Source organism: Vitis riparia, chromosome 18, assembly GCF_004353265.1.
Source record: "Vitis riparia cultivar Riparia Gloire de Montpellier isolate 1030 chromosome 18, EGFV_Vit.rip_1.0, whole genome shotgun sequence".
Taxonomy (NCBI): domain Eukaryota; kingdom Viridiplantae; phylum Streptophyta; class Magnoliopsida; order Vitales; family Vitaceae; genus Vitis; species Vitis riparia.
The window spans coordinates 14828017-14900105 of NC_048448.1; the positions used below are offsets into that span (position 1 = coordinate 14828017).

General features: G+C 38.4%; 3 protein-coding genes, 1 long non-coding RNA gene and 1 pseudogene across 4 annotated transcripts in view; 1 reads left to right on the forward strand and 4 right to left on the reverse strand.

Annotated features, from left to right (window-relative positions):
• Positions 1 to 1974: 1974 nt before the first annotated feature.
• LOC117907175 (serine decarboxylase) lies at positions 1975 to 5154 on the forward strand. Its single transcript, XM_034820615.1, has 6 exons — positions 1975 to 2084; positions 2226 to 2630; positions 2743 to 2974; positions 3143 to 3336; positions 3426 to 3562; positions 4260 to 5154. Exons 2-6 carry the CDS (start codon positions 2312 to 2314, stop codon positions 4824 to 4826), a joined length of 1449 nt encoding a protein of 482 aa, XP_034676506.1. The 5' UTR covers positions 1975 to 2084; positions 2226 to 2311; the 3' UTR covers positions 4827 to 5154.
• An 895-nt stretch (positions 5155 to 6049) lies between these two features.
• Positions 6050 to 7074, reverse strand: LOC117907465. Its single transcript, XR_004650001.1, has 2 exons — positions 6522 to 7074; positions 6050 to 6249 (listed from the first exon to the last, which is right to left on the reverse strand). It is a non-coding gene; the product is annotated as an uncharacterized LOC117907465 (long non-coding RNA).
• Positions 7075 to 20340: 13266 nt separating this feature from the next.
• Positions 20341 to 43968, reverse strand: LOC117906925 (SKP1-interacting partner 15). The gene is made up of 2 exons (XM_034820206.1): positions 42700 to 43968; positions 20341 to 20620 (listed from the first exon to the last, which is right to left on the reverse strand). Exon 1 carries the CDS (start codon positions 43816 to 43818, stop codon positions 42703 to 42705), a length of 1116 nt encoding a protein of 371 aa, XP_034676097.1. The 5' UTR covers positions 43819 to 43968; the 3' UTR covers positions 20341 to 20620; positions 42700 to 42702.
• Positions 43969 to 67571: 23603 nt separating this feature from the next.
• On the reverse strand, positions 67572 to 70452 carry LOC117905456 (annotated as a pseudogene).
• Positions 70453 to 71173: 721 nt separating this feature from the next.
• The window catches only part of LOC117907127 (transcription factor VIP1-like), an 8418-nt gene continuing 7502 nt past the window's right edge, over positions 71174 to 72089 (reverse strand). The window contains 2 exon segments of the mRNA XM_034820519.1: positions 71174 to 71842; positions 72085 to 72089. The exon segment at positions 72085 to 72089 is cut by the window's right edge and continues 80 nt beyond it. Coding sequence (XP_034676410.1) covers positions 71595 to 71842; positions 72085 to 72089 — 253 coding nt within the window. The 3' untranslated portion in view covers positions 71174 to 71594.

Here is a 72089-nt window from a genome sequence, read left to right on the forward strand (position 1 = left end):
TTTAAAAAATACTTTTAATTTTTCGTTTACAGTAATTTTAGAAAATATTTTTAATATTTAAAAAATTTTATCATTCAAGTATTAGAAAGACTAAAAATATTTTTAAAAATTACTATAAAATACATTCTAAGAATGTATTTGATACTAATTTTAAAATACGTTAAAAACATCTTTAATACTTAAAAAATAAAAAATTTCAAGTATTAAAAAAATTAAAAACACTTCCTAAAATCACTGTCAAACACACTCTAAAAGCCCGTTTGGTAGTAATTCTAGAAAATATTTTTAATCTTTTTAACACTTCAATTTTTTTATTTGAGAGTAATTTTAGAAAATATTTCTAAAATTTCTAACATTTGAAATTTTTTATCTTTTAAGTATTAGAAATGTTAGAAATACTTCCTAAAAACTCAATGTGCATTTGACAATAAATTTATGAAGTGTTTTTACAATTTCTAATATTTGAAAATTTTTAAAATTGTGTTTCACTATGATTTTAGAAAGTGTTTATAATATTTTTAACACTTGAAAAATTTTATTTTTAAAATATTAAAAAGACTAAAAACACTTCCTAAAATCACTACAAAACATACTCTAACAGTTTGACAATGATTTTAGGAAGCATTTTTAATAATTCTAATATTTAAAAAATAAAAATTTTCATGTGTTAGAATATTAAAACACTTCTTCAAATCATTATCAAACACACTCTAATACTCGAAAAGTTTTTATCTTATTAAAAATATTAGAAATACTTTCAAAAATTATTGTTGAACATGTTGGAACGATAAATTAAAAAAAAAAAAAATTATCTAGTTAATGCAAGAAAATTATTTTTTGAAATTTTTTTTTACAACATATCCTGAGGAATAAAGGGGGAAATTTTTTGATACCATTGAAACATAAGAAAAAAATTAACCTTATACTTTGTAAGGATTAAACATAACTTAAACAAAAATTATAATTTTATTTTTATTTGGTCACGTTGTGCCATGTAACATGATAAAGACTATTCTTCTTAATGTATGAATTGTAATAAATAAAGTTTATAGGGTTTGTCTCTAGAATTTAACATTGCCTTTACCTTAATAATAAATTCTTTGGCATTTAGAAAATAATGATAATAATAATAATAATAATTTATATAACCCTAAGGAGATATTTTGAGTTTAGAGAAAAATTCTTCGGCGGCATTGATTTGTTCTGGTCAAGATAATGACATAATAGGTATTTTCTATTCCAACTAAAAAAACTTTTTTCTTTTCTTTCAAATTTAACATCATGGGGTTAGTTAGACATAAGAGAAGACTCAAATCTAATGTCTTTTTTTTTTTCTTTTCCTTTTTTTTTTAAGAAAAAAAAAAATATTCTTATGCTTCTTTGAATTAAAAGCTACTCATAATAAGGCATAACATGAATATGTAAGAATTTTCTTCATAATTTCTTTACAAAAGAAATGTTGTGATAAGTGGTAACCACTAAAAAGTTTTAGAAAATTATTTCATTATCCTTGCACTTCTACTAAGCTCGGAGTCTTGGGATTTTTTTTTTATAAATTTAGAGTGAGTTGGAATTTTTATTTTTCAAATTAAACATATTAGAAAATATTTTTAAATTTACGATAATTGGATTTCATGTTAAATCTAATGTTGAAGGTGTCTTTTAAAGAGATATCTATAGTATAAATTTATTTCTTATATTTAATCTTTTTTAATGTATGATTGAATTTAATTCCTAAATTTAATATTTTTTGGAACGTGTGATTGATATGAAAATTACGAGAAAGTGTCTATAAGGTGTTTTTTTTTTTTTTTTCCCAGCTGATATGAAGATTATTGACTTGGTAAAAACTATCGTGGATTCCTCAGTAATTGAAGAGACACCTTGGATGGGGCAAAAACTACATAGAACCCTCAATAATTTCATAAGTGCCTTTTTGAAGAATTTTTTTTTGTAATTAGCTTAAAGTTCAAAAAACCCCAAGTCTCTCGACTAACCTCGCCTATAAATAGAGAGTTAAGCTCTGCATTACATGCGCTCAACACACATTGAGCGGATCTGCCTCCTCTTTCATCCTGCTAGAGGTATCTCGACTTTTCACATTTTCCCCGTTTGTTTCCCGAGAAATCGAACAGATTTTTAAATTATTGCTCAAGTTCTGCTGATAAAACACCCAATTTCCTGTAACTGATATTATTATCTGATTTATGTGGCTGATGTTTCAGATTGAAGCTTCGCTGCTTTCGATTTGCGGTTTAAATCCCTAACAGTACGTTGCGAGGAGAAAAATCTAGGGTTTCGGGGAGGAAACATGGTCGGAAGCGCTCTAGTCGAGGCGATGTCGGGGGATTTGGGCGGAAAGGTCGAGATCTTGTCGGAGGATTTTGATCCCACGGCTGTGGTGGTGGAGCCGGTGCCGCCGGTGGTGGAGAACGGTGGGGAGATGGGAAGAGAAGAGGAGAAGAAGAGGAGCAAAGAGATTGTGCTTGGGCGAAACGTGCACACCACGTGCCTTGCTGTCACGGAGCCCGATGCCAATGACGAATTTACTGGTGATAAGGAGGCTTATATGGCTAGTGTGTTGGCTAGGTATCGGAAGACTCTGATGGAAAGAACGAAGCACCATTTGGGTAAAGCCTGTGATTATGGATGCCCTTCTAATAACTACTTCCATTTGCACGCTGAGTCTCTCACTCTCATTTTTTTTAAACTACTAATAATTTTAGTTGTTATATATTACAGGTTATCCTTATAATCTGGATTTCGACTATGGTGCTCTGTCACAGTTGCAACATTTCTCCATCAATAATCTTGGTGATCCATTTATTGAGAGTAACTATGGTGTCCATTCGAGACAGTTTGAAGTTGGTGTTTTGGATTGGTTTGCCCGTCTATGGGAAATAGAAAAAGATGAATACTGGGGGTACATCACTAATTGTGGCACAGAAGGCAATCTTCATGGAATCTTAGTCGGGTTAGTAATGTTTGAGTTCTGAATTAGTGATGCTTTACTTGTGAATTGTAAGCATAACACACTATCTGTGCTAATGGGAGTGATTCTTCTCTAGCATTTTTAATACTTGAACACGGCCTCTATATTTGTTTGAGAAGAGTGAACTGAAAATATTGTCTAATTGGGCAGGCGAGAAGTGCTTCCTGATGGGATTCTCTATGCATCACAAGAGACACATTATTCTGTCTTTAAAGCAGCACGGATGTATAGAATGGAATGTGTGAAGGTTGCCACTTCACTTTCGGGGGAGATTGATTGTGCAGATTTTAAGGCTAAACTACTGGCTAACAAGGACAAACCAGCCATCATTAATGTTAACATAGGTTGTTCTCTTTCTCTCTCTTGCTCTCTGTGTCTCCACACACACACTACTCTCTCATGGCATCGATTCTATGGATTTCTTGTGTTGCAGGAACAACTGTCAAGGGAGCCGTAGATGACCTTGATCTTGTAATAGAGACTCTCGAAGAATGTGGGTTTACACATGATCGGTTCTATATTCACTGTGACGGAGCTCTATTTGGACTCATGATGCCTTTTGTCAAACGCGTAAGTGCATTATCAAATCCTTTTAGTTAAGACCCGCACAGGTCAAGGGATTATATTTGTTAATTTATGGTTTTATCAGGAGATTCGTTGGATGTCTATGCTTTTACTGTAGATTGGGATCTTAGGAGTCTTTTCAGTAACCACTCATATTGTGCCACATCATGGCAGACAGTAATTGTGGTTTTCCGTACAAACGAATTTCCTGAATAACATAACTCAATGCTGCTTCCATGACTGGTTAGTAGCCCAACTTCATTCCCCAATTTTTAGTCATTGCCACTTAATCAGATATAAAAGTCTTGCTCACAATTTCTGTGACCATCCAGAAAAGCGGCCAAGGCATGCCAGAGGGGCATATGCCCCTTAAGTTTTTTCAAAAAAAAGTCAAAGTTTGCATAAAGAGGAATGTCGAACCCTTTCTCAAAGATAGGGAATGAATTCCTTGGTTACCTTTAGGCTACAGCCATTGCACATGCAATTGTTCAATTTTCACCCCCCCCTGAAATTAATACCTAGATCTTACCCCTTACTCAACCCATTAGCTGGCTTAAAAAGCTTGCTTGTGATATGTTAGTAATCAACTCCCTTCCCATGATTGTTGATCATATATGCAGTGTTATCTAAAGCATCATCCATGTATGCATTTTTGTTCCCCAATCTTGTTCCAAACAGCTCATTTTTCTTTGGTGGTCAACAGGCACCAAAGGTAACTTTCAAGAAACCCATAGGAAGTGTGAGTGTCTCTGGCCACAAGTTTGTGGGCTGTCCAATGCCTTGTGGCGTTCAGATAACAAGGATGGAGCATATCAATGCGCTCTCAAGGAATGTGGAGTACCTGGCTTCAAGGGATGCCACAATTATGGGTAGCCGGAATGGCCATGCTCCAATCTTTCTCTGGTACACTCTGAACAGGAAAGGTTACAAGGGTTTCCAGAAAGAAGTTCAGAAGTGCCTTAGAAATGCCCACTACTTGAAGGACCGCCTCCGAGATGCTGGAATCAGTGCCATGCTTAATGAGCTCAGCAGCACGGTTGTGTTTGAACGGCCCGTTGATGATGAGTTTGTCCGCAGGTGGCAGCTTGCATGCCAGGGGAATATTGCGCATGTTGTGGTTATGCCCAATGTCACCATTGAGAAGCTGGACTATTTCTTAGATGATCTGATTGAAAAGCGAAACACTTGGTTTCTGGATAAAAAAGTTCAACCTCCTTGTGTTGCAGCAGACATAGGGAGTGAGAATTGTTTGTGTGGTCTGCATGAGTGACGCATGGGTGATACCACTACGAATCAATTTGTGCGCGCTCTGCGTGAGGAAGTAGTAGCGCTACCACCAGAGTACCTATTATATTCTGCATTTCGCTCCTGGTGTCGATGTTATTACAGCTGTAGCAAAGCACTTGATTCTAGTGCAATCTAGAGATCTTTCAGATGTTTTTCCACCTTTATGTAACGCCTTCTAGATCCGTTGTCTTCCAAGCACTCCTTTCGCAGTCCCTTTTTGGAATACTGCTCTGTTCGTCAGTCGATGCTGTGTTCGTCTGTTGAATGATGGGACAAATAAAACATATTAGAAAAAAGATTTTCCTTTTTCATGCGTATCATTTGGGAACTTAAATGGTCATGCACTTTACCACATGGTTCGAAACTCCCAAAATTAAAATTACAGCCGAGAGAAGTTAATTCAATTTTAAATTTCAATTCCTAATATCCAAATAGACTTGGTAAATAAAAATATAACATGGTAAAGTCATCCCATCTACAACTACCCAGATTGTACCTTGAAGTTTTAAGGATATGTTTGCTTTTGGAAAATATTCAAGGTCTCAAGGATATGTTTGGTTTTGGATAATTTGAGAGAAAGTGTAAGAAAAAATAGAGGAAAAGTATGAAAAAAGAAAAAAAAAGAAGAAAAATAAAAAATAAATTTAAAATTAATAAATCATCTTTATATGTTACTTTAAGTTTATTTCCCTTATTTTTTATATATAATTATTTTTAATAATATTTGATTTCTTTTCATATTTTCTATGAAACAAAATATAAAAAATTACCTTTCTTAATAATTTTTTTTTCCTTAGAACTTTCGGCTAAAAGTTTTTGAAAAATTGGTTAACCATTCTGTTTAATTGAAAAGAAAACTTTTTTGAAAGCTAATTTAAAATCACATAATCTAAGTTATGCAAAAAATTAAAAGAAAAATTGTAGGTATTTCTTAACATTGAAAATCCAAATTTGGAAATTTAATCCTTCATTTTTTTTTTCTTTTTAGTAAAAATGTTTTCAAAATTTTCTTGCAAAAATAGTCTATTCTTTTAAAATCTACATGTAAATAATTAAAAGGATGAAAGGTGTTTATATCATGAAATAGATTATTTTTCAAGTAAAAATATGGGGTTAAATTTACAGATTTAGGGATTATTCATCTCTTTTAAGTTACTCTTAATTGAACAAAACCTTATTTTCAAGCTAGTTAGATTACCCAATAGCTAAGGAACCATATGAATATATTTTTATTTTAATCATTTTTAAAAGAAGAAACTTACATAATATGCAACCAAATTAAAAACACACCATAAGAAATATACAATATATATAAGCTTAAACTAAAGTTGCTCATGTATCTACAACAAAATCTCTTGCATTACTTCATAGGAAGGCCCTAACTTCCCAACACCCAAACTTCAAATCTGTAGCAAAAAAATATACAACATATTAACAAAAATGAAAAATATATATTGAGGAGCAATCTATCCGGCTTTATGAAAGAATTTTAATACCAAGCTAGCCACTACACCTTCTATATTATTTCTTAGTAAGTGGAAGAATGTAATGAGGAAAGGTTATACCCAATATTTTTATAATTATGAAGAGGATTAGGATAATTATGTAATGAGGGCATTTTATAGAATTAGTTTAGAAAATTTCAAATTTAATTAGGTAGAAATTTATTTTTATTTACCTTTCAATTTTTCTTCCAAGAATTTTTCCACCTTCCTTGCCGAGTTGGAATTCAAAGCCTTCCTCCCGTTTGAATCGCGCCCCTTCACCAATAGAAAGCGCGTCGATTGCACACAGATTGTGGAACGGTTGGCCTTGCATAGTCTTGGATAGCACTGTCATCGCATAGTGTCATCGTCTTCATCTCACCAAGCCACCGTCGTCAACACTCACATCGCCGTCACGCCGCTGCTGCAACAGAAATTGCTTCATGGTGAAAACAGATCGTGCAACCTTCATCACAGCCTAGTTGTCGCCTTGGTATCTTCGTTGCCGTCGGCCTTCTCTTTCTCTCAGGTTTTCACCCTCTCCAGGTCGCGAACTCATCGTGAAACAGAGGATCATGTCTTATGTCATTCATCTCGACTGTCCTTCACCCTCGTGGAAATCGCGCCGCCATCGGAGTAAGATCGCAAGTTCCGGAGCTCCGACGCCACCACCCCATGCTGTCGGCTTAGGTTCCCAAACTCCGCCCCTTTTAAGTCTTTGGTATTGAGCTTTCTCCCCAACTTTAAGTTTTCTGCCTGTGGGTATTTAAGGCTTCAATATTTAAATTTTTTTAAGTCTTTGTTCAAAAGTTTTTCACAAAAAAAAGAAAAAAAAGAAAAAAAAAAAAAAAAAAAAGTGAAGAAAAAAAAAAGGAAAAAAAAAAAAAAAGAATGGAGAAGAGAAAATAAATAAAAAGAAAAAAAGAAAAAAAGGGAGAAAAAAAAAGGAAAAAAAAGGGTATGTCAAAGGCATAAAAAATCACTACTCATTTAAAAAAATGACAACTAGTAACAATGGAAGACAACCAAGGGATATTGGATAAGTACACTTATCTTCTATTCAACTAGTTGAAGTAAGATATTTGAAATAGGTGCATTCAATTAGGAGGAGATTGAAAAACTGACAACTTTGTTGTGAACTCTTGAGAAACCTTTAGGTACCTCCTTATTGTCACTTTTAGGGAAGTTTTTTTTATTTCCATTGGATTAAAAACCTTAAATGAAACCTTTGTCAATTCATAGATTATAGATTTTGGTGCCACAAATCACATGATTCATTCATCACACTGATTTCATAACTATAACCATTGTCTAAGCAATAGGGAAATAACTATCACTACTGGTTCTTTAACCACCATTTCAGGGGTAGGAGATATCCAAATTAGTCCTACACTCACACTTAGGTGGTGTTTGTTTTTTTGGCTTTTTGTTGAAAGCAATTTGTATTCAGAAATTAGGTTGTTTGTTTTTCTACTTTTTTATGACTTATTATAAACTTTTTACTAAATAGGAAAAGCCAAAATATGTAGCTTTTTCTAAATAGAAAAAATAATATTTTGATTTTTCTTTACTTTTTAATACTTAATAGAAATAAAATACTATAAAAACAAACAACCTAATATTTAACACTATTAAGCATTAATGTTCTATTTAGAATTAAGTAAAAAAAACAAACACCACCTTAGAAATGTGCTTCATGTTCCAAAGTTGTTTACTAATCTTGTCTCTATACAAAAGCTTACAAAAGATTTGGGTTGTAATGTGATTTTATATCATACTCATTGTATATTTTATGACTAGAATTTAGGGAAGATATCTAGGCTTGCTAAGGAACAGAATGGACTATACTACCTTGAGACACCAAGTAAAGCATTTGTATCTCTTTTTTCTGAGCACCACCTTTTTAATAAAGAAAAATTTTAGCTTCATCATTGTAGGCTTGGACATCCGTTATTTAGAACTATTAAGATTTTATTTCCTTCTCTATTTAGGAAATTAGATGTTGAGAGCTTTCATTGTGAGGTATGTGTACTAGCTAAACACAAGCATTTAACCTTTTCAATAAGTAATACAAGAAGTTTAGAACCTTTCCATTTAATTCATAGTGATATTTGGTGTCCTTCCCCCATCCCAAATATATATGGGGCATGCTACTTTGTGTCTTTCATTGATGATTGTTCTAAGGTTTCTTAGATCTTTTTACTTAAACACAAATATGATGTGAGTTTTGTTCTCCCAAATTTCCATAACATGATAGAATACCAGTTTGGTGTTACTATAAAAAGGTTTCAATCTAACAACACTAGAGTTTATTTCAATCAAGTCCTAACTCCATACTTTCACCATGAAGTTCATGAATCATCACGTGTCAACACCCCTACAACAAAATGGAGTTATTGAGAGGAACAATGATCACCTCCTTGATACAACACGAGTTTTTTTTTGTTCAAAAAACATGTGCCTAAATCTTATTGGAGAGAAGCTATCTTAATCTCTACACATCTCATAAACTAATTAGCTTCTAAAGTCTTGGGTCTCAAAAGTCCCATAGAAATACTCTTATTATTTTATTCTAATATAAAAACCACAAACTATCTCATTCCTAAGATATTTGGGTGTGTGTCCATTGTGCATGTTCACAGTCTAAACAAGGGGAAATTAGACTTAAGAGTAATCAAATGTATTTTTGTAGGATATTCATTAACTCAAAAGGGGTATAAGTGTTACCATCTGCCATCCAAAATTTTGTTTTTTTTTTTATCTTAGATAATGTTACTTTCTGTTAGAAAAAATGGAGGCCCTGAAGAAAAATAAATCTTGAGAATTAGTAGATTTGCTTGCGGGAAAAAGACCAGTGGGATGTAAGTGGGTCTATATTGTTAAGTATAGAGCAAATGAGACATTAAAAAGGTATAAGGCGAGATTGGTGGCTAAAGGATATACTCAAACAAATGGTATGGATTATCTAGAGACATTTGCCCCAGTTTCTAAGATAAACATAGTAAGAGTTTTGTTATCATTGACAACAAATTATAATTGGGATCTAAAATAGTTGATCTTAAAAATGCATTTCTGAATGAAGATCTGGAAGAAGAGATTTATATGAAAGTCCATTTTGGATTTGAAAGTGATCTAACCACTAAAAAGGTGTGTAAACTAAAAAAAGCTCTATATGGGTTGAAACAGTCTCTAAGGGTGTGGTTTGGAAGGTTTGCTAAAGTGATGAAAAACATGGGATATAAACAATGTCAGGGAGATCATATGTTGTTTATCAAACATTTAGATTTAGGGGATTTATGGATTTTTTGGTATATGTGGACGATATCATTGTGATAGGAAATGATGAAAATGAGAGATAGACCTTGAGGCAATATTTGACCAAGGAGTTTGAGATTAAAGAGTTAGGAAAGTTGAAATACTTCCTAGAAATTGAAGTAGCACATTCTAAGCAACAAATCTTTATTTCCCAACAAAAATATGTAATGGGCCTTCTTAAGGAAACAGGAAAGTTGATGTGTAAACCAACAAGCAAACCAATAGATCCTAATCATAAGCTTGGAGAGGTTGAGGAAGATGCTACAATAGATAGAGAAATTTATCAACGTCAAGTAGGAAGACGCATTTATCTTTCTCACACAAGACTGGATATAGTATATGTTGTGAGAGTGATTAGCTAGCTCATGCATAGTCCAAAAAAGGTTCATCTACAAGCTGTTAACTATGTGTTACACTATCTTAAGGGGTCTCTAGGAAAATGCATCCTATTTAAGCCAAAATCAGGACTAGTACTAGAATCATACACAAATGCAAATTATGCTAGATTTGTGGTTGATATAAGCTCAACCATTGGGTATTGCACATTTTTTGGCAGGAATTTGGTAACATGGAGAAGTAAGAAACAAAGTTTGGTGGTAAGGTCCAGTGTAGAAGCAGAATTTCGTGCAATGGCTTAAGGAGTTTGTGAACTACTATGGTTGAAGATTATTTTGGAAGATTTGAAGATTAAATGAAACGACTCAATGAGATTTTATTGTGATAATAATTTGCAATCAGTATTGCACATAATCCATTGCAACATGATCAAACAAAGCACATAGAGATAGATAGACATTTTATTAAGGAGAAACTAAATGGTGGGTTGATATGTACTCCTTATGTATCTGCTGACTGTCAACTTGCAAATATACTCACCAAAGGTGTAAGCGGTACAACATTTCAAACAAGTGTATCCAAATTAGGAATGAAAATAATTTATTCACCAACTTGAGGAGGAGTGTGAAAGAATGTAATCAGGAAAAGTTATAACTACATATTTTTGTAATTAAGAAGAGGATTAAGACAATCCTGTAATCAAGGGGATTGATAGAATTAGGTTATAAAATTTCTATTTTTTGTACTAGGAGTATTTAGATAAATATGTGGGATGTACAAAAATTTAATCAAGATAGAAATTTATTCTATTCATCTTCCAATTCTTCTTCTTTTACAATTGATATAGCAAAAACATATGGAGGCTAATCCTAGGAGCAAACCTAAAACATAAATCATTTCAATATAACCTAATGAAGTTATCATATCAATCAAACCTCAACCAAAATATTTAAGTATTTTGTTCACTTATTTGATACATATCAATTTTTTTTTTTTTTTATAGGTAAGAAAAGATCTAATATAAAAAGAGGCGCCAAAAAAGCGACACAAGGTATATAAAACCTGTATACCCACCGCCAAAATGGCCAAAAAAGAATAAAAACACATAGTTGGCCCAACAAACAACCTTAATTAGAATCCAACCAATCAATAAAACCAACTATAGTTAGAGGGCAATCAACTATAAACAATTTGACCTCTGACCAAAGAGAAAGAACAAAAGAGTATTTGAGTCATTGAATTGACAACACATCATCCTTGAAGGCCAATCTATTTCTCGCCTTCCAAACCGTCCAAAAAATGTAAAGAGGAGTTGTTCTCCATACCTTCTTATGCTTTTTGCCCACAAAAGAACCATGTCAACTAAGGAGAGTCTCTGTAACTGATGAAGGTAGCACCCATGACACCCCAAACAAATTAAAGAACAAATACCATAAAACCCTTGTTTTTGTATAATGTAGAAGAAGATGGTCTATGGTCTCTTCTTTCTCAAGGCACATAAAACATCTATTTGTCAAGGTTCATCATCTTTTCTGAATAAGATCCAGGGTTAAGGTTTTGCCCCACGTAGCCTCCCATGCAAAAAAAACTAATCTTAGGTTACACCCACACATTCCAAATGCAGCTAGAAGGAAACAAAGAAGGGCAACCCGCTTCTAGAGGAAATAGAGGGACTTGATCGAGAACTTTCCACTCTTTGTTTCGGTCTAAAACACCATATCATCCACATCTCCATGCACTCTCTTCCCATGAAGCCGCTCCAAGAATCTTTTCGCCTCCTCCACCTCCCAATCATTGAAGGCTCTTGAAAAACAGGGATTCCAATCCCCCTTAGCCAAGGGGTCCCAAATATCTGCCACCCACACTTTCTTATCAACAGACAAAATAAACAAGGAAGGGAATGACACACACAATGGGGAATACTCACACCATCTATCTTTCCAAAATCTCACCCTCCGCCCATTACCTACAAGGAATAAAATCCTAGAGCCCACAAAATCCCAGTCCATCCTTATTCCTTTCCAAAGCCCCACACCATGCGCCTCTCTCACTTCCCGAGAGCACCATCCCCCTATTTCTTCCTCATACTTCCCTCTAATCACTTGATTCCACAAGGCCTCTCTCTTATTTGCGAAATGCCAATTCCATTTACAAAGAAGAGCCTTATTGAGATTGGATAAACATTTGACCCCTAAACCCTCTTTCTCTTTACGTAAGCACACCAACTCCCATCTTATTAAATGTGGCTTTCGCTCTAAATTACCACCTCCCCAAAGGAAATCCTTTGAATTTGCTTTAGTCTCTATCTAACTGAGCTTGGCAAGCGCAACAAGGACATAAAATAAATGGGTAAATTCGACAAAGTGCTTCAAATTAGAGTCGCCCTCCCTCCATTGGATATATATTGTCTCTTCCACATAGCTAACCTTCTATGGAATCACTCTTCCACTCCATCCCACACTGTCACTGACTTAAACAAAGCACCCAAAGCAAGGCCCAAATAAGTGGACGGTAGACTACCCATTTAACAACCAAAATCTAAATCAAGATCATCAATATTCTCCACCCTACCTACTGGAATTAGTTCACTCTTTTCCAAGTTTATTCTCAACCCTGACACAGCCTCAAACCACATAAGTAACCAACTAAGATAAGTCAAATGATCTTGAGAAGCTTGGCAGAACACCAAGGTATCATTAGCAAACAACCAATGGGAAATCTGAACCCCTTCTTCACTCCTACCCTTCACCTTACAACTTGACGGAAAACCTCCATCCATAGCCCTTTTAAGAAAACAGCTAAACACCTCCATAGTAATCACAAATAAATAAGGCGAAAGTGGATCGCCCTGCCTTAATCCCCTTTAGCTTTGAAAGAAACCCGTAGAGGTGTCATTAACCAACACAGAAAAGCTTGCAGTGGAGATGCACCACTTGATCCACCCAATCCATATATCCCCAAAACCCATTTTCTGCATAACTATGAGAAGAAAATACTAGTCCACATTGTCATATGTCTTCTTTATGTCAAGTTTGCACAAAATACCATTCTCATTATTCTTCAGGATCGAACCAATGGTTTCATTAGCTATCAGCACTGCATTTAGGATTTGTCTTCCCTCAATTAAAGCCCCTTGGGCCTTAGAGACAACCTTTCCAACCACTTTTTTTAGTTTATTGGCTAACACCTTGGCCAACCACTTGTACAGACTCCTCAACAAACTTATAAGCCTAAAATCCCTTAAATCTTCAATCCCCGTTTTTTTTTTGGATTAAAACTAGAATAGTTGCATTTAGACTTTTAACAAATTTATCGTGTTCATAGAATACCATGAAAAAAATCATCACATCATCTTTCACAAAGTCCCAAGCAAACTGCCAAAAAGCCATAGAGAAGCCATTAAGCCCTAAAGCTTTATCCCCACTACATCCCAGCAGCGTACCAAGCATCTTCTTTTCCATGAACGACACCTCCAAAGCAAAAGCATCCATATTCTCCAAAGTCTCACACTGTAGCCCCGATAAAGGAGGACGTCAGTCCCCCGGGTTGGACAGCAAAGACCGAAAAACATTGACCACCTTTTCCCATGATTTCATTCTCTTCCGAAAGACAAATACCATTAATCCTAATTTTGTCCACATTATTCCTTCTTCTGTGAGCATTAGACATCTTGTGAAAGAAACCCAATTTTCTGTCACCCTTTTTCAGCTACAGTTCCCTAGATTTTTGCCTCAAAGTTATCTTTTCTAGCAAAACCCATTTTTTATATTCTTCCATCACTTCTTTTCTAGCTTCCAACTCCTCCAAAGATAGTCTACTAGTCTTCTCCTTAGCATCCCAAAATTCCACCTGATTCAGAGCCAAATCCTTCATGAATTTAACCCTGCTAAAAATAACTATGTTCCACTCCTTCAATTTAGACTTCAAGACCTTTAATTTTTCCGCCAAAATAAAACTTGAAGAGCCACTAAAGTTGTCTCCCTCCCACCAAGACTTCATAAGATCCTTAAAACCCTCCACTTTTAGCCACACATTCTCAAATCTAAAAGAGGAAGGGCTTCTTCTTAGACCCTCTCGATTTAAAAGAATCAGGAAATGGTGAGACATAGGTCTCGGGAGGACACACTACCTCGACCTGCTAAAATGACAGTCCCACTCCCCATTTACCAAAAATCAATCGAGCCTTAACAATGACTGATTGTTCACCCCTTCACTCCAGGTAAAAGGACCCCCAAGCAGCAGCAAGTCCTTTAACTCTAAGTCTTCTATTACCTTTGAGAACCTTCTCATGTTTGAATTCAAACTCCTTCCTCTATTGTGCTCTTTAGGGCTTAAAATGGAATTAAAATCCCCAGCAACACACCAAGGCCCATTCCAAAGACCCTTTATGGCCCCCAACTCACCCCGAAAACACTCTCTATCCCTTCTCAGGGTCGAGCCATAAACCTCTATAAAAGTCCAAATGAAGCCATCATCGCAATTCTTAAAATGGCAAGAGATTGAGAACACTTTCTTTTCTAAGTTGACCAACTCCAACACCCTATTATCCCATAAAACCACTATACCTCTAGCAGCACCCCTTGAGTTCATAGCTTCCTATTCTAAAAATCTTCTCACTCCTAAATACGAACAAGACCTCTTGACATTTCTTGGATCTTGGTTTCTTGTAAGCAAACCAAATCCACCTTATTCTTCTTTATCAAAGCTTTGATCACCTTCCTCTTATCACTGTTATTAGCCCCTCTTACATTCCAGGAAAGAAAACGAAACTTCATCTAGATCTGCAAAAATTGCCCCCCCCCTTCCCTCCCATTCTCCTCCTCCTCAAAATAATTCACATTACATTCCAGTTTTCTTAAGTTCCTTTCAAACTTTGACGACTCCAATTTTTTCATTTTCCTACCATCCAACTTCCCTTTTTGATCTTTTTTCTCTTTCATCATTTTCAACAATATCAAAATCTTTCATTTGAATCTCTCCGTCAACATTCCTAAGTAGCGACTAAACTTAGCCAAGCAACTGGAATACTAACTAGGATCACCCGCTTCGTCCCTCTCTTCCACAACCTCTTTTATTTCCCTTTCCAAAACATCATCTGTCACCTCCTCAACAACCCCTTGAGCCTTACCCAATAAACCAGAAACCTCTACTTCCCTCCCATCCACCAAAATCACCCTTAAAGGGCCCAAACTTGCTGCCCCAACTACTTCTAAAACACAACCCTGTTCGGATCCCCCATCAGTGGTGACGATTGCCCCATCCCGCCCAGAAGGAGTAGAAGAAGAAGAGAAATCCTGCTTCTGATTCATGCCTAATTGGTGTCTCAGCTGATTCGTGTCCAGCTGGTGCTCCTTGATTGAGGGATTAATCAACAAAATTTGTAACCTATTACACCATATACTAGGGTAGCAAAGACAAAGCTACTATAGCATAGTGGCTCTAGGATCGTTCACTGGGATGGGTTTTCACTTCACAAATGATATTATTTCAAAGATGAATTGGTGCCTTTTCAATTCAAGGTTAACTATAAAAGAAAACATAAAGACGTTTGAATGAAAAAGGTTTGGTTTTAAGCTAACCAAAAGTAGTAGTAATTTTAATTACAAAGAAAAGTGTTTCTTGGAGTTTCAGATCACTAGGCTCAGATTCCTCATGCAAAAAGGAGAGTTCCGGTCACTTGTTTCTTTTCCTCGCATTAGAGAATTAACATATAGTTCCTTCTCCAACCGGTGTTGTACAAATGCTTCCCATTAATGGGTTCAAACACTAAATCCCTCTCACTGATGCAACTTGCAATGGCTCATACCTCTCACCTAGCACTTGTCATTCAAGGTGATCTTTAACCTTGGATTTCCCTTCACAAGCTCGCAAGAGATAACTAATGGATGTCTCCTTGGAGTCCAAAAGTTTACCAAGTGTTGGCAATTCTAGAAAATCCTACCTTCAACTCACCTCCCAGAGGCTCGCAAGGGGTAAACTAGTGAATCTCCATGGATGGAGATCACTTGCCTTACCAAGTGTTGGCCCAGGTGATTTAAAGGAGTTTTAAGTTAACTAAAAAGATAAAAACCATTAACGGGTCACACTTTCTCTTCATTAGCAACTAAAACAACAAAACTTCCAATTCATGCATGAGGAAACTTACCCGGTTACCTTAGCTCCAAGAGACAAAGAGCCTAGCCTCTCATCCTCTGAGGAAAAATCCTCAGAGTTTGGTTGGCTAGAAAGAAAACTAAAGAGAAAACAAGAATATAAAGAAGAAACAGAGCAAGTGCTCTGTATTTTACTTCATTCCCCAAAACTGTACAAAGGATTCAACAACCAGCACCCTCAGAACAGGCTCATCGGGCTCCCTTTTATACCAAAATTACAATGATAGCTATTCCCTTGATATTTTGCCAAATTCCTAGCTTAAAAACTAAGGAAACCTATCATTGGTGACTTACAAGGAGAATTTGGGCATTTGGGCAACAAAAATCTAATGAAAAATATCTCCAAGTGTCGGTTACAAATATCGGGAAGCACTCAGGACCACTTCGCAGGTGACAAGTGAGGTCTGCGAGATTTCGCAGGCGAACAAGAAGAGCTGCGAAATTTCTTCATAGCAGCCAGCTGCTTCAACACCTTCACGAAATTGACTTCCACCTTGTGGAGTTTGGCTTCCATCACGGCATGAGGCTTTAGGGGAAATCCATGGCACTGTGCAAAAAGGCTGCGAAATCACTTCGCAACAAAATGGTGATTTCGCAGCACTTTTCTGAAGCCTTCCTTCAGCTTGATGCAGTTGTCTTCCAAAGGCTGTAACTTCCTCATTTCAGCTCCAAATTGCACACGGTTTGAGGCATTGGATTGTTGACTTCCCAAGCTTTCAAATGCTATATAGAATGTAGAAAATGGACTTCGGGAAGTGCTCCAAAAGTGCGAAGGAAGACTGCAGCTGCTGTCATCAAGAGTGCTCCACGGCTGATTTCTCTTTGCTTCCCCTTTGCACTTCCACTTTGCTTATGGCAAAAGAGCTTCAAGGCTTTGATTCTTCATTCCTCCAAGCTTCCCATTGCTTGCCAAGGATTCCATAAAACTCTCCTCAATCTCATAATGCTTTGGTGATCAAAATACTAACAAAAACACCAAAACTTACACAATTTGATTAGAATTGATTGCAAGGGGCCTTAACATGTTAATTGGGTTAAAAGGCAATAACTACTACTCAAAAGTGTTTAAAAGGATTAATTATAAGCTATCAAATAGCACTTTTTGAGTAGTAATCAGCTTCCCCAAAGAGAACAAAGAACAAGGATGATAATTTGTGTACTTAGAGACCTCCTCCATCAAAGCTTCGTCGGTAATCTCTACATGTTTTGGCATCGGTGGGAGCTCCCCATCTAGATGCCAAAATCATCCCCGTCTAGCCTCTTGCAGTTAGCGTCTCGAAGGCCCCTGCAAGCCCTAGCCCTTTTTAAGGCTTTACCAGAGGATCGACCCATCAACGTTGGATCTTTTAAAAACTCAGCCATGGGTCAGCCCACTTCCAATGGGTCTTTTGAAGCGCCGCTAGTTTGGCCCTCCTCAAAATAGTTGTGCCTCCTCTCCACATCTAACTCCATTACCCGACCTAAAAAACTACTACTTTGGGCTAAAAGCCCTTCAATTAAGACCTTCTCCCAATCAGAAAACACCCTTCCTCTGACCCCTTCATTCTCTACACCTCTTACCAACACAAAGTCAAAGGTAGCAGTCTCCCTATCTTTTCTACAACAAGCTTCTCCAACTTCGCACGTCACAACAACCTTTGCAGACTGCCATTGAGTTTGCACCTACTCCATATTACAATCGGCCATGAGCCACCCCCTCCATCATCCCTAACCTCTTACTCTTTTCCCAACCCACTTCTAAACACCGAAGCAACTTCCGACACCCTTGGTTGCACCTCCAACCATAGTTGAATAGCCAAACAAGAAGAGCTAACTACCACCTGCAAAGAGCTTGGCCACTCTAATCCCTCATATTTCACTAATATTCTAGCCCATTGAAGCTCCTTAAAACCAGCAGTGTCTTCATCCACTGCAACAAACCCCCCACAGCCTTCCCTAATCTTTCTAAACACTTCCTGACTCCAAAAGTGCAGCGATAAACCCACTACTCTCACCCAAGCTTCCTTAACTCACTCACAATTTTGAAAACACCCCACTTTTAGGTCCCACCTTTCCAAGTGTAGAAACGTTTCCTTAGAACAACGAAGCCCTCTTAATAACACTTTTTCTACCTCTGCTTTATTCTCAAACTCGATTAGTATGAAAGGACCCCCTAGCCTCGCAAACTTCACCCCTCCTTTAAGGTTCCAGTGAGATCTTCCCTAACTGCCCAAAGTGGACAAGTTTGGAGTCGACATAGGAGACTCTCCCCATCTCCCAACCAGACACCGGTCCAACAACTCCCTTCCGCTTAGCACATCTTTTTCCCCCAACTGTAGCCACACTACTTCCCCTAATCTTCTCTTCTCTTGATTTCATTGCATCAGCATAGGAATTTTTTACCTTCCCCTCAAGAGCCCCAACTCTACTCTCTGTCCTAAAGAAATCAAAGACTCCCTTGGGCTCATCACGTGTCAATACTCCAAGAGAGCGGAGCTTTTTAACCAACAAGGCCCAACCTCCCAGAATGCCTTTCCCTTCTGAGAACACTAAACAATACTTCTTTGCTTCCGAGTCAACCACAAAGCATAATAAGAACTTGCCTGCCTCATTTGCATAACGTTCTAGTTTAAACTTCCTATCTCCATCCTCTCAACTTTTAACAAACCTTTTAGCGAGCTCACCCCTACAACAAGCCTCCACTCCTTCCAACAGACAACACAAACTAAGGCTCCCAAACCTGATCCACGATGTAAAACCTCTGCTTCTTTCCACAATGATCCCCTTAAGCTTCTCCCTAAACACATTCACAGAGATTTCAAAGGACTTGGAGTCCACTGCAAACCAACTTCTGCCTCCTCTCATACATATCAAAAATCATATTCAAAGGAATAGTTGTTAAGATTAATCTAACAAAAGCCATTTATCATTTAATATTTGATTAAGCATGCTAAAAAGCATAAAATAAATGTAAAATTATATGTAATTATTGTTGCAACATGTGCTAATGGAAGAACTTTAAATGGTGAAACATTACCTTGGTAAAGTTAGTGCAAGGTGCACCACACTAAATATATAGAGATTTTCTTTCAATTATAACTTCTATATCCTTTATATACTTAAAATCCACTCACTGCCAATAAATTTTTTTACTGAAATTAAGTTCATGTGGTGGCTTTTGGGATTATGGTATTGGAGATGATGCCATTTTATGTTGATGAGAATTTTATTTTCCCATCTAGGACTGGTCTAATCTAATTCATCATCATAGAATGAAATGTTTGGAAGTTTAATAATATTTTTAGATAAAACTCTCAAAATGGGTATGATTTTCTAACCAGTGGCTGGTACCTGTTTGGGTGTAATTGAAATTTTAAGATCATATTTTTAAAAACATACATAACACTTAAACAGCAAGCAAAGAAATCTATCAATATATATATATAACACAAGGCTATCACAAAATTGGTATCATGGTATGCCACATTTACTACAAGCTCAGTGACTGCATGTAGTTCAAAATGAAAATGAAGTATCATAAAATGCTCATTCTTGTGGAAGAGTTAATTTCTTTGGATGGTTTAAATTTGGGTGCATTCTTCATATAGGTTTTTTAATTAGAAAGGTAGTGGAATATTCATGTATTCCCCTTCCCTTGATTTTCTAATTCCCTATTCAGTACTTTGCAGTATTGATTTACAGATCTAGTTTAGCCCCATTGAAACAGAAATATCGATAAATGCTTCTTCCAAAAGAGAGTAACTTCCACCCTAGGGTATGTGGAGCAGATTGTCTAAAACATAGCTCCTTCAGTTTTAATTCCAGCCAGACCCTTACATCTTAAGGGAAAGAATAGAACATTAAACATCATTTAGGCCACAACCCAATTCAGAGTAATCTCTCCAGCTCAAACCAAATTATCTTTGGAGCAGACCAAGAAGCTGAAAAACCTGCGAAGTTCAAAATCTGAATAAAAATTCTTTATGCTAACTTAGCTACTGATACAAGACTACCACAGACTCCATTATTCTTTGTGCAGTTAAAAGATGCTTCTCCATAGCTCAAACCCATTAATGAAATAATTAAACAAAACTGACCAAATTTGGCATCACCCCCACCAACATGGAACTGGGTTTTCACAATTTTATCATCAATACCTACAGTGCATGGAATCAGAGATCACTGTTTTTTTTGTGATAATTAATGGTTCTAGGATGAAAGTTTCTGCCTCTAGTACTATTAACACTTCCATTGAAAAAAATTATATATTACAATTAATGTACCATGGTGGCCACACTTTTAAATAGAATTTAAGACTCCCCTTCATTAGATAATTAATTTGATACACTACCACAAAAGATTAGGGAAAGACAAAAGAAAGAAGAAATCAAAGGCAAGAGAATTAAGATGATGGCCTATTCTTGCTCACTGCTTTCACTCCAGTTCTTGATAGCTTGCAACACTGCTTGTTTCACCACTTGAGCATCTGTGCTATCATGTTGTCCTTCATTCTGAAAAATTAAGGAATAATTTCTAATCAATTTGATGAAAGAAAATAATTAAATTTATAATGTAAGATCAAATTTGAAAAAAAAAAAAAAAAAAACTGCATGCAATAGCATAACAATGTAACGATTGCAATTCCTAGCTGTAACTGATGCAATCACAAAAGGATGATATTTTAAGAAATGCATTTCAATGCCAACCACCCATTCCTTTGTCAGCGCTCACGATTGAAAAATCCAAAACTGTGTGGTTCAATCCATAAAGCTAAGGAGTGTATAAGAACACGTGGAACAATTAAAACTTTTCTTCTTACAACTGAAACACCACCCATGCCCTGCATCTTGTTTTTCACCTAGTATCCCACCACACGTTTACCCACTGACGTGGCGATGGGGAGCCATTTCCTTTAGTACCCCCTCATGGCATCACAAGGATCATCATACCACTTCTAACTTACCCACTGCAACACACATGTTTGGCTAAGAACCTTAACATAGACAATTTGCAATATTAGGAGAAGGCTATGAATTTAGCCATGACAAGATGAAGGAGAACAGAAAGCTTTTTATCCACAGGCTCAATTGCTAAAAAAAACTATATATCCCAACCTGCAACATTCACTGTGAGCTGTAACTGGATGAATTTCTGGATGTTGTTATAAACACACTTCCCCACCTCAACCGTGGCGACAGAAGCAAAATTATCATCCAAGATGATGATATCTGAACCCTCCTTAGCCACTTCTGTGCCCTGAATCCCCATAGAAAGTCCATTGGTTTACTATGGGAATACCTTCCCCACCACAAAGAGTTCCATTGGTTATATATACATATATATATATATATATTGAGATCAGATACAAAGATCCAGAAATGGGCAAACTCCAAAATGGAAGTTCTTTGAAAAAGCCATAACTTATTAGGGTTTTTATAAGACAATCAACATGAGAATACATCAATTTCATTACAAACCCATCACAACGATTCACAGATTAAACAGTCAAAAAGCAAAGCAATCATGATCAACCCTAGCTACCACTGCTTTCTTCACCATGTTTTTCTTCTTTAATTCTATTCAGTATGCATACTCATTCCACCATTTTAAAGCAGTAATCTGTTTCTCTAATGTGGAAAGTTTTATTAATATGCATTTAATATATACATGCATGTAAAAATAAAAATCTTAGATATTGTTAATTTTTTAATCTGAAACTTACCCAAAGCCATACCATAAAGCCCAACTACTAACATATATATTGAGTTCACATATATTCCATAAGTTGATATTGCATATATTTTTAAAAAATATGAAGAAAAAAAAAATCTAGAACAAAAAGAGAGATGGATGGGTAGAAATTAGAGAACAATGTTATTCAGAGATTGTACATGCACCTGTGTATAAGACTTCAGACTTATCATGCGTGTGAAGAGGTGACATGGCATGCTTTGAACTGGGGTATGCCACATCAATAGTTTGCTGGCTCTATGTGTCACAAATGTGAACGATTCTCTTCTTTTTTTTGTATTTATTGTTTGTTTACCTACTTTTTTTTTTTATCAATAAGGAATGAAAGATAAGGGTGTTACAAGTGGACTTCTTGGTGTAGACTATTGTAATTAAGGTCACTGCTATATAAAATACACCCCTTAAATTACTGGGAAATTTAAATTTCTATATTTAGTACAAGAGCTAGAAGATGAGGGTTTTTTTCAGCTGAAAGAAAAATCTGGTTCAGTGTTGAATCCAAATCTTTTGAGATCACTGTTGAGGTGGTGATAGGAAAAGTTGTGGGTAAGGTTTTGGAGAGGGGTTGGGGATTTTCAAGCTAGATAAGGTTTGGGGAAAGAAGTTTAGTTTCCTTACTGGAAGGGGTGGAAGAGTGTTGTATCAAGGCTCCAGGAAAGCAGTTGAGGAAGGTTTGGAGAGAGGGAGAAGAGGGTATTTGCTGGAACTCCGAAGTAATGCAGCAGGTAGATTTTTGTTGTGCTCTGTTTGCTCTGTGGAGGAGAGGAGGTTCACTCTGGTTTTTCCTGAAGGTAGGGTGGTGGGGGGGGGGGGGGGGGGGGGGGGGGGGTGGGTGGGGTTGGCGGTACTCTTGCTAGAAAGTTAAGAAGCCTTGGGATCTCTTCTAACCACAAGACTGAAAAGCTCCCTATAGTGGATATGCCTCCTGTGACAGTGAGTGCCTTGATCAAGAGCACCTTGCATGTGGAGGAGAGGCCTTTGAAAATGATTTTGAAGGATGGAAGAGCCTTTGATATTTTTGGCTGTGATTTCTTTAGGATCCCAAGGATTAAACTTGATTGTTGGGTCGTCAGAGTCAGAGATTGAAAGTCATTTGGGATGGTTATTCGATAAGTTCGCAGCTTTCAGTTTGTTTTTGGGGATGCTAGTAAAAGGGTTCGAAAAAGAGATTTTGGCTCTCCTAAGGAAAATGGAGGATAGGCAAAGGAAGAAGGCTCCTGTCTCTAGGAAAAGGTGCAAACGTGTTATGTTGTCTTCAACAGAAAGGGAGTTAAGGAAAATAGAAAATTCTATGAACTATGAGTGTTTATCAAGGAAACCAAAAAAGGTAGGCAGTAAGGAATGGGATCTAGTTACAGTCGTTTAATGAGGCTCAAAATTGTCTTGGAATGTCAAAGGGGTTAATAATGAGGAAAAGAGGAAAGTTATAAAATCCTTTATTAAATCCCATAATGCAGATTTGGTGTGCGCAAGGAGACGAAGGTGGAAGCTATGTCTTTATCTATGGTCAGTTTGGGGGTGGGGAGCTCTCGAGGCATCTAGGGCTGCTGGCGGGGTGCTATTGTTCTGGGATAAGAGAGTGTTAGAGCTTTTGGAAATGGAGGTTGGCTCTTACTCGATTTCTTCCAGTCAAATGTTGTGAGGATAATTTTGTTTGTTTTTTTTGGGATTTATGGGGAGGGGGTGGAAGACATTTTGACACCATTTAGAGGAATTGGGGGCCATTGGGGGGCTCTGGGAGGACCTATGGTGTATTGGAGGGGATTTCAATGTTGTTAGATTCCCAAAAGAAAGAAGAAATTATGGTAGAATTTCGTCCAACATGAGAAGCTTTTCAAATTTCATTGAAGAGTTTTCATTGGTTGATCTGCCCTTATCAGGTGGCTCCTTCACTTGGTGCGGGGGGGCAAAACAAACAATCAATGTTGAGAATTGACCGCTTCCTTTTAACAAGCAATCGGGACGAGCATTTTTCTAATACAACGCAAACCCTTTTACCAAGGCCTGTTTCAGATCATTCTCCTATTCCATTGGAGGGAGGTCAGGTGAGAAGAAGTAAAACCCCATTCAGATTTGAAAACATGTGGCTTAAGGTGGATGGGCTCAAAGACTTGGTGAAGGGATGGTCGGAAGGTTATCAGTTCAGTGGGCCTTCTAACTTTATTTTGGCTTCCAAGCTGAAGGCGTTGAAGGAAGACATCAAAGTTTGGAATAAATAAGTGTTTGGCAATGTTGCAACTTGTAAGGCCTGTGCTATTAAATTTGGGATGCCAAGGAGAGGGAAGGTCATCTTTCTACGGATGATATGGATGCTAGAAGACTGGCAGTAGAAGAATTCAGTTACTGGGCTATCCTTGAAGGAAGGGGACAAAAACACAAGGTTTTTTCACAAAATAGCCAATGCAAGGTCCAACAGGAATTTCATTGGAGAATCAGGATAAATGGTGAGCTGGTAATTAAGGAACTGAAAATTGCAATAAAGATTGTTCATTATTTCAAGTTGCTTCTGTCAGAACCTATGGGGGAGTGGAGACCTAGTATAAATGGCCTGCTTCTCAAGTCATTGAGCATTGAGAACTCTGTCAAGCTGGAAGAGGCTTTCACAGAGCAGGAGGTCTTTGAGGCTCTTATGGACTTGAACAGGGATAAAGCCCCGAGACCTGATGGTTTCTCCTTGGCTTTCTGGCAAGATTGCTAGGAGTTGGTGCAGGAGATAATGCTTCATCTCAAGCGGGGAGGTAGAGAAGGAGTTCTAATTTCTAACTTCCTATTCGCAGATGACACTCTTCTGTTCTCTAATCCTTGTCTAGACCAACTCACTTATTTAGCATGGCTTTTGCTTTGGTTTGAGGCTTCTTCAGTTCTAAAGATTAACTTGAGCAAGAGTGAGCTTATTCCAATAGGGGATGTTCCTAATGTGGGGGAGCTAGCTTCAGTAATGGGCTGTGTGGCATAGGAAAACTACTTGCTACATATTTGGGCCTACCCCTTGGTGCTCCCTTTAAGGCTAAAGCTGTTTGGGATGTGGCCGAGGAAAGGTTTTTCAAAAGATTGGCTCTTTGGAAAGGCAATATCTATCAAAAGAAGAATCATGTTTTTGAAAAGCACTTTGTGCAGCCTCCCAATTTACTTCTTGTCTTTCATTATTCCTAAGTCAGTGGCTAAGAGATTAGAGAAAATCCAAAGGGATTTCCTTTGGGGAGGAGGTTCTACGGATAAAAAACCTCATCTTGTGTTTTGGTTGGCGATTTGCAAAGATAAAAATAGAAGGGGCCTTGGTATTAAGGATTTATCCACTATCAACAAAGCTCTTTTGGGTAAATGGTGTTGGAGATTTACCTTGGAAAGGGATATGCTGTGGAGAAAACTAATTTTCGGAAAATTTGGTGAAGAACCGGGAGGATGGTGCTCTTGGGAAGGGAGAGAAGGCCATGTGGTTGGATTGTGGAAGTTAATTAGAAAAGTATGGGGAACTTTTAAGGTCAAAACAAGATTTGAGGACAATGGAAGAATAGTCAAATTTTGGCATGACGTGTGGTGCAATGATATGCCCTTGAAGGACTCTTTTCCTTCTTTATTCACTTTTGCTATTGCTAAGGAGGCAGAAGGAACAATGGTCACTTGGAACCCTTGCTTTTCAAGAAACTTTCATGATTGGGAATTGGATGTTGTAAATAATTTATTTCTAAAACTTAGTGAGTTTGGTAGATTTAGAGAAAAGCAGGATAAAATGGTTTGGAAAGTTAGCAAGAATGGGGTGTTCTCTGTAAGGTCTTTCTACAATGTGCATTGGAAGATAGGGGTAAAGTGACTTTCCCTTCAAAGATAATTTGGGATTCTTGGGCTGCTACCAAAGTGAGTTTTTTTGCTTGGGAAGCAACTTAGGGTTGTATCCTAACTATGGACCAGCTCAAGAGGAGAGGATGGGTTTTGGCAGTTTTTTGTTGTGTAAAGATACAAATGAATCGGTTGAACATCTTCTCCTGTGGGGTAGCTAGAGAGTTATGGCACTTCTCTTCTCCTTCTTTGGCATTTCGTGGGTTCTTCCTTTTTCTATTAAGGATTTGTTGGAGGGATGACGTGGTAGCTTTGTGGGTAGGAAAAGAAGAAAGATTTGGAGAACAACCCCTCTTTGCCTTTTATGGATAATTTGGAAGGAGCGAAATCAAAGAACTTTTGAAGGAGAACAACGCACTATCCAACCCCTCAAGGATTCTCTCATAACTAATCTATATATGTGGTCTTGAGGGTTCCTTCTAGTAGACAGGCAGGAGGCCCAACCTCTTTATTAGATTTTATAGAATGTGCGGGCTCGCTTCCAGTATACTGTATTGGCCATACTCTTATTTGCCTATATATATATAAAAGAATGTTAGGAAAATGAATTAAATATCATATGAGAAAAGAGGAATTAATACATCTTGAAGATAATTTTTTTTATTTATATTTTTACTTTTATTAAGTAAATTAAATATCATCACAAATAACGTACCAAAATTAGTGTGATGTGAACATTCTTGAGGTGCTCTCAGTATATATGGATCATAAAAGCAAAAGAGAATTGTACCTGAGAAACTAACTAGCTAGTTGCATACAATTGAACCTGTCTATGGGAAGACAAGAACCTGAACATAAAGAATGTAAGTATTTATCCTCCAACATCATTTCTCTGTTTAGGAACCAATGGAACAATTGGTATACTACCAGCTTCTTTTAATGCTGGTGCATCATTTGTGCCATCACCTGTGATCACATGGCCTTTGTGTTTCAAGAACTGTACCATAAGAAATTTATCAAAGGGAGAGGATCTAGCCATCACATGGATTTTATCAACTTTCTCCATTCTCTCTTCTTGGGTGTACTGTCAGAATACCTCACCTTCAATCCCCGGAAAAACTCCTATCTCTTTCATTCATGACCTTCACTGTTTGTATAGCAAATCACCCTCAACCCAGGGCACTACCACCCCCACACTGCATTCATGGCTAGCTAGCCATGTACCTCTTCTTTTCCAACACGACATATGCAACTCTTTATCACATAAAACCCATTACCACCATCATTGAAAACTCTACACCTTCAGCATGACCTCATCACCATCATGAATTACATCTATCAACCATCTCAACACCATTCTCCCCCACACAACACTCACCTCCTCACCTTCATGTCTTCAACCCTCATGGCTGTCATCAACCCATGTCATCAAGACCATCGAGAACCAGCCATCACAGCCTCTGCATCCTCTCAGGCCCACAGCCACCTTTGTCCCAAAACTACCACCTTGTGCACCCCTCTTCATTATCTTCGAAGTTTTTTAACCTAGAAAAATGCCATACCCTTCTTTAAATGCCCACAACACAAAGATGCCCCACTGTCATATATTTCCACACTGTCAACACAGCCCACACACATGTGGTAGCCCTCCAGCCAATGACCTCCACAAATAGCTAACGCATGCTCCATGGCAGAGTCCATACCCATTACGGGTTTCTCAGAAATGAAGGGAGTTCATGAATTCCTTTCCTTTCTTTCTAAACTTTTAAGAGGTCTTTCAGTTGTTTCACCTTAACTCGACCTAACCCTAAACATAACCTGAACTATGTGTTAATCTAACCCTAATATCTCCATGAGATACAACATCATTTAGAGAGACAAAGAGATAAAAATTGGAGATTGAAAAAACATGGGGAGAGAGAGAATGAAAATAATACCTCTCTTTGTTGTTGTTGTCTTGGCTTTAAGGTTTGTAATAAATGTGAAATGTTTGCAGAGCAAACAAGCTATCGTGTTTTGAGAGTATTAAGGCAATGTTGGTATTTATAGTTCAACTAAATATGACTTATATTTCAACTGACTAACCTTGACTCATATTCTGCATGTTAACTTAAATTTATCTGTCAAGGTAGACTTATTATTTATTTATTTTGATGAGTAAAGCAAACGTATATTATAAACAAAAAAACGCCAAAACAATGTTCCAAAGTACATGGGAGGTATACAACAAACAGTTAAAAGCGCAAAAAAGGAAGAGGACCAACAAAAACTACATCCTCCTCAACAAGAACCCACCCAATCCACAAAATCTACAACCAAAGAAGGACTAAAAAATAAAAATAACCTAGACCAATTCCATAAATTACAAAGGAAAGCATGTTCTAGTCCTTGAACATATTGTTCCTCATTCTCAAAAGCTCTTCTATTTCTTTTCTTCCAAACGGTCCAAGATAAGCAAAGAGGAGCAGTCCGCCACAACTTTTTCCGCCTTTTACCAACAAAAGAATCATGCCATCCTAGAAGCATGTCTTTAACAGAAGAAGGAAGTGTCCATAACATGCCAAACAGGGAGAACACAAGATTCCATAACACTCTTGCCTTGACACAATGGATAAGAATGTGATCAATGGTCTCTTCCTCTTTAAGACAAAGGAAACATGTATTTGCTAAAGACCATCCTCTCCTCTTTAAATGATCCAAAGTTAACACCTTCGCCAAGAAACCTAACAGGCAAAGAAACTCACCTTTGAGCGTACCCAAGAATTTCAAATCACACTAGCAGGAAAGAGCAAAGTACTTTCAGTCTCCAAAGTTGAATATAAGACTTTGATAGGAAACTTCCCATCTTTCGATCCCGACCAAATCGCTTTATCTTTCTGATCCTTGCACACCCTCCTCCCTTGCAAACTCAAGAGAAACTGCTCCGCCAAATCCAGTTCCTAATCATTAACAACCCTAATAAAACGAGGGGCCCAACATCCCCCTTCAACTATCAAGTGCCAAACATCTACCACCCAATCCTCATAATCAACAATAGCATAAAGAGCAGGGTAAGAAGTACGCAGTGCCACATCACCACACCACTTATCTTTCCAAAATTTCACCCACTACCAACTAAGAAGACAACTCTATTAGATAAAAGCTCTCATTCCTTTCTAATGGCTTTCCATAATCCTACCCTATAACTTCCCCTCACCACCTTAGAGCACCACCCTCCCTCTTCTACACCGTACTTGCCACTTATAATTTGCTTCCACAAAGTCCCCTATCCTTTGCAAACCGCCAGCTCTACTTACGTAGAAGGGCTTTTGTTAAGCTTTGCAAGATTCTTTACCCCCAATCCACCCTCACTCTTATCTGTACAAACAACATACCACCCTACTAAGTGTGGCTTCCACTCAAGTGTTCTACCTTCCCAAAAGAAATCCCTTTGGATCTGTTCCAACCTCATCCTAACTGTCCTTGGAACATAGAACAAGGACATGAAGCGGATTGGCATGCAAGAAAGAATGCTCCAAATTAGGGTAAACCTCCAACCCTTGGATAAATACTGCCTTCTCCACATGGCTAGCTTTCTACGAAACCTCTCCTCCACCCCATCCTATACTGCCACAAACTTAGAGGGCCTTAAGGGGAAGACCCAAATAAGATGACAGAAGTGTTCCCGCCTTGCATTCAAACTCAAGGGCTCACTCTTATACATTCTCCACTCTTCCCACTGGAATTAACTCGTTTTTTCCCAAGTTAATGCTAAGCCCTGAAATAGCCTCAAACCACTTAAGTAACCAACGAAGGTGAGTCAACTGGTCTTGATTTAGTTTACACAACACTAACCCTCCAACCTAGCAAAAAACCACCATCCTTAGCCATCTTGAGCAAACAACTACGAGTCTCCGTAGCAATTACAAACAAATAGGGTGAAAGGGAATCTCCTTGTCTTAGACCCCTAGGACTCTTAAAGAACCCTGTTAGAGCACCATTAACTACAACTAAAAACCTTGCAGTAGAGATGCACCATTTAATTCATAATCTCCACTTCTCCCCAATCATTTTCTTAAGGACCACCTTACCAACCACCTTCTTAATTCTATTGGCTAAGACTTTAGCCAACAACTTGTAGAGACCACCCACCAAATTGATAGGCCTAAAGCCCTTTAGGTCTTCAGCTCCCATTTTCTTAGGGATTAAGACAAAAAAAGTAGCATTCAAACTCTTCATGAAATGACCCCTTTCATAAAAATGCCTAAAAAACCCATCCCCTCTTCCTTCACAAAATCCCAATTGAACTACCAAAAAGCCATAGGAAAGCCATCAGGACTTGGTGCTTTGTCTCCACTAAGATCTAAAAGCACTATGAACGCCTCTTCCTCAAAGAAAGGGACCTCCAGATTTGTAGCATCTTGATCCCTAACACCTCAAAAGAAAGTTCTTAATCGCTCTCTCCTCTGTAGCCTAGCACCCATTAATTCTAATCTTTGCTAATTGATTCCTTCTCCTATGAACATTAGCCATTTTGAGGAAAAAAAACTAGTGTTTCTATCTCCTTCCTTCAACTACAACTCTCTTAACTTTTGCCTCCACAAGGTTTCCTCTAGAAAAGACCATTTCTTGTACTCTTCCCTTACCAAATTCCTAGCATTATACTCCTCTATAGTCAACACTATGGTTGCTTCTTCAGAATCCTGCAAAGCCACTTGATTTAGAGCCCTCTCATTCTTGGACGAGACATTTTTAAAGACCTCTTTGTTCCAAACCTTCAACTTGGCCTTTAAATCTTTCAATTTTTCCATCAAAATGTAGCTATAAGAACCATCGAAACTAAAACCCGACCACCAAGACTGCAATAAATCTTTGAAACCTTCCACCTTCAACCACATGATCTCAAACCTAAATGGGGAAAGGCCACTTCTCAAACCTCCCCTATCTAGTAGAATAGGAAAGTGGTTAGAAACAGGTCTAGGGAAGATGCTTTGGACCACCCCACTTAAATAGTTAACCCACCCCTCCCACACCAAGAATCGATCTAGTCTAGATTGACATTGATTATTTAACCCTCCCCTTGAAGTGAGCGAACCCCCCTTGTAGCAACAGATCTCTCAGTTCTAGGTCGTTAATGACCTTGAAAATCTTCTAATATCTACTTGCAATTGACTTCCTCTACTTCTCTCCCTTGGGAATCTCACTAAGTTAAAATCCCCACCAATACACCAAGGGTCACTCCAAAACCCCCTAATGGCCCCCCAATTCTCCCCAAAAATCTTCTCCAAACCTTGTTATTGTAGGGCCATACACCCCAGTAAAAATCAATGTAAATCCATCCTCACAATTTCTAAAACTACCGGATATAAAAAATTCTCCTATTTACATACCCAGCAACTCAAGCGCCCTATTGTCCCAAAAAACCAAAACTCCCCCTGTTGATCCCCAAGAATTCATAACACCCTACTCTAAAAATCTTCCTACTCCAAGACTTCACACAATACCCATAAACATGTCTTGAATCTTGATTTCTTGAAGACATTTCAAATCCACTCTTTGGGACTTGATTAAGGCTTTAATAACCTTCCTTTTATAACTATCATTAACCCTCCTCACACTCTAAGAGGAAATTTTTAGCTTCATTTATCCACTGCAACTAGAATCCCCCCCTTTTTAGTCTGACTATTCCCCCAACCTATTTTGTTATAATTGATAGGACATTCTAACTTTCTCAACTCCCTTTTGAACCTAGAAGACCTAGACTTGATCCTTCTTTTACCAACGACCAAAGCCTTTTGCTCCTTTGTGTGCTTCAGCTTTTTAAGCAATGCCAAAATTTCCTTCTCAAAACCTGTTGATTTTTATGCCAAAAATTTGTTGAACTGTGCAAGATAACTCAAGGACCAACTCTCCGATGATTCCCCCTCCCCCTTGATATGATCACTAATAAAAGATAGAGCCCTTTCGTCCCGAGTCCCTACTACATCTCGTTCCTCTTCCTCAACAAACCGAGACTCCATTATCCTCCCATTTGCAAAAATCATCCTCAAGGGTTGCTAAAAATCCACTCCTTCCTTCTCCACCAAGTCGCCACAACATACCGCAACCTCTTCCCCCTCATTTCCCCAACCCATTGCAGAAGAAGGAGAAGAAGAGCAAACTGATTGGAGCCAAAATATTTGTGCACCAAATGACACTCAAATCACCAAACTTGACCTAAATTGATGCTAAGGCTCTAACCATGAGTTTAACTTGTATTTTGGAGATTCATTTTAGGTTCAAGGGAAGAAAAGGGTGTAAGTGGAATCACTTTAGATTTTGAAAGATCAAGAAATGGTTAAATAAGGAAATAAGCGAGTCAAGACTCATGGACCATGAGGAAAGGCAAGACGAGGATATCATGAGTTTGGAAGAAGAGAAATGACCATTATGGAGTAAGAAAACATAAGAAACGAGGCATGAAGCAAGATTTAGCTACATAGAAATTTAGAACTCAAAATCTGGTGGCAACATATATTCTAACTTTGCTGACAAATTTAGAGCACTTCTCGAAGTCTATTTCAGACATACTATATATCGTTTCGAAGATCGAGAAGTCAGGAGTCCAATGCTTTAAACGGTGTGCAAATCAGAACTGAAATGAAGAAGTTATGGCCATTTGAAGACAACTGCGCAAAGTTGAATGGTCATTTTGAAATGATTTCAAAATTCAACTTATGAATTTGAAATTCAACTTGTGAATTCGAAAACCACTTCGAAATGACCCCAATTTTGAATTCACCCACCACCACATTGATGTTTCGCCTCCTCTACCTCGGAAATTTCATCTACAGCACTTCATCCACCCTAAGTGGACCCCATACGACTATAAATCACCATTTTATTATTTTTTTAATCTTAGGTAATTATTTTGTAATAAGTGGTCAATGAGAGTGTCCACATGTTAGGTAATTGATGATATTATATAAACTCTCTTAGTTTTAGGTTTTAGAAATCTTGGATATTTTTCCGAAGAATTTGACATTGGAGGTGGAAGAAGACAAGAACTTTGGTTTGTTTTCTTTTATTCTTTATTAAATATGTTGTTTTTAGTTTCTTTTGATTCAAATTATGGATTTTTACCCTATTATGGATTGTGAATGTAACATCATCCCCATGAGAGGCTAAGCAGCCAACTTGGAGCTTGAAACATGAAAACCTAAGGGCTAGGAAACCTATAGGAACAATGGGTAAATTATTATAACAATTTTTTTTTTTTTTATAAGTAAACACGAAATATATTAACACAAAGCAAAAAAGCCGCATAGCATACAGGGAGTATACAAGGCAACAAAGGCCTCACAACCAAAAAAAGACAAAAAACTCACCAACCCTTAAATGGAGGCTAACCACTCCAAGAATCCTATAAGGGAGCATGACTCCGCTCTACTATACAATTTTGCCCAGCCCCTCACATTACAAACAAAAGAATTCTTAAGTTTCTAAATAGCTAACTCCCCCCCCCCCCCCCCCCCCCCCCCTAAAAGCTAATTTATTCCTCTCTTTCCAAACCGTCCAAAAAATAAATAACGGAATGGATCTCCATATTTTTTTCCTCTTTTTACCCACAAACGAGCCCTTCCAGCTAAGTAGAACCTCCTTTACAGTTTCTGGAAAAACCCATTGGGCACCGAACAATCCAAGAACAATCTCCCACAGCACTCTGGCCACTGTACAATGAATAAGCAAATGATTTACATTTTCCTCTTCACTACCACATAAAAAGCATCAATTAGGAAGTTGTCACCCTCTCTTTTGAAGTCTATCAAGGGTACAAGCCTTCCCCCAAGCGGCTTCCCACGCAAAGAACGCTAATTTAGTTGGAACTCTATCCACCCAAATGCCAATTTTTGGGGAAAATGAAGACAATGGGGCTGATCAGTAAGTTGTACGCATTCTTAACACCAAACTGCCTGTTTTTCCCTCCTTTCCAAAAGACCGAGTCTTCCTCCAATGTAATCCTTTGACCCCTTAAGGCTTGGAGTAATTCACCTACCAAGTCCAATTCCCAATCATTGAAGTCTCTGAAAAACCTTAAATTCCAGCCTCCTTGACCAGAATTCTGGTCCTACATTTCTCCCACTGTGGCGTTCCTATGTGCAGCCACGGCATAGAGCTGAGGGAACCTTAGGGACAACTGCACACCCCCACACCAAGGATCAGTCCAGAATCTAATTTTGATACCTTTTCCCACATTGAAAGCCATATTATCCCAACACCAATCAGATTCCTTCAGAATTTCCTTCAAAACCCCGACGCCAAACGCCCCATTTGCCTTCTTAGTCCCCACCCAAGTTCCTCTTGCCCATATTTCGCCGTAAGCACTTGCTTCCACAGCTCGTCCTTGGCCTGAGCGAATCTCCAAACCCATTTACAAAGCAAGGCTTTGTTCAAGAGGACTAACTTCCTCAAGCCAAGCCCCCCCTTGTCCTTACCCGTACGCACCATCTCCCAATTGACTAAGTGGGCTTTTCTTTCCATATTTCCCTCTCTTTGCAACTTTTCTAGCCTTCTTGCCACTATCTTAGGCACACGGAACAGGGACAATTGATACAAAGGCATACTAGCCAACGTACTCTTTATGAGGGTGATTCTTCCACCTTTGGAGATATACTGTCATTTCCAAAGGACAAGTTTCCACCTCACCCTCTCTTCCACCCCATCCCACACGGAAGAGGCCTTATTGGGCACCCCCAAGGGCAGCCCCAAGTAGGCTGAGGGTAACTAACCTACCTTGCATCCAAGCTCCACAGCCATCTCAACGATCTCTTCCACCACCCTTACTGGGATAATTTCACTTTTAGCCAGATTAATCCTTAACCCTGAAGCAGCTTCAAACCAACATAAAATCCAGCTCAAGTAGGTCAGGTGCTCCTTTTGCCTCACTAAACACTATTGTGTCATCAGCAAAGAGAAGATGAGAAATATTGGCAACCGGCCCACTACCCTGCTAGATGTTGCACCCAGAAATGAAGCCCCCTTCCACGGCCCTCCTAATAAGAACACTCAACACCTCCATTCCCATGACGAACAAGTATGGGGATAGAGGGTCCCCTTGACGTAGCCCCTTTGAGCTAGAGAAAAACCCAGTAGGCACTCCATTTACCAGAACTAAAAACTTAGCAGTTGAGATACAACTTCACATCCAGTCCCTCCACTTAGACCCGAACCCCATTTTTTGCAAAACCCTCATCAAGAAATGCCAATTAACGTTGTCATACGCCTTCTCAATATCCAATTTACAAATTAGGCCTTTCTCTCCCCTTTTTTGTCAAGAATCAATCACCTCATTTGCGATTAAGGAGGCATCCAGAATCTGCCTACCCATGACAAAAGCATTCTGATCCGGGGAAACCACTTTTCCAATCACTTTTTTAATCCTATTGGCCAACACCTTGGCCAATAATTTGTACAGCCCCCCCAAAAGACTGATAGGTCTGAAGTCCCCCAGCTCCTCCGCTCCTTTTTTTGGTAAAAGGACCAGAAACGTGTTGTTGAGGCTCTTGAGGAAAGAAGCTCATGGAACCCCTTAAACATCTCTAAAACCTCCTCTTTCACGAACTCCCAGCAGCATTGCCAAAAGGCCACGGTGAAGCCATCCGGACCTGGAGCCTTGTCCCCATTCATGTCCATTAGGGCCGAATGAACTTCATTCTTCGAGAAAGGAAACTCTAGGATTTCCGCTTCTTGCTGATTGATCTGATTCAAGTTTAGCCCCCCTATATCCGCCTTCCACTCTGAATCTTCTGCTAGCAATTGTTTAAAGGTGTCTGCAATCCCTGTCCTTACTTCTTGCTCCTCTGACAACCATATCCCATTAATTTTTATTCTGTCCATGGAGTTCCTCCTTCGGTGTGCAGTTGCCATACGATGAAAATAACCTATGTTTCTATCCCCTTCCCTTAGCCATAACTCCCTTGATAACTGTCTCCAGTGTATTTCCTCAAGGTTTACCCACTTAGCATATCCCTCTTTGGCTTCTTTTTTAATAGAGATTTCCTCCTCTATCAACCTCCTCTCACTTTCCACCTGATACTAGTATTCCACTTGTTGTAGAGCTGCAAACTTATTACTTTCCAAACTCCCAAACACATCCCTATTCCAGATTTTTAAATTATGTTTAATTACCTTCAGTTTTGTAGCCAACTTATAGCTAGCCCTTCCTCTGACCAACATCCCTTGCCACCAACTCTGTATGAGGTCTTTAAACCCTTCCACTTTAAGCCACATATTTTCGAACCTAAATGGTGAAAGACCTCTTCTTATGCCACCCCCCTCAATTAGAATAGGAAAGTGATCCGAGATGGGCCGAGGCAGACTTTTCTGGATTACATTGCTGAACTAATCAAGCCAGCTGGGAGACACAAGGAATCTGTCCAACCTGGCCCATGCTTGATTATAAAGACCTCCACTCCAAGTAAAAGATCCTCCTTGCAGGGGGAGGTCAACAAGCTCGAGCTCATCTATAACCTGAGCAAACCTCCTCATAGCTAAGGTAATCCTCCCTTGTCTACTTTTTTCCCCTTAGGATAGAATAATATTAAAATCACCCCCTACACACCAGGGTTCTCCCCAAATTCCTCTAATTGCCCCAAATTTGTCCCATAGGCTCTTCCTATCCTCTTTGGTAAAAGGACCATAGACTCCTGTAAACACCCAGACTACCCCATTTTCAACATTTCTGAATTTACAGGAGATTGAGAACTGGCCCTCCTCCCAATCCAATATTTCCAGAGACCTTTTGTCCCAGCAAATCAAAACACCTCCTGCCGATCTAAAAGCATCTAAAGCTCTCCAGTCTAAGAATCTCCCCGCCCCTAAACTTTTCACCACCCCTTCAGACATTAATTGGATTTTTGTCTCCTGGATACAAAACAAGTCCACCTTCTGATTTCTAACAAAAGACTTGATTATTTTCCTTTTAGAATTGTCATTTGCACCCCTCACATTCCAACTCAATAATTTGAGATTCATTATCCAATCGTTAGTTGACCCTCTCTACCCTTAAGATGACAGTTCTTCTTAATTTCCCTCTCATAATTGATTGAACACTCTAGCCTCTTATCCCTTTCGAATTTCGACTTCTCCAACATAGCTTTGCTGTGTATCCTTTCCCGCCTCTTTCTGATCTTGATAAAAAAAACCCACGATTTCCTTTTCCAGGCCTTCTGTTGGAAATCCCAAAAACTTACTAAATTTGGCCAGACTACTTTCCTCCCAATTTATCTCCTTCTCGCCCCTGAAATCTTGGGGCTCAGCCGGAGCCGAATTCCACTCCGGGTTTTATACCTCGATTGCAACGCAATTAACCTCAACCAAATCCCAGCAACCCTTGCCACTCACTGTGGACCCCTCTGCAACTGCCAAGCTCAGCATGTTTCCTTCTTGAAGGTAGACCTCATCACCCCAGAATGGTCGTAAAACTCCTCCTCCAGAGTCCGACCAAAAGAAAAAAGAGAAGAATGAGAAGACCTCAAAACCCTTAAACCCCACGAGTTTGAATCAGACCCATACCTTGAAGCTTCTAACACTAACGCACAATTTGCCATTGAACTTTGGGATTCCTGCTGCTGCTTCCTCCTTTCATCCTTCTCTCAGCACTTTATAAATTCCATATCTAGATTGCAAGCCAAACGGGCTGAGGCACAAAACTTCAAAGAGAGCCCTCTGTCGTGGAGCTGGGCCTAAGAAGGCCTAGGACTGCCCCCAAGCATGATTGCAGGCCCACAAGGCAAAAACTTCAACCCATTAGAGGCCCGCCCCTCAGACGGCCCAAATGTTGGCCCAACACCAATAGTCGCAACCCCCTTTAAAAGTAAAGGGCCTTGCACAAAGGGCCCATCGGCCCACTTCGAGCCCACGAGACCTTCAACCGGGCCAGAATAAGACAACCCATCTCTCGAAGATCCAGAAGGGAGACGGGTCATCGGCCTGAAATGGGCCCATTGTTCAAACTCTTTACCGCCCGCCCCTTTTACCTGCCCTCTACTCACATCGTTTGATCGAAGCTGCTCCTCAAGCCAAGCATCTGACTGTTCTCCCACGCACATCCCAGCGCATGTGACCCCATCATCCCTAACCTCCCCATTCTGTCGCCCAAGCCAAACTCGATAGTCCCCCGATTTCTTCTCGACGACAGCGAGATCTCCCACCACAAGGACAGGGCGTAGTTTTCCTCCTCAACCCCAATCTCCAACGAACTCGACAGTTCCTCACCACTCGTTTTTACTAAAATCCTAGCCCACTCAAGCTCCTCCATCCTTTCCGTCTGAGAATCGATACCTAAAAACCCACCACACGCTTCCCTTACTCTTCTCAAAATTGTCAGAACCCACAACGAAATTGGGAGACCTAGAATCCTTACCCAAGCTTCGTTCCTAGCTTCTCCCTCTATTGAACACCTAGATTTCGGACTCCATCGCTCCAAACCCATCTGAAGCCCTCCCACTGATCTCTTCCCAAAGGCAAGGACATTTCTAGCTTCCTCCACGAATTCAAACTCCAGAAAAAACTCGTCCCTTTCCCCAGTCTTGCCAAACCTAATTTCCCTTTCAACCCCCACACACTTGCCACTGACCACCCTAATCTCTCTAAATCCTCTTCTCGTTTTGAACTAGGGTTCCATTTTCCTACCAAGCAATGTTCCAATCTACTCAGATTTCTTCTTATTTCCTCTCCCTTTACCTCCACTTTGACCCTTGTACTATCCCTGCTCCTCGGTCCCTTTGCCACTTCCACATACGACCTGCCTGTGGCCCTCTCTTCTTGTTTATTCTCCTTCTTATCAAACCAAAATCCCATATTTCGTAAGGACTCCACCATGGAAGCCCATCCCCCCTTCTCCCCCCTACCTTTCGAAATGTAGATGCTATATCTCCTCTTCTCCATATCGGTTACCCCTAAGAGAAAGAAACACACTGCCCTATTGGCCTCTCTCACCAGGGAGTAACTCCTCCCTTTTTCCTTCCATCCCCTTTCCCATCTTCCTTCTTTCCCATCCCTTATGCACTGAATCAGACCTTTTGTAAAAAACCCTAAGCTCGTCGGCCCCAGACGAGACCCCTCCCTTGCTTTCCACAATGGTAACTTGGATCTTGCCTTTTCTCTCCTCGGCTCCTACTTCGAATACCTTCGACTCCACCACAAAACTACTCCCCTTCCTTTTCCCACAATTCTCCGCTCGGCTCTCACCTTCATCGCCATCGCTCGCGTGCTCACTCTCACTCTCTCTCATAGCATTACTTCCCCTTTGATCAACCTTCGTACTTTGATTATTATCTGTAGGTAAACTGGATTTATGCTCTTCTGCATCTTGCATTCCAATTAGTAGTGAAAGTTTTAGATACAGAAGGATCCATGAAACAATTAAAAACTTCAGAGTTTAAGAGAAGGAAGGATTTCAGAAACAATAATAAGTTCAAGCTGGGTAAATTCTTATAACAATGAGATTAATTATTAGTTGGGTGACAATTTATCAATTTTTTTTAATCTTATCCTAGTGAATTAGTTTAGGGAATGATACAGTAGGTTATTACTCGATACTAGTGATTCTTGGTAATTCTTGATCATTAGTTATCATTGTCTTTCTTATAGTTATTTGCCCCAAAGCAAAGCTATAAGGAGTAGGAAGGATTAAAAAGCCAAATTTTAAACTGGTAATCAATCTCATTCATTTGATGGTTTTAGGAATCTATTTTAAAAAGAGAAAATTAGGTTTCGAATGCAATTTTGAGTTATAAAACTCAACTTGATTGTGAGGGGCCAAGGATCCCAAAACCTTAAGATCATATTACTTAAAAGACCCTTGTTTTCTCTAATTCCTATACCCTAGGTTGGATTGTAGAAAGCCCTAAACTTGAATCAATCGAATTTAAAATCAATATTCATTTTGTTATTAATTTAATTTCTTTTACTTAGTTTCACATTATTCACATACTATTTTTCACTTTAGGATTTAAACAAAAGCAATTCATTTATTCTAGTATTAACAATTTCCATAAGTCAGTCCCTGAGGACGATACCCAAAGTACTACAAAAACCGTAGTGACTCTTTTTTTAGTTTTTATTTACCAAAGTTGTTACATAAAAATGATAAGTATTTTGGTACAACAAAGAAGTTCGGTCACAAACCCACAACCCCAAAGAGTCCCAAAGACAAAGAACAGGATTGAAAGTTAGAGTACTTGGTCACCTCCGCCAAGAGAGCCTCATCTGTGGTCGATGAGCAGCATGACACCATAGAATCCCTATTTCCATCGGACTATTCTTCCCCACGGTGCCAAAATCTTCATCATCTCTCTCCTCCTCACGAACGCTCTCCATTGCACCAGCCTCATCCCCTTTCAAAAGCCCTAAGGGTTCCTCCACCTCCTCCTCATCAGATTGAGAATGCCAAGTCCCTCTTACGCTCCCCCTTCTAGCTACTAAAGGATGCTCCTTAGAAGAACGGCCCATGGCCAAATGGGCCACTAAATCTCCTATAGCGCTAGGCCCAGTTGCCTCTATGTCCCCTTTGCCAAAAAGGATACTGGCTTGGCCCAAACAGAGAAGCCCACTTTTCCCAACATCATGGGCTAACAAACCAAAGTCCTCCTTCATCCCTTTCTCTTTGCCTAAGTTATCTCCTTCAACAAATCCCCTAACACCACCTCTTAACTATAACACCTGAGCAAAGCTTGTAGCAGGGCTAGGTACTATGCCCTTACTTGCCTTATTCCCCCTGCCTTCAGGGAGCGGCATGCAACCCCATGCTAACTGCTCTACCGGTTTCTCCAGACTCACTCCCACAATGGCGTGTGAGGTTTTCTCATCGTCTTCTCCAGCATTCTACTCCCTGCAACCACTTCCACTACCTTTCAGAATCATGATTGAGAATTTGGGTGGGGCTTCCCACCACAATTGAATTGAAAAAAGTGGAAGAGCCCACTATTACTTCTAACAATCTTGGCATCTCACACCCACCCATATTCACTCGGATCCTGGGCCACTACAAGTGAACCAAGAAAGCTATGTTTTCCTCTACAGCCACAAAACCTCCGCAACAATCCCCAATCTTCGTAAACACCTCTCTACTCCATAAGTGCAATGGGAGTCCCAAAATTTGCACCTAAGGATAAGTGCAATGGGAGTCCCAAAATTTGCACCTAAGCTTCCTTAGGTGCCACACCCTTATGACAACATCCTACCTCAGGATTCCACCTCTCCAAATCCAAAACATTCTCCTTAAATCTCCTTTGGCCTCTTGCCAACACCCCCTCGCCCTCGGACCTATCCTCAAAATCAAACAAGAAGAGAGCGGTCTCAAGAATTGAGAGCTTTAACCTCCTTTTCAAAGACCACACACGAGACGCCCAACATCTCAACTCAACCACCCCTATCATTGAGTTGGGAATCTCCACAAAACTTCCAACCAAGCAATTTCTCATATGCTCTAACCTGCATTGAATATCCTTCTCCCCAAACTACGCCCATACTGCCTCACCCACCTTGCCCAACTCCTTCTTGACTGCCTCCACAAAAGAGCCATTTTCTAAAGCCACCATTGAGATTTGGTGCCCATTAGCAGTGGAGAAGCCCTTCTTTGACTCCTCCTTAGTGACAACCCCTAAGAGGCAAAGCTTCTCTGCTAGAACAGGCCACCCCTTGAGAAGACCCCTCCTCTTTGGGAAGATTAAAGAGTACCATCTAGCTTCCTCCACAACCACAAAGCATACAAAGAATCTCTCCACCTCATTTGCATGACGCTCCAACTTATATCTCCTCTTTCCATCCTCTCAGGTTGTGCTCCGCCTCAACCCTCCTTCTCTGCAACAAGTTTCCACTCCTTCTAACAAGCAACTCAAACCCTGCTCCCCAAACCTGATCCAGGCAAAAAAGCCCCTGCTTCTCTCCACAATGATCCCCTTAAGCTTCCCCCCTACCACCTCTACGAAAAGATCAAAGGTCTTGGCTTCCACAGCAAACCAGCACCTTTCCCCTCTCGAACTGCTGAGAGGGTTAGCACCTCCCGTCGATTTTCCTTCTTTACTATATTTGTTGTTGCTAGCCTCAATGCAGCTCTTCCCATCCTCAGAACAGCACAAATATGATCAATTATGTTCACAGCCTTTGGACTAACTCTCCTTTGAGGAGAGGAGGCACAAGATCCAAAACACTATAAGGATTTCAGCTATGAACTCTTCAAAAGGACTCTTTTCTGCACAAGACCTGGTTGGTTTCTCCTTGGTATGGTGCAAGTTCTTCATGTAACCCATTAATCTCTAGAGTAAAACAACACCCAAGGTAGACTTATTATAAGTCATGCTTGCTTTCCCCAAAAGCACATAAGTCATCTTTGTTCATTGCAATAAGAGACTATGAAATAAATGCGGTGTTACAAAGAAGGGCACTGTTAACAACCCCCTGCCTCCTTCCTCTTTCTCTTGTCGATGCAAACAATCAACCACTTCATTAAATGCGGTTTTTTCTCTAGGCTCCCTCCTTCCCTTAGGAAGTATCTTTAAATCTTCTCTAATCTCAACCAGACTTTCCTTGGGATGGTAAGTAGGGATGTGAAATAAACCGGCAAGTTGAACAATAACATCATCCAATGTGCATTATTGAAATTGTCTATAATCCTCCCTCACCTTCTATTTCACTCCCTTCTTCACCTCACATTTCACTCCACTCTCTCCTAAAACTTACACTGCACCACCACACACATTGACCTCCTTCAACTAAAATGCATGAAGTAAGCAACCAAGATAGGGGAACAAAAGGCATTGCAATTTTCAATTTCTCATGCAACATACCAAATAATTATAAGCCACATTTTCTATGATGATGATATGGATCAAAATTACATTGCTAAAACAATAAACACAAACTAACATTAAGAAGCAAATAAATATTGGTGCAATAATGTGAATTTTAGAAAGGATATGAGGCACAAGAAAGCATAATGGAATTCAATACAGTTCATGGCCCCCAAAATTAAAAATAAAAAATAAAAATGAAAAAGAAAATTCTCAAATTAAATACTTTTATAAAGACATTGCCAACATACCGATCAAGGCAATGCAGTGAGCCTAGCCTGGAACACAAAACCCCGAAACAAGCCATCTCCATTTCCAGGCACCCCATTGATCCACCTCCAATCTCCCTTCCCCGTCTCTGTGGAATAATCCCACAATGCCAACCTCCCAACCCTTTTCGCTGAAAAACAAACTCTATTCCCCGCACCAAACACCTTAAATTTGCTGGACTCCTGAAAACATCTAAACATTTCCGGGGGCATTCGACCCAACTCGTCCCACTCCAGTGAGTCCAAATCCAACCTTAAAATCAAAATTGTAGAACACACAGCATTCAATGAAAACGACGATTTCAATCCACCAACCATTAGAATTTGGTTCCCAAGCCCTTTCACCAAACGGGGCCGTCTCAAAATGTCGAAAACATCGCCCCATTCGTGCCTATCCAGGCGAGTCCATGGCTGCGACTTCTGTAGATGATTGAGGGTACATGCGAATAGCTTCCACTGACTCCTCCACGGCGACCCAACATCGCAGAGAGCTAAAACCGAGTCCGACACAAGAATTGGACTTCGAGGCTTAGACGGCAAATTCGATGAGAATTTGAGCCACTGGTCTGAGCCGGAGAAGTAAAGCGTGGCCAGTTCGGTGAGGACCAACACTCGGTTGGGTGAACCGACCAGGACCGAACCATGGCGCGACCAGGCCGAGCCCAGCTGGGGTAGGACTTGGAAGGACCGAGTCAAAGGATTGCAGACTATGAGCGACTTGTTGGACTCGAGCGAGTTGAGCGAATCGGCCCAAAGATAGACGAGTCCGAGAGACGACGCCACCGGCGTCGGCGAGCGAAAGGGAAGGAAACTAAGGGGGAATCTGACCCACTGATTGGAGCTGGGGTCAAACACGTGGAGGGCGTTATGAGACGACACGTCACGGTTGTGGTGGTGGTGGTGATGATGGTGAGGTGGACGGAGGGCGATCAGGTTGAGAGGTGGTTGGGTGGAGATAAGTTCCATGAAGGCCGGCGCGGTCAGGGTTTGGTAGAAGAATTTGCAGACAGATCGACAGATAATGATCTGACGGAGTGGAAGAGTTGAGAAGATGTAATGGAGAGTGTCCTGTGGAAGCCGATAGATCGGGGACGCATCCATTGGGTCTGTAGACACGGAGCAGAGGATCACAGAGTCGGAGATCGCGGCGGCGTGGGGCTTGGTCGGAAATTCGAAAACTCACAGAGACTGGCCTTGCTGTCTTGAGACTAGTCTCCTGTTTGTGGGTTGGGTCAATATTTGCCTGTCCCGAAATTGGCCCCGACTCTGCTGATTCAGTTGCTACTTGCTATTCATACTTGTGTTATAAAATTTTATTAATCATGAAATAACTCAAGTCTTGCCTTTTTATTTAAACAAAACCATAAAATTAATCTAATAAACATAAAAATTCTTATTATATTAGAAATTATTTAAATAAGATCTTAAATACATATTTTGCATATCAACTTAATAATTTAATATAATTTAATCATTTAAATTTAAATGATGCCAAATATCTTGAAACAAAAATTATTATCACATTTTTAGAAAATAAAAATAATATTATCATGAAATATTATTTTTTAAATTAAATTATCATAATTTTTAAAAGATAAATATTGTCTAAATAAATTTTTTGGTTGTTTTATAAAACACATTTCAAAAAAATTAATCATCTAATTTTTTTTCCTACAAAAAAATTCGGTAATAATATATAAATTTCATATTAAAATTATTTTAATTAAATTGTGATAATTTTGAAATATAAGTATTACCTAAACTAATTTTTAGATTGTCTTAAAAAAAACATTATTTAAATTAATTAAATTAAATAATGATAGGATATAAGTGTATATGAGTGAAATGATAAGGTCATTTCAGGAAATAAAAAATGGACAAATGATTTTCTAAATTCAAATTAAAAAAAAAAATCTTTGATTGCATTCTATAATAATAATTATTATAGTTTTCCTTTTATTCAATAAAAAATTAGTTTAAATAATGTTTTTCAATGAAAAGTTAAAATATTATTATTCAAGTTTTTTTTATGAAAAAAAAAAAAAAAAACTTGATTCACACAATGATTTGAGTTTTTCTCTCAAAACTTTTTTTTTATATAATAATAATAATTTAAAATCATTTAGAATTTTGATTTATATAAAATTTGTAGAAAAAAGATGGGGTGTTTGGAACATGAATAATTAAAATTTTATTTAGTTTTTTTCCTTCTATTTTATTTGAAGTTTTAGGTGGTAGGATTGATAGGTTATTGTAGACCCCCTTTACAGTGAAGGGGTATTTTATGATTTTTCTTTTTCTGACCACCCCAGGAATTAGGCTGATGGGGGTGGCCAGATTAGACGGAATGCAACGGGTAGGTAAGGAAGCCAGGCTACTGACTGGTGGACAAAAGAAAGAGCAAGTAGTGACTTGCTGGGGAAGACACAAGAACAGGGGGATAGAGAGAAAGAGGTCGGGAAGAGGGGAGTCAGTTGCTAGAGGTTTCTGGTGGTTGCAGTCTGATTACAAGGAGATAACGGAGAAAGAGAGTGGTTGCAAGTGAGTTTGAGGTAAATTCCTTGTTTATTTTGATTGATATATTTCTCATTTCTTTCCTATTTGGTTTGCACCACATTGCTCGTCGATTTGGGTTGGGAAAATATGGATTATATGCTGTATGTTGTTGATTTCTGGACCTTTCTTGTATGCCTTGTTGCTGCTGATTTCATCGCCATTTTTAGCGGTTTGGTTTGGAGCCGTTGAGACTCCTTTTCTCATGCACTCTGTAGATGAAGCTTAAGGTCTTCCTAACCCACTGATTGTTGGCACCCATTTCTCTCTAGACCTTCACACCCGTGTATCAACTGCCCATACCCATATTTTCTAACCTTCATGTTCGCCCATCTCATCACTCACCTATCCCGTCCATCCCCATGCATATTGCCATTTCTTTGCAAACACCACCATGTCCAAGCCTCCTCTTAAGAGCCCTAAGCTTCTACTTACCCTCCTGCACGAGAAATCCATGTCAATGACCACTTTGCACCCCCGGCTGCCCGCCATGCCCGCGCCTAGCTCACCCCCATAGGAACCCCAAAGCCGCTCGCCTACCTACATGGGAGGCACGCATGCCGCCCCTCCCCGCGTCTTCTTGCTACGTGCGCCGTGTCGGTGAGACGCTTGCTCACCCTTCAGCCGCCATCACTCGATCCAGCCAGGCGGGCGTGCATCAGCCACCATGACGGCGACACCTTCTGGATGCCGCTGACCGCTGCTGCGACTTTCCTCTCTTTGTCCCGGCACCGTCGTCCTTGCCCCTCTCTTCTACGCCACTGCTGGTGGAGGCTTCGCCTGGAGGAGTTGCCCAGTTGGAGAGGGATGCCTTGGGCTGTGAAGGAGCTTGTGTTGATGACGGGCTTGGTGTTGCCCATGATGGCTTTGGGCTTGGGCTTAAGTTGGAGCCCAGGCCCAAGCCTATGCTGAAGATGGAGCTTTGGGGCTTGCCCATTGGTGGCAGATATTGGGCTTGAGAAGCAGCCCATGCCTAAGCATGCTGATGGAGGGCCTCATGCTCTCCATGCCAACCACCTCCAGGCCCAATCCCAGTTTACACCTCCAGGCCCAATCCCAAATTGCACTTCCAGGCCCGTTTTTGAAGTCCAAGGCCTATTATTATTATTATTATTATTATTATTATTATTATTATTATTATTATTATTAATTCAAACTTTCAAAATTTTGTTACTATCATTAGTGTTAATTCAACTTTCAAAATCTTATTATTATTTTTATTATTAATTCAACTTTTAAAATCTTATTATTATTATTATTATTATTATTAATTCCACTTTCAAAATCTTATTATTATTATTATTATTATTATTAATTCAAACTTTCAAAATCTTGCTACTATCATTAGTGTTAATTCAACTTTCAAAATCTTATTATTATTTTTATTATTAATTCAACTTTCAAAATCTTATTATTATTATTATTATTATTATTATTAATTCAAATTTTCAAAATCTTGTTACTATCATTAGTGTTAATTCAACTTTCAAAATCTTATTATTATTTTTATTATTAATTCAACTTTTAAAATCTTATTATTAACATTATTCTTATTATTATTATTAATCCACACTTCCAAAAATCTATTATTATTATTATCATTAATTCAACTTTTAAAATCTTATTATTATTATTATTATCATTATTATTGATTCACACTTTCAAAATCTTATTATTAGTATTATTATTAATTCAAACTTTCGAAATCTTATTATTATTATCATTATTATTATTAACATTATTATTAATTCAAACTCTCAAAACCTTATTATTATTATTATTATTAATTCCAAAAATCTATTATTATTATTATCATTAATTCAACTTTTAAAATTTTATTATTATTATTAACATTATTATTAATTCACACTTTCAAAATCTTATTATTAGTATTATTATTAATTCAAACCTCCAAAATCTTATTATTATTATTATCATTATCATAAATTCAACTTTCAAAAGTCTATGTTCTCGTAGGTCAATTTCCTAAAGTCTATTTCTCATTTTCTTTAACAAATTTCGATTTAGTTACCGGGGCTCAAATCTTTTAAATTTAATTCCAAATACTCCAATCTTCAAATAAACTCCAGGGATCCAGTTTTCACTCGAATAGTTTTAATCCCCTTTCAGTTCCTAAATAATTTTCTGATCTTCTTGATTTTACGTAAGCAATAATGAATTCTTCATAATTCTAAAACACGGGATTTGTGAGACTAGCTCAGGAATGAAAAATTGGGCTTTGGTGGGGGCCCTAGGTTTGATCCTTGTTGATCGCAAATTGTCGTGCTTAATGTATTTTGCTTGAGTTTCGTTTGTACTCCGATATGCATGAGCTATATTTTGTATTCATTAATTTTGCACTAATCCCGTTTCTTGATAGCGCATTGTGGCTCGTGGCCGAGGTATGCATCTACTCTCATTCTGGTCAATCTCTATTGCATGTTTTGTTTCCCATATTGTGCATGATTTAGGAGAGTATCCATTGATTTTTCCTACTGATTGTCATGTCAGCTTCTTTTTATTAGTAGAGACCCGACTTTAGGGACTTAGAAGGGTGCTATGATCTTCTACCGTACCTTCCCGATAAGTAACCTGACCCCCGAGCCCGATCCGATTTTTCATAGATCACTTTTTCCAAGATAAGGAGTCGCACTTAGGGTTTTTCTTTCTTATTTTGTTTACCCTTTTAAAAATAAAACAAAAATAAGTGGCGACTCCAAATCATTATTTTAATAAAGAAAATCATTTTTTGAAATCAAAATCGAGCTCACCATCAAGTGGGAAACGCATGAGCAGAAATGCGGGGTCCACAAAATGGAGACTCTGCTGGGGATATTTTAGAGGGTCAAGCTTGAACTTAAAATGAAGCAAATGTAGCGTTTAGTGAGTCGATCAGTGGGTACTCATCTCTTGATTGCACATCGAGGGTTCCCGAGTTTTCACTTAGGACATTGACATGTTGGTCATGTCGGTTGATTATTTTGATTAGGGATTCTGATATAGCCAGTTTCTTCATGCTTCATTGATATATTTGTTTGAGATATTTGACATGCTGATCATGTTGATTGATTTGTCTTGATAGAGGATTTTGAGATAGGTATTTTCTATGTGTTTCATTGCCATGTTCGTTTGAGGTATTGACATGCTGCTTGTATTGATTGCCTATCTTATTTCACTTAGCATAGTGATTCCGATATTTGTCATGTTTGTTTTGGTCGCCTTGCATGTATAGATTCATTGTTATATATTGATTGATTTGGCATGTTGATTCACTTGCTTGTATATTCTCTCGGTCGTCTTTGAGCATGATGTTTGTATCATTTTTTTCATCCTGATTGTCACGGCTTGTATGTGTACATGAGTGATATATCATGTACTCTGCCTGACTGCATGTCGCATGACTGCCCTTCTTCTTCTTGATTTCATGCTGCTTGTCCGTGTGGGCCGCACTTCTATCCCCTTACCTCCAAATCTCTTGGTCTCGGTCATTTCCTTCATTTCGGTTCTCACTTTTGCAAGTATGAGACCTTCTGTGTGTTTGTTATTTAACCGAGCAAGAAATTAGGAGTAGGGTCTAGTGACGGGCTATATCGATGTATGAGAGCATTCTGGAGGAGAGCGACACTTTGATTGGGGTCTAATCATTGAAGACCTGTATAGCCCCGAGCTAGGTTTCATGGATAGTTGTGCGACCAGTGTGTTTTCTCTCTTGTTTTAGCTTCTTAGGGTTTTCGAATGCACCCACACCATTTACTGTGCACTTTAGTCTACCGTTGAGTGTTGAGAGTTTGAGAGGTTTCACCATAGGAAACCCCCTTGGATGTCGAGGTAGTGCATGTGTGGAGGTGATGATCGCCTTGCATGAAAGCGCCCCGTCTCTTCGGAGGCGTGCAGAGGGTTGCGTACTGTCGGAGGGTATGATTGCTTCTGCTAGGGTCCTTTAAAGTCCACCCATATCCATTTAGAGCCACCTTGACCTTGTAGGTTGAGCCGTAGATCCTTCGATTAGGACTACCTCCCTACACGTGGGTGCATCTGAGGGCCTTCAGAGCCTCTTTAGTTACAGTTCAGATCCAGTATTCCCTCCTTTTAGTCTCCAGTTGAGAGTACTCGGAGATCGGTATGAGTTTGAGTATCGGTTGGACTGTCTTTGTCATGTCACCTTGGATTATGTTTTCCACTCGATGAGTTTAACATGTTTTCTCCATAGGGCTTTCGTTCTCATTTCTTGGCTCGGCACACCCCTTCACTTTATTGTCACTCACTCGATACTTTGGGATATGTTCATTGATCATCTTTTTACACTACACACCCATCACGGGCTCAATACCTCATTCTTTGTTTGATCCTTGGTTCGATTTTCGACTCGATGCTCATATTTTTCATTACAAAAAGGTGAAAGGCATATTTTCATATTCACACATTTTTCGGGAGATTCGCCTAGATCACCTTATCATTCTTTTTTCTCTTATAGAGCTCGAGTTGAAGGTCGAATCAAGGATGTTTTAGTCTAGATTGAGTATCGATCTCATGATAGGGTCGTTCTTCGCACCCCATTCATTTTCTTCACACCTCGATCATTTTCTGGATCATCGATATAAATTTTTTAGTCATATTTGTAGTTGTCTCACACTGAACACTCATGTGACTCTAGAGATTCTATCGTATATCCAAATTTTGATTGTCACCATATGATTGTGTGTCGCACCCTGTCATGGGGGATATTGAGCCTATTAGCCTAGGATCAGAGATTTGACCTAGAGAGTTCGAGACTGTGACACATCTTCTTATGATCAGAGCAGTACCTTGCTCGCTTCCCACACCGCTTTGTTTTGACCTACATCCATCCATTGTGAGCTTTGCACACCATCACCATTGAGACCATTACATGACCTTTCCATCCTCGACTTTTCTAGCTTTGCACATCTCCTCTCTGATCCGACCAGGTAGAGTGTGTGGAGTTTGAGCCCAGGGTTGATCTCGCATGACAATGGATGGCTTATGATCTTTTGGTGGTTTACGATATGTGGATTGGTCGATTGCTTGATGAGACTATCACTTATTTCGCCATGAGTATAAAGATTGATCTTGTATGATGAGAGTTGGCTTGTGATGGGCAGTCATGCCTGATGAGATCACCATTTACTTTGCCTTGAGATGATCATCTTTGAGATTATCATAGAGCATTTGGAGTACGGTTGGTGCATGATTCTAGAGGGTTGACGTGGTCATATCAGATATACATCGATATTTAGTACTGATCATTTGAGGGCTTGAGAGCACGATGTATGAGACCGTGGTCGCAGGATAGGTGACCTTCATTTCGGTTAACTCACACCCTATTACCTTTATTGACATCTAGTCCATTGCTAGCCCTTTGAGCCTCGCATGAGCATCATAGCCTTTTCTTTCTTATAGCCTTGCTCACCTTCTACACCGGGATAGGGGCCCTTCAGTGTATGCATGCATTGTTTAGGAGTTTCATGAGCCTTGGACCGAGAGACGCATCTTTCTCATTATCTTTTCCTATCGTCGCATCATTGCATTTCATCATACTTCATCGATTGTGTCCTTGATCCTATCTGCTGCTCGTTTTGCATCACTTTCTTCCACCCTGAGTGGTGATTTTCCTCGGTTCATTACATGGAGGGTAGTCATGTCATTTCCACTATCTATCATACGAACATTGATCCAGGGATCCATAGTTTGAGAAGGTCACATCATCAAAGAGAGTTTATGTTACGTTGACATTTGAGAGCATATTTGTCCATTTTTTTACCTCATCTTTGGGGCTTCTTGGTTTGCGTTCAGAGCATGTATATATGTATAAAAAAAAATGTAAAAAAAAAAAAAAAAAAAAAAACGCCTATGTGTATTATTATTTTCTATCATTGTGTATGTTGATGTTCGAGGGTCATCTGATTGTTTATGTTTGTTGATGGGAGTTCGTATGTGAGCTCCCCGAGACTTTTCATTCTTTGTATTCATTTTTTGTTGTACGTTTTGAGAGCGAGATGAGTGGCCTTCTCTTAGGAGATCTGTGTCATTGTCCATTCCATCGTTGTGTTCGTTATTGACGTGACCTCCTTTCATATTTGATTTGAGCAAATCATCACTCGTTCTCGTATTCTATGCTTTATCATCATCATCGTTTTGACTTCTGATTCATCATTTTATTTCACTTCTTATTCCGTTCTTACAGTAACCTCATTTTCGGGTTTGATACTCTCTTCGCACCATCATTATACATCTTGTCATTAGTTCGATTTTTCTTCATTACATCATCATTGTTACCATGTTCACAGTAGGCATCTTCAGGTCCATGGCTCACGAGATTTTCTACTCATGTTGCATTTTATACATGAGGGCATGGGTTTTGATCATTGGGTATTTGGGCCTAGTTTCCCTTCATTTCTACCACCCTATCACCCTAGCCTTCGTTACGTCCTGAGTCTTAAGACCACCCTAAGGCCATGACATCACACATCGTGTTTGATAGCTCTTATGTGAGCGATACTTGAGACTGATTCGAGAGCATTCTGATTGTGATGGACCAGGAGTTATGGTACGATCCCTACACTGGAGCATAGCCATCTCAGAGAGTTTTTTATTATTATTATGATTGGATGACCATTGTGTCGAGGCATACTCTTCTCAGTCGATGATGGATTTTTGAGCCATGTCCATTCCTCAGAGGATATCAGATGTTATTTTTCACATTGGAGCATGAGACATGATTGGTGCATTTCATCTGATGTACTTTACACAGGGGCATACCCCTTTCGGTCCATGATGGTTTTCAGGCATAGATGTTCCTTGGAGGCGATTAGATTCATTTCACATTGGAGTACGAGATATGATTGGATGATTTCTTGGATGTGATCATAGGAGCATAGCCTTCTCATCATTGTTGACATATTTTTTATATGATTGGATCAGGACGCGGACACTTATGAGAGCATGTAGCGGAGTTTATTCATTTCAGGGTTTGCCTTATACTGGGGCATAACCCTTTCATCGGCAGTTGATCTTAGAGATATCAGTTCACATTGGGACATGCTCTTTCTTTAGAGGAGGATAGATACTCTCTTCACATTGCCACGATGACTTTGAGGAGCGGAGATTCATTTTGATCAGATGATGCATGATTGGTTGTACTCTTCTCATGGATGTTTGATTTAGAGATGCTTACACTGGGGCATAGCCCACTCATCGATGATGATTTTGTGAGATGACAGTTTATGCCAGACGCATACTTCCCAGAGTTTATCTTGCACTGAGGGCTTACCCATTTTGAGATGATGCATTCATACTGGGGCATACCCACCTTGCTGACTTTGACATTGAGACTTCATTTCGTGTTTATGATTGCTGCTTACGACAGATCATGGAGCCATTGACACCTTGGGCTCAGTCTCCTCAGTTTACCTAGTTTGATTTGGATATTCACTTATCTTTGTTACGCACCCATACATCCTTCATAGGACACCATTATACCTGCACCCATCTTATCAGAGCCTTACATCTTTTGAGCTTACATATTTCATCATCTTACCTGACTTTATCCATTTCTTTTGATCCGAGGAAGATGTGGATTAGTCTCAAGTTTTCTAGTTGAGTTTTCACATGCCTTTGGACATTATGCTCAACATTTCCCATGATGGTAGGGCCCATTAGATTGTTGATGCACTTGTGATGATATACTCATATTGATAGTTGACATGTTGTGTCTTGATTTGCTTACATTTCAAACCTAGGGTTTTGGTCAGCATTTGTTTGATCCATTATTTCGGGTTTTCTTCGTCAACATAGTTTTGGTGATGTTTGGTCTTGTTCTAGCATTTGTTCATTAAGGATATGTATATCACTTTCACTGCATCATCGTTGAGCATATCCCAGAATGTCTTGTTCAGTGACATTCTGTGTCTTATGTTGAGTTACTATCCTACACTGGGGCATACCCCATCCTTGAGTTCATTAGATCTTTTGCGGATTTTCTCACTACTCATTCTATTTCTTGATCTTTGTGGGTCTTCACACTGGGGCATACCCCCATCCTTGAGTCCGCCAAATCTTTTGTGGATTTTCTCACTGCTCATTCTATTTCTTGATCTTTGCAAGTCATTACACTGGGGCATCCCCCCTTTTTTAGTGTTTTTCTATTGGGGCATACCCCCTCTCTTTGGGTTTACCGTGCTTCGTGTTGATTTCATGGTTGTTAGACCCATCTGTCATCTCGTTTAGGGCATCTCCCTACTATCATTTCGTTTAGGGCATCCCCCTACTGTCTTTTCGTTTAGGGCATCCCCCTACTGTCATTTCGTTTAGGGCATCCCCCTACTGTCATTTCGTTTAGGGGATTCCCCTACTGTCATTTCGTTTAGGGCATCCCCCTATTGTCATCTTGTTTAGGGTGTCCCCCTATTTTCAGTTCGTTTAGGGCATCCCCCTGTTTTCAGTTTGTTTAGGGCATTCCCCTTTGTTTCAGATTCACCATCATAGATTTTCATCTATGAGCATTTGTTTTAGATTCACCACCATAGATTTCCATCTATGGGCATTTCAGATTCACCATCATAGATCTTCATCTATGAGCATTTGTTTCCGTTATCACCGCCATAGATTTCCATCTATGGGCATTTCAGATTCACCACCATAGATTTCCATTTATGAGCATTTGTTTCAGTTATCACCACCATGGATTTTCATCTATGGGCATTTCAGATTTATCACCACCATAGATCAGACATCTATGGACTTTGATCAGTTTATCACCACCATGGATCAGCTATCTATGGGCATTTTAGTTATTTCACCACCATGGATTTTTCATCATTGGGCTTTCGAGATTATCACCACCATAGATTGGGCATCTATGGGCGTTTTTATTGTATCACCATCGTAGGTTTTCACCTATGGGCTTCCTAGTTTAGCGTTTAGGGTTAGCTTTTTGGTTTGGCTTCCAGAGCCATTATTCTTCTAGTTTAGTGTTTAGGTTTAGTTTTTTTGGTTTGGCTTCCAGAGCTTTTATTTTTCTCAGTTTAGCATTTAGATATCGTCATGCTTCTTCTTCTAGGAGACGTCTCTTTGATGTGTAGGACCGATTCAATCGTGTTTGAATTACCGGGGTTGTGAGTTTGACGATGATTGACTTAGTGTCACCTAATTTTTTACTTATCATACCTCTAGTGCCACACTGGGGGCATATCCCGCTTCATTTGGAGGTTTATGGATCCTCACAGACTTACACGATCATTATCTCTTACTGGATGCTCATTGAGACGTGGACATGATCGTTACCTTACGGAGCCCCCGAGATCCACCCAACTAGGTCCGCACTTCTCGACACTTGGATGCCATCATGCCTCTCCATCTGGGAGGTACATCTTGGATATATGTGCATGATTCAGTTATGGATTCGGACGACCAGTGTTACATGTTCGATGACAGATGACTTCATGTTGCCCGATTTCTGACCTGTCGTGCATCCGATGCCCATACTGGGGCATATTTCCATTTTGGATTAGATTTACAGATCTTCACGGAGGTTACATGTGCGACAATAGATGATTTCATGACACTTGTTCTTCGGACCTGTCGTGCACCGGATGCCATACTGGGGCATATTTTCCGTTTCAAATGTGATTTATGGATCTTCACTTATATCGCATGTCGATGATAGATGATTTCATGTCGCCCGATTTCTGACCTGTCATACGTTCGATGCCCATACTGGGGCATATTACTGTTCTAGATGAGATTTACGGATCTTGGTGGGATTGTGCACTTATCCCCATTTGCGAGACGTGTGCCGAGACGATGATATATTTGCTATCTTTATGATGATTCCACAGCGGACCCTCTCGGGAGTTGCCCAGTCAGACCCACGCTTCTTGACACCTAGATGCCATCATGCTTTCCTTCTAGGAGATGCCCCTTTGATCTATGCGTCTGATTCAGTTATAGACATGGATGACTTGGGTCACGCATTCGATGATGGATGACTTGAGCTCATCTGATTTTTCGACCTGTCACATTTTCGATGCCATACTGGGGTGTATCCCCCGTTTCGTTTAAGACTTGTAGATTCCCCACTGATTTGCATGACCACCCTCGGTTTTGAGATACACATCGGATTGATGATTCGATTTCATTGTGTCCTGATACTCTGTGGAGCCTCTCCGGAGCCTTTCAGCCAGATTCACATTTTCTGATATAGTCATGGTTCCTGGACAGAGTTATCTCGGGTGCGTGGATTCCCTCGTCACCATTTTAGCGGGGTACATGTTAAATCCTTTGTACGTCCCCATGGAGGTACTCTTGAGTTATCAGGGCAGATCGGGTATATACGATGCCATACTGGGGCATATTTCCCTCATTAGCCAGGGAAGCGATCATTCTCTCACAGATCATTCACAGTTTCCATCCCTCAACCGGGATATACTGTACTTGCCTTAGTGATTGCTATTCCTGTGATTTTCTTCGAGATGAGCTTTCAGTGGAGCACGATGTTCAGGTTTGGATTACCTTATTAGCCAGGACTATTCATTAGATTGTTATGTCGAGATCATCGTGTGTCTCTTACCAGACTACTCCTTGAGACTATTGGATTATCAGTACGGGATGACGATGGGTTCTTTAGACAGAGCATTATGAGTTAGAGGAGTTCAGTTTATTACGACACTCTGACAGACCTCGTGATTTCTTCGGGCAGTTTCTAACTAGCTAGCAGAGCGTCTTTCGAGACTCATAGAGTCTCTTTCAGACCCTTCCAGCGGATTGAGATTTGCAGCAGCATGCCACACTGGGGCATATTTCCCTCTCATTATTTCCTTGTAGTTCGATGTTTAGAGCCACCATCACTTTTTAGCTTTGGCGTTTAGAGTCATCATCGTTATCACTTCCCAGTTTCGACGTTCAGAGCCATCATTGTCGCTTTTCAGTTTGACGTTTAGAGTCATCATCATTATCTCTCAGTTCGGCGTTCAGAGCCATTACATCGCTCATTCCGGCGTTCAGAGCCATGTTTTGCTTCGTTCGGCGTTTAGCGCCATCATCGCTTCTTAGTTGGCATTCAGAGCCATCACTTCTTGGTAGTTCGGCCAGAGCCACCATCATTTTTTAGTTTCGGCGTTCAGAGTCATCATCATCACTTCCTAGTTTGACGTTCAGAGTCACATTTCCAGATTGGCGTTTAGAGCCATCATCGCATTTTAGTTGGCGTTCAGAGCCATCACTTCTCGGTTTCGGTGTTCAGAGCCATTCTCATCTTGCCTTCGTTTGGCATTCAGAGCCATCATCATCACTTCCTAGTTTGACGTTCAGAGTCACATTTCCAGATTGGCGTTCAGAGCCATCATCGCATCTTAGTTGGTGTTCAGACCCATCACTTCCCGGTTTCGGCGTTCGAAGCCATCGTTATCACTCCTCAGTTTGACATTCAGAGTCACATTCCCAGATTGGCGTTTAGAGTCATCATCGCATCTTTAGTTGGCATTCAGAGCCATCACTTCTCAGTTTGGTGTTCAGAGCCATCACTATTTTCAGTTTTGGCGTTCAGATCCGTTATCACTTCTCAGTTTGGTGTTCAGAGCCATCATCATTTTTCAGTTTTGGCGTTCAGAGCCATCACTATTTTCAGTTTGGTGTTTAGAGCCATTATTACTTCTCAGTTTGGCGTTCAGAGCCATCATCATTCTCAGTTTTGGCGTTCAGAGCCATCATCGCTTCTCAGTTTTGGCGTTCAGAGTCATCATCTCTTTTTAGTTTTGGCATTCAGAGCCATCATCGTTTTTCAGTTTTGGCGTTCAGAGCCATCACTATTTTCAGTTTGGCGTTCAGAGCCATCATTATCGTTCTCCGTTTCGACGTTCAGAGCCATCTCTATTTTCAATTTCGTTGTTCAGAGCCACCATCTCTTTCCAGTTCGACGTTCAGAGCCACATCTTCGGCTGGCATTCAGATCCACATCTTCATTTGGCATTCAGAGCCATCACTTCTTTGTAGTTCGGCGTTCAAAGCCATCATCACTTTAGTTTTGGCGTTCAAAGCCATCATCATCACTCCCTAGTTTGACGTTCAGAGTCACATTTCCAGATTGGCGTTCAAAGCCATCATCGCATCTTAAGTGTTCAGAGCCATCACTTCCCGGTTTCGGCATTCGGAGTCATCGTTATCACTCCTCAGTTTGACGTTCAGAGTCACATTCCTAGATTGGCGTTCAGAGCCATCACTTCTCGGTTTCGGTGTCTAGAGCCATTCTCATCTCGCCTTCGTTTAGCGTTTAGAGCCATCGTTATCACTCCTCAGTTTGACGTTCACTATCGCATTCCCATTTTTGGCATTTAGAGCCATCATCACATCTTTGTTCGGTGTTCAGAATCGTTATCACTCCTCAGTATCGACGTTCAGAGCCATCATCATCGCTTCTTAGTTTGACGTTCCGATTTGCGTCCCCGTTTGGCGTTTAGAGCCATGTTTCGCTTCGTTCGATGCTCAGAGCCACCATCGACTCCCGGTTTTGGCGTTCAGAGCCATTGTTAGTTTTTCGTTCGGCGTTCAGAGCCGTAGTTCACTCATCAGTATCAGCGTTCAGGGTCATCGTCGTATTTTTAGTTTCGGCGTTCAGAGCCATCCCCTCTCAGTATCGGCGTTCAGAGCCATCCTCATCACATATTCGTTCGGCGTTCAGAGCCATCATTATCGCATTCCCAGTTTCGGCGTTCAGTGCCATCACCATTTCCTAGTTTGACGTTCAGAGTCATCCTTCCTCATCTGTATCATTCTGAGTCACAGTTCCCCGACATTCATATTCACTGGCATTGCACGTCTTGCCTTCATGGGTTTGCATTTATCCTCATTTTCCTCACCTGGTTACTTGGTGTTTATCGCTTGTTCATCACTGTTCTTCCAGTTTTCCTTTCTCGTTGCTCATGAAGATGTCCTTTGAGTTCACGACACATACTTTTGTCATGATGTTAGGCACCCCACACTTGTCATTTTCATATGGTTCACATAGATTGGTCTCCTTTGGGCACATTCTTTCATGTACCTCAAAGTGGTTCGACCGTTACTCATCCCTGATATGGTCTTTTGAGTCACTGTTGAAGACGTCTTAGAGAAAGCCTGGGTCCTCAGTGTAGTTTCGGAGGCATTTTGAGACATCCTTTCCTTTTAGGGTTAGAGCCTCATTGTTCATCTATTAGTCTAAGTGACTTTGCGTTCCACCAGTGTCCCTATGGGGGTCTCCTTAGTTCTTCGGTAGAGTCCACTTCATTCCATTCACTATTCACACTTTCTTTTCACTTCAGTGTTTATGTTCCTTGCACTCATGAACTCTATCGAAGAGGGGCATATTTGTAGACCCCCTTTACAGTGAAGGGGTATTTTATGATTTTTCTTTTTCTGACCACCCCGGGAATTAGGTTGATGGGGGCGGCCAGATTAGACGGAATGCAGCGGGTAGGTAAGGAAGCCAGGTTGCTGACTGGTGGACAAAAGAAAGAGCAAGTAGTGACTTGCTGGGGAAGACACAAGAACAGGGGGATAGAGAGAAAGAGGTCGGGAAGAGAAAGAGGGGAGTCAGTTGCTGGAGGTTTCTGGTGGTTGCAGTCTGATTACAAGGAGATAACGGAGAAAGAGAGTGGTTGCAGGTGAGTTTGAGGTAAATTCCTTGTTTATTTTGATTGATATATTTCTCATTTCTTTCCTATTTGGTTTGCACCACATTGCTCGTCGATTTGGGTTGGGAAAATATGGATTATATGCTGTATGTTGTTGATTTCTGGACCTTTCTTGTATGCCTTGTTGCTGCTGATTGCATCGCCATTTTTAGCGGTTTGGTTTGGAACCGTTGAGACTCCTTTTCTCATGCACTCTGTAGATGAAGCTTAAGGTCTTCCTAACCCACTGATTGTTGGAACCCATTTCTCTCTAGACCTTCACACCCGTGTATCAACTGCCCATACCCATCTTTTCTAACCTTCATGTTCGCCCATCTCATCACTCACCTATCCCGTCCATCCCCATGCATATTGCCATTTCTTTGCAAACACCACCATGTCCAAGCCTCCTCTTAAGAGCCCTAAGCTTCTACTTACCCTCCTGCACGAGAAATCCATGTCAATGACCACTTTGCACCCCCGGTTGCCCGTCATACCTGCTCCTAGCTCACCCTCATAGGAACCCCAAAGCCGCTCGCCTACCTGCATGGGAGCCACGCATGCCGCCCCTCCCCGCGTCTTCTTATTGCGTGCGCTGCGTCGGTGAGACGCTTGCTCACCCCTCAGCCGCCATCACTCGCTCCAGCCAGGCGGGCGTGCATCAGCCACCATGACGGTGGCACCTTCTGGATGCCTCCAGACCACCGCCGCGACTTTCCTCTCTTTGTCCCGGCGCCGTCGTCCCTGCCCCTCTCTTCTACGCCGCTGCTGGTGGAGGCTTCGCCCGGAGGAGTTGCCCAATTGGAGAGGGATGCCTTGGGCCGTGAAGAAGCTTGTGTTGATGACGGGCTTGGTGTTGCCCATGATGGCTTTGGGCTTAAGCTTAAGTTGGAGCCCAGGCCCAAGCCTATGTTGAAGATGGAGCTTTGGGGCTTGCCCATTGGTGGCAAATATTGGGCTTGAGAAGCAGCCCATGCCCAAGCATGCTGATGGAGGGCCTCATGCTCTCCATGCCAGCCACCTCCAGGCCCAATCCCAGTTTACACCTCCAGGCCCAATCCCAATTTGCACTTCCAGGCCCGTTTTTGAAGTCCAAGGCCTATTATTATTATTATTATTATTAATTCAAACTTTCAAAATCTTGTTACTATCATTAGTGTTAATTCAACTTTCAAAATCTTATTATTATTATTATTATTATTATTAATCCAACTTTTAAAATCTTATTATTAATATTATTATTATTATTATTATTATTAATTCAACTTTCAAAATCTTATTATTATTATTATTATTAATTCAAACTTTCAAAATCTTGTTACTATCATTAGTGTTAATTCAACTTTCAAAATCTTATTATTATTTTTATTATTAATTCAACTTTCAAAATCTTATTATTATTATTATTATTAATTCAAACTTTTTAAATCTTGTTACTATCATTAGTGTTAATTCAACTTTCATAATCTTATTATTATTTTTATTATTAATTCAACTTTCAAAATCTTATTATTATTATTATTATTATTATTATTATTATTATTATTAATTCAAACTTTCAAAATCTTGTTACTATCATTAGTGTTAATTCAACTTTCAAAATCTTATTATTATTTTTATTATTAATTCAACTTTTAAAATCTTATTATTAACATTATTATTATTATTATTATTAATCCACACTTCCAAAAATCTATTATTATTATTATCATTAATTCAACTTTTAAAATCTTATTATTATTATTATCATTATTATTGATTCACACTTTCAAAATCTTATTATTAGTATTATTATAATTCAAAAACCTTAGCAGTTTAGCTGGACCCCTTTATAGTAAAACAAAAAACACAGGGCAAAGATATTTTAACCAAGAAGATATTAAACTTATACAGAAAATAAAAGAACTTGTGAAACATCTCCCAACCTTACATTTACCCTTAGAAAATGAATATAAAATAGTCCAAACTGATGCTAGTCAAAGAGGATGGGGAGGTATACTTTTAGCAGTAACTAATATAGGAGAGGTCTTTACGATGAAGCCCTATTATTCCTATCAGAATTATCCCTAAGTGCATATATTTATCGGTTTTATTTTTTAATAGTTTGTGTTTTGTTTCTGGAGATACTAAATCTAAATATACAATATTTCCTATTGAACTTATAGTATGTTGATTTAAAAATCTAGTTATTTTATAATTTTGAACTAATTGTTTTTTGTAAGGTGTTACTTCCTTTACTGCCTTTTTAATTTTTCTTCAATAAATTCTTTTACATTATCTCGAGGGTTTATTGCTTCTACTATTTCCATGGTTTTATTGCTAGATTTTTTTGGTTCAAAAGGATTTATTTTTCTTTCTATTTTAATTATTGGTTTTTCTCCTAAATTAAGGTTTTCAAATTGTTTTAAAAGGTTATTTATTTTTTGTTCCTCTGATATTACTATATTTCTTTGTTCTAAAAGTTTATCTATTTTTTGGTTAATTTTTTGTAAAGTTTCTTTTAAATTTTGTTGTTCTAATTTTATTTGTTCTATTTCCTTTCTAACAAATTTTTCTTCTCTAGCTAATTGTTCTTTAATATAGTCTAGGTTATTTCTTAGCAAGTTATGGTTCTTAAAGTCTTCCAGCTTCTTTTCTAATTCCTAAGACTGTGTTTAGTTTTTCTACAGATTTTATTTGTCTTTTATGGATTTCTTTTAAAATATCTATATTATTTTGGTTTTCTTTCTGATTTTGTTCTTTTAGTACTTCGTTTGTTATTTTTAATTGTGTCTCTACTAAAAATTTTAACTGCTTTACCTCTTGGGTTTGTAGATGAGGGTTCATTATCTTTAATATGTTTTAATTAGATGAGCTAGCATATAAATTATCAATATAATATTTTACAATTTCTCTTCTAATTATGGTTTCTGTAGCAAAAAGTTCGTCAAAAGTTTCTTGTATAGCTACTTCGTATTCATTCAAATATTTAAGAGAAGTTAAGTTTTTAATATCTGTGGTTAAATCTTTTACAGTAGTTCTTAAATTATGTAATTTATCACAAGTTTCTCTAAATTCTTTACGTTGAGCATACAACCTATTATTAAGTTCTTTTACACGATCATTAGTGTTAATTCAACTTTCAAAATCTTATTATTATTTTTATTATTAATTCAACTTTTAAAATCTTATTATTAACATTATTCTTATTATTATTAATCCACACTTCCAAAAATCTATTATTATTATTATCATTAATTCAACTTTTAAAATATTATTATTATTATTATCATTATTATTGATTCACACTTTCAAAATCTTATTATTAGTATTATTATAATTCAAACTTTCGAAATCTTATTATTATTATCATTATTATTATTAACATTATTATTAATTCAAACTCTCAAAACCTTATTATTATTATTATTATTAATCCACACTTCCAAGAATCTATTATTATTATTATCATTAATTCAACTTTTAAAATTTTATTATTATTATTAACATTATTATTAATTCACACTTTCAAAATCTTATTATTAGTATTATTATTAATTCAAACCTCCAAAATCTTATTATTATTATTATCATTATCATAAATTCAACTTTCAAAAGTCTATGTTCTCGCAGGTCAATTTCCTAAAGTTTGTTTCTCATTTTCTTTAACAAATTTCAATTTAGTTACCGGGGCTCAAATCTTTTAAATTTAATTCCAAATACTCCAATCTTCAAATAAACTCCAGGGATCCAGTTTTCACTCGAATAGTTTTAATTCCCTTTCAGTTCTTAAATAATCTTCCGATCTTCTTGATTTTACGTAAGCAATAATGAATTCTTCATAATTCTAAAACACGGGATTTGTGAGACTAGCTCATGAATGAAAAATTGGGCTTTAGTGGGGGCCCTAGGTTTGATCCTTGTTGATCGTAAATTGTCGTGCTTAATGTATTTTGCTTGAGTTTCGTTTATACTCCGATATGCATGAGCTATATTTTGTATTCATTAATTTTGCACTAATCCCGTTTCTTGATAGCGCATTGTGGCTCATGGCCGAGGTATGCATCTACTCTCATTCTGGTCAATCTCTATTGCGTGTTTTGTTTCCCATATTGTGCATGATTTAGGAGAGTATCCATTGATTTTTCCTACTGATTGTCATGTCAGCTTCGTTTTATTAGTAGAGACCCGACTTTAGGGATTTAGAGGAGTGCTATGATCTTCTACCGTACCTTCCCGATAAGTAACCTAACCCTCGAGCCCGATCTGGTTTTTCGTAGATCACCTTTTCCAAGATAAGGAGTCACACTTAGGGTTTTTCTTTCTTATTTTGTTTACCCTTTTAAAAATAAAACAAAAATAAGTGGCGACTCCAAGTCATTATTTTAATAAAGAAAATCATTTTTCGAAATCAAAATCGAGCTCACCATCGAGTGGGAAACGCATGAGCAGAAATGCGGGGTCCACAGTTGTGTTTGATTTAGATATTTGTGAATAAGTATAGGTTCTAAATAATCATTTTTTAAATTAATTTATTTTTTTACTATGTTCGGGTGATTAAGGATCCTGTGAAGAGAGAAGATCCTTTTCGGAAAGTTGCAAGGTATCCTATCAAGTTGGACTACTAAGAATACTAAACATACATATTGTGTTTTATGCAAATAACTTAAAGTCTTATAATGAAAATAAGGATAATTCAAGTCGCAGTAGTTCTTTAAGCATGTAAGACGATGCTTACTATAGTAGTAGCTAAGTATGAAAGTATCACTTTTTATGAATATATAAATAATTTGATTTTATAAATATATTAGGATATATTAGGAAATATTGATGGATATTCTGACTTAAAATATCGGTGAGATAAAATTAATTAAAACTTAAAAAAAAAAAACCATGGGAAAACTCCAAAAAATGATAAAAAAAAAAAAAGAAATAATGCACAAGTTCAAGTTGTTTTATTACATCTATATCAAAAGTAATGATATTATTAAACCTAAAAGAATATTAATATGAAAATTAAAATTTTATTTCATTGAGAACATATTGTATTTCAATATTTTAAAAATTAATGTACATCATATTTTTTTAAAAAAAAAAATATTTTGAAATCTACACAACTGGATATTGACAATATTTTACTAAAATAAGATTTTATTGACGTCTTTTTTTTTTCTTTTTTTCTTTTTACTTGGACTCTATTTCATAATTAGATTAGGAGTGAGGATTAACATAAAAAAAACTAAATAAATAACAATTTCTAATGTTTATCAAATTCTTAAAATTCTTCTAATTAAGTCAAATTACTAATGTTAACAAATTTAAATTTTATGCAAAAAAATCTATATTAAAATTATAATAATATTTATCAAAATTTCTAGAACAAATTATCTTAAATTCCTTTAATATATTTATATTTGTTTATTTAAAAAAAATAAAAATTAATTTTATTAAAACATGTTTTATTACATTTTAAATAAAACATTATATCATTATGAAAATCTAAGATTTTGTATAATATTTTATTTAAAATTTAATTTCTAAAATTTAATTAAAATTTTGTGGTTATAAAATATTATAATTTCATTAATAGCTTCAATATTTTAGCAAAATTTGAATAAATTTATCCATTTTAATATTTTTAAAATAAAAACATTAAAAATTAAAGAAAATTAAAAGGATAAATATAAAAAATAATAATAATAGTGAAAGGATAGTAATTTTTTAAAGTATGATTAATGTGATAAATATGGAAAATAATTAAAAATAAAAGGAAGTTTAAATTTATTAGGATTTTAGCTAGGGTAATCGCTCTAAGAGGGGGGAGGGGGGAGGCATCACCTTTTTAATTATTTAAACTATAAGAAAGTTAGTGACGATTATATACAAATATATAATAAATACAATGAAAAACAATTGTATATAAAATAAAATAAGTAGGAAGATAGAATACAAATACAAGATTTTATTTTGGTTCATCACAACTCAACCTACATCCACGTTTCTCTAACTTTAATCTCAAGTTTGAAGTTTTATTATATTAAGGCTTTTGTAGCTTTGCAATTAGATTCATCAATAGGCACTACAAAATTCTTCAGGATATGCCTCACTCTTGAGCGCCCCAAGTGATAAACCACACTTGGCAAACACTAAGTGATACTTTACAATTAAAATTTCCCTTCAAGTGATACCCTACACTTATATAGCACACCTTACAAATGTTATAAGAAATAATTGAGAATTAAACTCATAAAATCTTAGTATAAGTTTAAGATCAAATGGATACAAAATAAACTAGGATTAAATGATGCACTAATGATATGTAAGTTTTAAAATAAGGTGTATTAAAAAACACTCTTTCAAGACTTAAATATATTGAAAAAAAAAAAACCATTTTTGGGAGATTAAACCTATAAAATAATGAAGTTTAAAGTCTTTTTATAGGAATTTGAAGGTCAAACTAGCTGTTAGACACAGTTCGGGGTTGTTTGATTGAGCATCGGTTCGATCGATTCATTAACCGTTAGCAAGTAATGCTTCTAGCAAGTGATCATTGGGGTTTAGGGCTTCAATCGGGCCTTGGCCGATTGAATACTCTACTAGAAGAGAGAAAGTGTGTAAATGCACCTCAACTAGTCGAGCCAATTGGATCAACCAACTCCTCCCCACCTCAACCAGTTCCTCCTTACCTCAATCGGTTGCGTTGTAAAGTGCGTAAAAGCCCTCGGTTTAAAGTTTGGAACCTTCAATAACTTGTATTCAACTTCTCAATACCCTTTTAAAGCAAGTTTAGAAAGCATTTGACACAAAGTTTTAATTAAAAATATGAAATCATCCAAATATAAAAAGATTTTAAAGCAATTCAACTTTAGATGATTTTAGGTGCATGAATAAAATATAAAATGTATGATCCTAGTGTACCAACAATCTTACAAAGAAATTCTACACAAAGTTTTGAAACTCTTCTTTTTGAAGTCTTCTTTCATTTCTTGATTTTTTTTCCTTTTAACTTGATTTGTCTTCGTAATTACTACTTTGGAAATCTTCTTACTTGAAATAAAACATTAATTTCAAACTTTATTTTGTTATCCCATATTTCAGTGAAATATCCCAAAATTTTCATCCTTAACAGTAGCCTTATATGACAAGAAAGTAGAGATATTGAAGGAATGAATAATTTCTCACTATACTAATTCTCTTAGCATGAGATAAATTACACAACTACATCCTGACTATTCCTGGAAATTGGGAGGCAGCCTACTTTTCAAAATTAAGGTAAAGTTTCCTTTCTAAAACAGTCTCTGTTCCAATAGTGATCAAAGGTGGCAAGAATAAAAAAGATACAGGGCAAACTGTGTACAAAAGGAAAATTCCATGGGATCCTAATTGGTTCGATTATTTCAAATATGTCCCTGTGGTTGGTTCTTGATTCTCAAAACTGTAGGAAACTGCTCTTCTTGTTTAGAAGAGTGAATATGATTTGTGGGATAGAAAATTCCTGATGCGGTTCTTTTTGCATCAAGACAGTAACATTATTCATTTTCTAAGAGGCATGTGGGTAGAAATAAAGAATGGATCTTTGGGTTGAATTTTGATATGAGATTGCTTCTTGCTTCACCAACTCTTGGGTTGCATTTGAGGGGTTCCCTAGATGGAACTATTGAAGGATAGGACCTAATCTCCCTTTCATGCCTCTTTATCACAACTGATTGTTTGAAAATTATCGATATTGTCTGGAACCTCTTCAAACACTCAACAAAAGGTTTGCTTTTATTTAGTATGAAAAAAATTTCCAAAAAGAAGCAAATTCATTGTGACAGATTGTAATTTAGAATATTGTCTTTCTTCACTATTTAACCATCTAAGTTCCTTTCACATGCAACCGTGAACTCAAACAGAGATAATAACCATATATGCAAGATGTAACAAGTAGATAAATGCAGATACACACAACTTCATTCCTGTGTCTAGTTTTTTGGTAATTGCTGCCTTGTGCTTGTGTCTTTCGGTGCACTAGTTTCTCAGACCACAGATTATATCCTAGCAGAGCTCAAATCTGCTGCTTCTACTCTTGCTCATCGTGGTTAATTATAATCGAGGGATTTATGTTCCATTGTCTTCATGTATGGGATAAAGAACACAACTATAGCCTGATTGTTTCTGAAAATTGGGAGGCAGCCTTCTGACCTTTGTGAAGTAGCATCCTTCAACCTACCTTTCAAAATTAAGGTAAAGTTTCCTTTCTAAAACATTCTCTGCACCTAAAAGTGATCCAAGATGGGGAGAATAACAATGATTCAGGGAAAATTCTAATACAAAATGAAAATTCCATGGGATCCTAATTGGTTCAATTATTCCCAAACTCCTTGTGTTCTACAAGACTGGAGATGATTTGTTTGTGATTTTTCAGGGTAGAAGATTATGCAGTTCTGTGAGCATCAAGAGAGTCACACTAATGATTTTAAGCAGAATGTGGGCAAGAAATACAGAATGGATCTATGGATGCCAGGCTCTGATATATGGTTAGGAAGTACCTAGTAAGGTGGAAAGGTGCCGAGCCACAGCCACCCTTTCACTCACAGTCACAGAGATGCATGTTAGGTGGAAGATGAGATGCCAATGCTCACATTATGAATGATGTTGACATTATTGTATGTCTACTAATAGCCATGAATAATTTATGATTGCTGAATTATGTGTAACACACAACCTTACATGCATATTCAAAATGTTTCATACATACTCATAAAAAGAGGTTCAATGTCTCAACTTTGCTTGAGATGTTAGCTGCAAGTAGACAATTGCAACCTTACACTTATGTTTTCTGAAGCACTAGTTTCTCTGACCACAATCATAGGTTTCAGGTGAGAATCCTTTATTCCTTCCATTCCAACCTTCTCTTCCAACCTTCTCATCCGTGCATAATGCTTTAAGAGCCCTGCAAGACGATTTTTTTTTTTTTTTTACAGTAGGTCAACCACAATTGGGTACTTATTCTTTGGCATTCGGACAAGCGTTGCCTGGACAGAGTCATCCTTCTCAAGAGCTCTCCACCTGTGGAAGAGGTCATGTAGTAGATCATTTAAAATCAAGACTGGAAAAAGACCAACTAAGCCATATACTTCGGAGATATATTATATGCTGGAAATTGATCCATCTCAATTATTAGAAACTGTAAGAAAGAATTTGGAGAAATTTGTAGACAATTTTCAGGTGAGATGGTTTTGCTTTAGTCATAGAATCGCTACAGTACTGGTGGCATTTAAATGTCCTGATATATTTCCTAAAGGAAAAATGCATTATGCACTTTTTTTTTTTTCTAAAAAGTTGTTCATCTTACTTGTATCTGCAGACCAGGTGGTGAATGAAAATGGAGATTTCCAGTCTGGCCAGGTTGATTCCAGGACACATACGAGGTCCACTACCAAATCCAAGGAAGCTGAAAGCCCTCAGGGTTGCCTGCAGTTGATTCAAGGCATTATTTACCACTGTATGGTTGGAAAAAAATTAAACAGGATGCTGATTAATGGAATGGAAGGAGCTTACATCAAATCTGGAGGGATTGAACTTCTGAGGATCTGGGAAAACTTCCGGATCATGGTGAATAGAAACAACATCCAAGTTAACAGACCATCCTTTCTTGATTTGGTATCCTGATATTTATTAAAAAGGAAAGTGAAGAACAGAAATTGAGCACTAAATATCATGGCTGACTTGCAGGTTCATACCATCAATCTCGAAGTCCTGAGCAGCTTTTCTTGAAAACCAAGGCAGAATTGTGGCTCTCCGGAGTGTTTCATTAATCACCTGAAAGTCGCAACAGATTAAAGAAACCAGGACAGGCTGGCTTAATGGAAAAGTAATAATCAATATGCTACTGCTCCTTACTTTGTTTGTGTAAGGCATGTGACTGACTTCAGTCCAGGTGAGATTTGTTCCACCATTCCCATTAGCTTGAATTTCCTTATGTTCCTCCTGCAAATCCACCATCACTCCCAGTTCAGTCTTCTATATAAGAATTTGAAAGCTACTGTTTTAGTATCAAACTAGTCTTACTCTAAGATGTTCCAAAACAGGTGGATTTTCTTCAAGGAATTTGATGAGCCATGTGAGGGCAGCAGTTGTGGTATCATGGCCTGCAACTAGCAGAGTCAATATATTGTCCTTCAATTGATTATCTGTGAGTTTGTTATCGTCATCTTCTTTGTCCCCGCCTGCTTTGCTATGCTTCTTTATTAGAGATTCTAAGAAATCTTGGCGGTATTCTTTGCCATTTCTTCTTCTCTGAATTATCGAGTCTAACATGACATACATCCTATCACGAGCCTGATCAGATGAGATGCTGTGTCAAAGGGCTTTCAAAGTTTGCATTTCTTCAGCTTTTAAGAAGCAGAATTTCCATTGAATGATAACAGGTATGTACCAAACTTTGTTGATGGCAGACAAGAATACGTTTCTGAATTATTTATCATTACATTACTGAATTGAATTAGTGAGAACTGTTACCTTCATACCGCGATGAAAAGCTGTTCCTGGAATTTTGAATGGCAAGGATGCAAATGAGGAGGAGATGATTTTGAAATTAGCCCGAAATTTTTCTTGTTCCTCACCAGTGGGCTCCAGGCTCATTATCATGTTTCCTATCACCTTGAGAGTGAACTGCAAAATCCAGATTCAATTCTGTGAGTAAGCAACATAATTTCTTCAAAATTCCTGATTTCATTCCTCAATAATATACACTCAACTGTAGAAGCCTCTTCAAGAACCAACACTTTTCTTCCAGCCCACTGATCCAATGTTTCAATTGCCAGAGTGTTGATGAACTGGAAATGCTTTTTTAGGCCATCAAGTGATAGAGCTCAGCGATTAGATGCCTAAGGCGCTTGTGTGCTTCACCAGTGGTTTGGAGTAAGCTAGTGGGGCCTAGCACCTGCTTCCCAGTATAGAAGAGGTTCAAGCTCACCATCCCATCTTTTCCTGTCAACAATATCTTGCTTGCTTCCCTCCCGGTCATAAAGACAGTGAATCTCCCCAACACAAAAGATTTAAACACCTTTCCATACCTATGAAAGAGAGCCCATAAAACTAAAGAAATCAAAACAAACAACTTTGAAAAAGTTTAGGCAGTTCGGAAGAATCTATGAACTTGATTAATCAAACACCTTTCCTGCCTTGTCTTCATGAAGTTGTAAATACCCAGTGGACTCGAAAATTCAGAGATGAATGAGAAGCTTTCCCCTACAATAGGCCAACCCAAGGTGCCAGGGATGGTGTCCATTGCTTTTGGTGAAGCCCATGAATGCAGCAAGAGAAAACACGAGAGCAGGAACACCGACGCCAACGCCAAGATCATCAACATCTTAGCTCCATTGCCAATCTCTAGAGCTACTAATGGCACATATAAAGGTGATCAAACTACTTTGTTTTTACTTGCCAGATATGATCAGCTCCGATTTCTCCGATACGTGACTTTCTTGTTAACATTAATATTGGCTTAACATTAACGTTGGCAGCAAAGTCCAAGCAAGAAGGACTCTTGTACCATCGTTTCAAACCTATTCATGTGAGCCAACTTAGTTATAAACGATACCGTTATCTTCAGAGTTCTATATGCACTTAGGCCTTAAATGTTCCTTCTTGTTTTTGTGTCTCAAATTATTATGGAAAACCCCATTGAAGACACGATGCCTCTGTTCTTGGTGCTGATTACTTGACCCCATTGAAATTAACAACATAAAAGACAGGTCATAAAATGGTGATGTAACAAAAAGTTTTGTATTTGACGCAGGTTCTTTGCCATCATTCGGCAGGCCCTTCAATATGAAGGATGAAAAAAGCAAAAATCACATTTGTTTTGTACTAATGGTTTGAAGATAACATTTAAATGCCAGATTCTAATTTCTTAAAGAAGAGGGACAAACATCTTAACAAGCCCATTAGCTAGCATCCAAATCCTGTTCTGAAGCCATGGGTCTGTTGCAAGTTGTTTGGTACAAGAGAAATAATTCAGAATTCCCACTCTGAATTTTCTTGTTCCCCACAGCATACAAAATAGTAAAAGGCATAAAACAATCTCCATTCATGTAAATAGAAAATGCATAAAACGACCGCCATTGATTGTGCAGACTTGAACTTGGTACTATTCTGCTTCTCATTTCTGAGCATGGAGGTGCAGACTCCTGCTTGGTATTATGGTTCTCATCTCTTTTCCTCACATACATGATAAAACGGCCATATAAACACAAGCAAAGGAAAACAAGAAGGCATTTCTGGAACAGAGCAGTCCTTGAGTATTGTGTTTACCTGTATTTCAAACATATTCCAACCCTAACTACAGGAACTAAAAAGGGGAGAAACAGATTTTCTAACACCAATATATGATCCATTTTGATTAACTCTAACTATATCAACTAATCATTCTCAGAAGGAAAAAAGACAGATTATGAATGTTTATTCATCCATCCATTAAATGCTCCACTAGGATCTCACTGAACTACTGCATGAATTCTAACCTAAAGGTAACATAGCCAACAGTGTAACTGATACAAGGGACTGATCTGAGAAACACTCTTCACAACCTTTACCTGCACACATACATATTTACATGTACAAGATCCTACCCAAGGATGTATTACCTTCTAATTCTCAAATTCTGCCTTCCTGCCAATTAGGTTTTCTGGCTAGTCATCAAACCCTCTGATTGAAGTCCAAGAAGCTAGGCTGGGGCTGCCCATTTAGAGATTGGTTGTTGGTAGATGATTGAGGCATGTGAAGCTGCTGCTGCTGCTGCTGGGCACCAAAATGATGTAAAGCCTGAGGATGGGAGGAAAACTGTGGAGGCAGCCTTCTGTTAAAACTGTTTCCATTGACAGCTGGGATTTGTCCAGTTGCAATCTTAAGCCTCTGTACTTCTTCTCTCAATGCTTCATTTAGAGCTGTAGGCCATAGAGAAATAGACCATGAACCATCATGTAGACGGATTTACTTCCTTATAATCATTTTACAAAGGTCAAGAAATGCTACTCTTCCATTTTCTTGCTGATGATTCACATTCTCAGTCCAATGACTTTATTAATTCATCCCAAATGATGAACAGGAGGAAAAATAGAAACAACTCAATTCCATGTGGTTCTAAATACTTCTATAAGAATATGAACGTTCCAGAAAACATGCATACCTTCT

What these genes read in the sequence shown, in the direction of transcription:
- LOC117907175 (XM_034820615.1), top strand. Translation starts at nt 2,312, where the DNA reads ATGGTCGGAAGCGCTCTAGTCGAGGCGATGTCGGGGGATTTGGGCGGA. An exon ending in CTTCATGGAATCTTAGTCGG is followed by an intron (nt 2,975 to 3,142) that starts GTTAGTAATGTT and finishes CTAATTGGGCAG; the next exon opens with GCGAGAAGTGCTTCCTGATG. An exon ending in TGATGCCTTTTGTCAAACGC is followed by an intron (nt 3,563 to 4,259) that starts GTAAGTGCATTA and finishes GGTGGTCAACAG; the next exon opens with GCACCAAAGGTAACTTTCAA.
- LOC117906925 (XM_034820206.1), bottom strand. Translation starts at nt 43,818, where the DNA reads ATGGATGCGTCCCCGATCTATCGGCTTCCACAGGACACTCTCCATTAC.